Source organism: Stegostoma tigrinum, chromosome 20 (genome assembly GCF_030684315.1).
Source record: "Stegostoma tigrinum isolate sSteTig4 chromosome 20, sSteTig4.hap1, whole genome shotgun sequence".
Classification (NCBI taxonomy): domain Eukaryota; kingdom Metazoa; phylum Chordata; class Chondrichthyes; order Orectolobiformes; family Stegostomatidae; genus Stegostoma; species Stegostoma tigrinum.
In genome coordinates, this window is record NC_081373.1 from 14,663,087 (window position 1) to 14,724,034 (window position 60,948).

The following is a 60,948-nucleotide window of genomic DNA, read 5'->3' on the forward strand; positions in this document are numbered from 1 at the left end:
AAAACGGGAAATGCTGCAAGTACTCATCTGTAGAGGCAGACAGATAATGGTCATGCTACCTTCTTCTCACCATAGTCCCTGTGTAACTTGGTGTGTTCTCAGCTCTTCTAGCTTTAATCTCCCAGAACTCACAATTTCTTTTCAACCATTTGAAAGGAAGAAGGATTTGCATTTCTGTCGCACCTTTCAGGGCCTCAGGATGTCACAAAGCACTTTACAGCCAATGAAGGACAGTCACTGCCGTGCTGTAGGAAATACAGCAGGAGATGTGCAAACAGCAAGATCCCATAAGCAGCAATGAAATAAATGAGCCTACAGATCTGTGCTTGGTTTTGGTTGAAGGATACATATTGACTCAGACACCAGTGATAAATCTCCTCACGTTCTTTGAAGTAGTGATGTGGAATTTTTCACAGAGCAGATATAGCCCCCGTTTAATGTTTCATCCAGAGTCAGTTCCCCTGGCAGTGTACTTTGTCCTCATTACTGCGCTGGCCATTAGCCTGGACAATATGTCTGGGTTTATGCATTTGAACCCACAAGTGCTAATACTAAAGGTTAAAGAAATGTTCACTGAACCCAGTGGCAGACTGGGAAAAATCAGGTGTGGTTCCTTCAGCTGCTTATCCTCATTGAAATATGAGGAATGTTATTTAGGGAACTGATATTTACTGACGTAGACCCTTCCACCTCAAAGTGTCATCATACAAGTGTAGTTGGGGCCAATTTCAATTGCTCACAACCTCACCACCTCAATTCCACCACCCAGCTAGAGAGTGGTTCCAGATCTCAAAACTGTGACTGCTGCTGATACACCAAGTGAAGACGTCTCCAGTTAGTTTGAGTGTGTGTGTGTTTAGGACAGGGCTGTACATCAGCACAAACATTGGATAAACCTCTTTTATTTCTCCCCAGTGAGTCCTCGACAACATGTGTGGCATCCGTGCCTGCAGTTGTCACTGAACTCTGGGGAAAAACACTCATAAAACCCACTTAAGCTGAACAATTTCACTGGGTTTTTTTTTGTTCACATCTGCCAGGACAGTCAAGCCATAAAGTGTTGGAACAACACTTTGCTTGTTTGTTGAAGTGCTCTCCAACAGTGGGGCCTCACCATACATCCCAGGGGCCAATTGAAGACCCCTCCACTCCCTCCCCCCCTTGACATCAGGGAGTCATTAGGCCCTAGAGGAGCTACAGAGGCTGATCCCACCATAAACAGAGAAGTTAATATCAACTATAATTTGATGGTGGAAGGTCAAACGTGCATTTATATAGCACTTTTCATGACCTCCCAAATGGCTTTACAGCCAATGAGGTACTTTTCTGATGTGCAATCGATGTGTCATGATGAAGGAAACATGCAGCTGATATGTGCACAGCAAACTCCCACAGACAGAAACATGATAATGACAAGACATTCTCCTTCAATGTTGTTGGTTGAGGGACAGATACTGTCCAAGAATCCAGGGATAACCACATCACGCCTCAGCTCCTCTTCGAACAGTAGATGGAATTTTTCATCATCACCTGTAAAAGGCAGACAGGATCATGTTTTAACACCTCATTTGAAAGATAGCACCCATGACGGTAGAGAACATTCTTGTCATTGCACTGTGAGTGTCGGCCTAGAATACATGGGACACACCTGAAATTAAGGCCATTGTTTACCAGACAGCAGTAGCTCCCTGCGCCTCTATAGGCTTGGGCCTACACCAAATCTACTAAATCCAGTGTTGAGAAAGGCCATCCAATAACAGTGTCCACTCCCAAGCCAATTTGCTCAGCATTGAGACAGGAATCATTCAAAACCAAATTTGCTGGGCAGGACAGGTTGATTGTGAGCCTGACACCAAATTCCCGAAGGAACCACTCTACTTGGAACTTGGTTGCAACAGGAGGTCAGTGATAAAGTTTTAGCGATCTCTATAAAAGATTTCTGAGGGATCAGGTGGTCACATTGACTCCTAGCTTTTTGGCTGATGAAAATGGAAGACGCTGAATTCATTGAAAGACTTCATTTGGAACACGTTGGAAGGGAGAGCACAAACCTCCAATCAAATGGTCTATCCAACATCAACTGTCTCACAGCTGGCAGAGACTGCAAATCGCACAGTGGATGTATTAGCCACCTGTGAACACTGAACCAGAATGGCAGCAAATTATCCTCAATCCTGAGGTATTGCCAGGGAACAAATGTGTCACATGCACTCATTTCTGCTAATTTATAATTCCGCAAACAACCTGTCTTTCATTCTTTCACCAAATGACCATTAATCATTTAGTGGTCTGGGCTTTAAGTTTGGGGATGGACTAATTTGACTGCTGTAGTGCATCACAGCCCAATGCAGTTCTCTGCCTCTAATCCTGTGCACGAATACAAAAGGTTTTCAGGGGCAGACAAGTGCATCTTTTTTACTGTAACTGAGAGGCCACCAGTCAGACAGAATCATGTCATAACGTAACACATTAGTAAACAGAGAGCGCATTGACTATTATAAAACTGTTGCTGGGTTAAGTGGTCTTTGGAGTATAATATTTAATTATTGAGTGTTGAGACCATCTCTCAATCCAAAATTGGTGCACCATAGAGTCACAGAGTCATACAGCACAGAAACAGACTCTTTGGTCCAATCAGTCCATGCTGAATATAATCCCAGACTAAATGACTTCCACCTGCCTGCTCCTGGCCCATATCCACCAAAACGTTTAATATTCATGTACTTATCCAAATGTCTTTTAAATGTTGTAATTGTACCCCCATCCACCACTTCCTCAGGAAGCTCATTCCACACACGAACCACTCTCTGTGTAAAAAAATTTGCCTTAGTCTTTTTAAAATCCGTCTCCTCCCACCTTAAAAATGTGCCCGTAGGCTTGAAATTCACATCTTAGGGAAAAGACAACTGCCATTAACTCCAAATATACTTCTCATTATTTTATAAACTTCTTTTAAGGTCACCTCTCAAACTCCTACACTCCAATGGAAAAGAGTCCCAGCCTATCCAGCCTTTCTTCATAACTCAAACCTTCCATACCCAGAAATATCCTGGTAAATCCCTTCTGAACCATCCCCAGCTTAATAATATTCATCCTATAACTGGGCAACCAGAACTGGACACAGCATTTCTGAGACATAACTATCAAGAATGATACTTATATATTTAAATGCACAATTTGGCAGAAATTTCAATCTATTTCTTTCTCAACCCCAAATCTTTAAACATAATTTTTACACACTAGCTTGAGGTTACTGATGTGACCTCGACTCTATCCTTCCTTAGTCTTTTACATTTGATGGGGTGCAGCACTACATGCTTCAGATCTTGTCCAAGGTACCTGAAACAAGTTAAAAAACATTACACTGGCCCAGTTCTCATTCACAAAGTGTATATCACAGGTTCCATCTACACCTGAACAGGGCCCTAATTAATGATCTGTTTACAAGAGCTTAGCATGAAATGCTATCAGCATCTCACATACTGTGTGAACTAACAGAAATGTGGCACAACAGCCCACTTTGTCAAGGCTGGGTTACTGTTTGATGTGTTTTCTGAAACAAGATAGTGTCCATATTGTCGACAGGATTGATCAACATTCAGGCCGGTCCACTATTCTTTTGTCTGCTTGCCCGCCTTATTATAGCTCTGAGATAGTCTCTATCATGAACTGCTCTGTAAAGGGAAATTGGCTGATCTCAGAGACTCATTTACCTGCAAATGTGGAAAGGACAGAGTCACTTTTGGGAATTCATGAGTTTGTTTTCTCACTTCCACCACAAAAACTTGCATTTAAATAGTGACTTTACCTGGATGTTTCATCTTAAGGAGCATTATCAGATAAAGTTTCACACTGGGCACTAAAAAGGATATTAGGACAGGTGACCAAAAGCTCAGTTGAAGTGTTAGGTTTTAAAGGAGGGGAGAGAGAGAGGAGGGAGAGAGAGAGAGAGAGAGAGAGAGAGAGCGTGTGTGAGAGAGAGAGATAGAGGGATAGAGAGATACAAGGGTTAGGGAGGACATTCCAGAGCTTGGAGCCTAAGCATGGCTACCAATGGTAGAGCAATTAAAATCAAAGATGTGCCTTAGGATTCACATGGGGAGTGTAGAATCCTCAGAAAGTTGCAAGGCTTTAGAGAGATAAGGAGGGGTGAGACCACAGAGAATATCAAGGCAATGCCAGATTGGGTGCAATTGCCAGATTGTAGATTAGAGAGCAGAGAAAGTGATGGGTGAACAGGATTTGTTGTGCATAAGGATACAGGTTAGGAATTGTCAAGTAGGATGAGGGTTGCAGCAACAGCTGACCTGAGGCAGGAGCAGATTGAGAAAAGCTCTTGAGGGAGGTGTCTGTCCTGGTGACGAAATGGATGTAAAGTTGCAAACGTGTCTCAGGATCAATTAATGTTATTCCTCTTTGAGATGTGCAACATTGTGAAAAGTCTGACTCAGCCTTAGACAGTTGGTAACAAGAAGGATGGAGTTTCTGGGTGGGAACAGAGTTTATATCAGAGACCGAAAATTATGGCTACGGTCTTTCCTGGTATTTAAATGGATGACATTTTTGATTGTCTTGCACTGAATGTTGGACAAATGATGCGATAAATCAGAGATGGTGGAGGCATTGAGGGTGGGTGCTGTGAGACAGTGATGTACAGCTGGGAGCATTTTTGGGAATTGTTGCTCGATGGATTGGAAATAGAAGTGTACTATTGAGAAAACTTTTGGAGTCTGGAAATAATGGTGCCAGTGTCAAAACGAGAACCATTGCTGGTCATATTCTGACAATGTCTGGATAGGTAAAGCTCTCTGTCATTGTAGCCATCAAACATTCCTAGGACACATACAGCTTGTGGTTAGATGCAGAGTCAAGCTACCTATACTATTTTCACCTGAAAGTAAATCTTCCTTGATACTGTCCCCATAAAATACTCCCAAGATAGGTACAGGGTGGGGTTAGATACAGGGTAAAACTTCCTCTACCCTGTCCCCATCAAACATGCCACAGCAGGTCTGCAGTTTATTTGTCGCATAAATTGGTTGAATTATACATATCTAAGATTTCAATGTAATTTTACTCTCTGACTTTTCCAAGATTTTGAGGGATTTTGAACAGATAAAACTGCAATTCTGATGCAGACTGGGAATAAAAGCATGTTAAAAGATGGAGCAAGTGAATGAAGGAAAATTTATACCCAGTGAATGTAATTTGTTTTGTTCTTTATTGCAGCAGATGCCAGGGAGTGTGTATCATTAGGGTGTCCAGAGCAGTAAATTTACAGTGAATTTAAGCACAGAGTGAAGGGCTCTATGTATATCACGAAGCACGCGCGAGAGAGGGAGAGAGAGAGCAAGAGACAGAGAGAGAAAGGGAGAGACTGTAGTTGTCAGACTACAGTGAAGATTCCTGTTGATTTTCTCAGCCTGGCTGTTTATCTCTGAGTCACAAGGCACAATTATGAGAGACAACTGGCTGTGAATCTTTCTGTTTTACAGCTCCCGTACCTCCCTTCGCCTCCCTCAGCCATCATTACATAGAAATGAGCCTGTCCCTTCTTAAGAGTTGATTTGAGATGCCAGTTATTAGCACTGCCTAAAGACATCAGCTCTTTGGAATCCGGTAATGGGACCATGCATTCTTCCCAAACTATGCCCTTCCTGAAAACATGTATATTTTATAATAGATAACAAGCTGTGGAGCTGGATGAACACAGCAGGCCAAGCAGCATCAGAGGAGCAGGAAAGCTGACGTTTCGGGTCTGGACTCTTCTTCAGAAATGGGGGAGGGGAAGGGGATTCTGAAATAAATAGAGAGAGAGGGGGACTACATTTTACTTCCCAACTGTGTCAAATATTATCCAAGCTACAAACTGATAAAACACCTCCAGAAATGGACCCGTAAGGTTCAGCGAATCCTGTTCACTGTTTGGACAATCATCTTCAGCCTATGTTCGAGTTTTGATCTTCTTTTGTGTTGAGGGAAGTTAGACATGGGCAACAAGCCTTGCCAGCAACGCTTAAATCCCAAATATAAAAATGAATAGAATGAGCAGCCGTTCATCTCATTTAAATTTAAATCTGATTGGTCACTCAAGTTACTTCATCCCACTCTCCCATTCCCAGACCCCATCCAAATGTCTGCTGCCTGTTTCGTAACTTGTACCATCTTCCAGTCACTTATTAGTCTCTGGGCATGCTGTCCTGCATTGCGCCCACTCAAACACAGGCTTTAAATTCTCAACTTTGTCTACAAATTGCTCCACGGCCTCACCACGCATTATCTCTATAATCTCCTTCAGCCTGACAGCCCTCCGAGTTCCTGTTTTCCTCCAACTGCAGTCTCTTGTACATCCTAGTTTTAATGATTTCATCCATTTGAGATTCACCCTTCAATGTCTGGGTACCAAGTTCTGGAATTCCCTCCCAATACTAATTCGAGCCTCCTTTCTTGGTTACACTGTTCTTTAGAACCTACAACTCTGGCCAAGCTTTTGTTATCTTCCAATGTGTCCACAGTTGGTTTTTGTCTTAAATTTTGTTTTATAACACACCTTTGAAGCACCTTGGCACATTTTGTATATTATTGGCACTATAAAAATGGGTACTGCTGATGTTGTTGGGTGGGTTTGAGAAAGCACTAGGGATAGTCAACTAGCATTTGGAGATGACCAGAGTTGCCTGGACAGGGGAATAAGTACCCAAACTCTTAGCCTTTGAGGAGTTCAGAATGTTAAATTATTAGCAGTAGGCAAAACACAGTTAGCATTAAGTTTAATGTGTCAGACCCTGAGGGGCTGCTCACTGTGTTGTTGATTACAGGATGAATACTGAAGACAGTGAGTAGGAGAGGGATGGTTCCACTTCGTGACAAGATAGCAGAAAATGAAAGCTTTGATGAATTATAAGGTACATTGTCATTCGAAAATCAAGTATCTCATCGATCTTTAAGCTGTCTCTCACCTTCTAGCAATTTATCAGTGTGGAGCTAGAGTTTACAGATAGGGGAATATGTGATCACATCCAGTGGTCTGAAGGCTGCAAAGCAAGGCCTGTAATTTACACATAGGATTCCTTATAGAGACTTCAACCACTAGTTTGAAAGTGTCAGCCATAACACAGTGGGTAGGACTCACACCTCTGATTTGTGGGTTCAAGCCTCACTCCCAAGAATTGAGTCTGCAAACAGAGTTGATGTGCCCAGTTCACAGGAAGGTTTTAAGAAAGGAACTTGAAGGACAGAAATGGAGAGAGTTAGCAAGGGAATTCCAATGCTTAACAAGATTGTGAGCTGAAGGTACAAAGATGAAGCAATTAAAATGCTATGTGTAGGATGACCTCATCGGAGGTATCTAGTATGCACTCTACCCTGTACAAGTAGCCACCTCCATGTGAAAGTATGATTAGGAAAATTATATAAGCATCCTCACAACCCCAGTCAGTCTTTGCAGTTTCCCACAGTCTCAGGCTGCTGCAGTACTGACTCTGAACTAAAATGAGAAGTCAGAATTTGCAAAGCACAGGAGCTTGAAGGTTTGTGAGTTACAGAGATAGTGATGAGGTCAGGAACTGGAATATCACAATGCTGTTGGATTAGGAACCAATATACATCAGCCAACACAATGAATGGGTGGATGTTGATGTGAACTGAGACACAGGTGGCAAATTTGGACGAGTTTTAGTTAACAGAAGGTATAAGATGGGAGACTGACTGAGGGACCACTGGAATAGTCATGCCTGGAGGTAACTAGAACATGGATGAGCTGAGGTATGGGTGGTGACGGGGCAATGTTATGGAGATGGCTGTGGCCAGTCTTGGTGACGAAGAGATACATGGGTGGAAGCTCATTCACGAGTCAGAGAACATGTTTGCTTTTTCCTTCTCAATCTATTCACCTCGAAAGACCTTGCTCCAATTTCCACACCAATGAACCAAATACCAGCTACAGAAATTATCTTGACAGCAGAAGGCATACAAGAACTAAAAAGGTTTTAGTGTGCAAAAGTCAAATTCTATCAAGTCAATTAGCGCAAAACTTCGTAGGGATTCTGAGCAATCCATTTACTGCTGCTTCCTTGTTTAACTACTTATACAAGCTGAGCAGAGAGGGCTGAAGTATATTTTTGTTAGATTTCAGAGTGAAGATGTCCTGTGGGCAGACTTGCCTATCCTATCACACATTCCTCCCTTCAGGCATTTTAGTTCAGAGTCAGTACTGCAGCAGCCTGGGACTGTGGGAAACTGCAAAGATTGACTGGGGTTGTGAGGATGCTTATATAATTTTCCTAATCATACTTTCACATGGAGGTGGCTACTTGTATAGGGTAGAGTGCATACTAGATACCTCCTATGTCATCCTACATGTAGCAGTAATCCACCCTATCTTCTTCCACTTTTTAAAATTAATTGGGAGGATTAGGGTCCCATTGGCAAGACCAATATTTGTTGTCCGTCCTTATGTGAGGGGTGCTATGTTAGAGGGTGAGTTTAACATTACTCACATTGCTGAGGCTCTCAAGTCACATATAGGCTAATACTGGGTAAGGAGAGATTTCCTTCCCTTAAGGACATTAAGGAATCTGGGTGGGCTTTTTTTGCATTTAATATTTTCATTATTGGCATTACTGAGACTAACTTTTCAGTTCAATACTTTATTTTTAATTAATTTCTTATTCTTTATCACATTCTTTCTTTCCTTTCAACTATCTCCACCACAGATTGGAGAATTTTCAGCCCTGTTCCCTGATTTATGTAGCAGCACTGCCACCATGTGGTACATGACAGACCAGGCACTTGGCAGGTTGGGAAATTGCAGGGAGAGAGCTCGATCAATGAGATTTGGGCAATTTCTTGAAATGGGAAGGGTGTGGATGGCAAATGTGCAAAATATCTCAGTTAAAATAATTTAAGCATAGTACCTATGTTTAAGTCTGTGTTCATTTTTAAAAGAAAAATTCTCAGGATGGTGGCAGTGCTTGAAACACTGATATTTATTGCTCATCCTGCATTGTGTCAGGATGAATGCTGGCTGCAGGTTTGATAGAAACAAAGGGTCCACTTTAACTCAAGCACAATGCTATTGGACTGGAGTCATATGTAGACTTGGATAACGTAATAAAAGATCATATATCCAAATTTGCTAATGACACAAAGGCTGCTCTGTAGACAGCTTGGATAGCATAGCTAGGTCAATGAAGACATGTAAGCAAGTGTGAGATTATCCATTTTGGACCAAAAATGGAGAGACCAGGGTACTTTCCAGATGGCATGAAGTTAAAAACAGTGAATGTCCAAAGAAACTTTTCATTGAGGTGCATAGATCTTTAAAAGATCACAAACAGGTGCAGAACATAATCAAGAAGGCTAATACAGTGCTGGCTTTATACCTAGACGACTGGAGTATAATGATTCAGAAGTTTTGCTGTCACTATACAACATCCTGGTGAGACTCCACTTGGAGAACTGTGGAAGGACGTATTAATGGCCCTTAGAGGGACTACAGCATACATTTACAAAAATGTTACCTGGACTTCAAGTGTTAAGCTATGAGGGCAGATTATACAAATCAGATGTGTTTTCTATTGAATCTAGAAAATCAAGGAGTGATTTGATCGAGTCTTCAAGATATTAACAGGAAAAGACAGAACAAATAAAGAGAAACTATTTCCACTGGGTGGAGATTCTAGAACTAAGGGTCACGGTCTGAGAGTTACTGTTAGATTAGATTCCCTACAGTGTGGAAACAGGCCCTTCGGCCCAACAAGTCCACACCGCCCCTTGAAGCATCCCACCCAGACCCATCCCCCTATATCCCACACACCCCTGAACATTAAGGGCAATTTAGCATGGCCGATCCACCGAGCCTGCACATCTTTGGACTGTGGGAGGAAACCGGAGCACCCGGAGGAAACCCACGCAGACACGGGGAGAATGTGCAAACTCCACACAGAGAGTTACCCGAGACTGGAATTGAACCCGGGTCCCTGGCACTGTGAGGCTGCAGTGCTAATCATTGAGCCTAGTTACGCCAGAACATTGAGGAGAAATGTTAGGTAAAAGGTAAAGTCTCCAGTCTTACTAGACCACAGGGCTACTCTTTCATAAGAAAGAGCCAACTGGTGTTGGCTTGACTTGATGGTCAACATGCCTCAAGTGAAGAGAGAGATTGAGAAGGATAATCCTTCATGGTAACCTCAGTCAGTGCCACACTGTTGGCAGTGCTCCACATTGCCAACCAGCCATTAGTCATCTGAGCTAACCCAATACCCTAAACACTTAGAAAACACTTCTATACGCAAGAGAGTGGCACAGGTTTGGAACATTCTTCCACCAATGGTAGTTGATGCTAGATAAGTTGTTAACTTTAAATCTGAGATAGATAATTTTTTGTTAAGCAAAGGGTGTGGGCCAAAGACAAGTATAGGGAATTAGGGGTTGGGACATTGGACCTTAAGAGGTTTCCTGGGCTGTATTTTTCGGGTGTTGTTGAGGTTTGAGATGTGTTGGCACGGGGTGGAGGGATTACATTGGATAGATGTAGGGCTTTAGGGTGTCATAGGTCATGGATCATAAAATCCTTACAGTGTCGAAGCAGGCCATTCGGCATACTAAGTTCATTCTGACCCTCTGAAGAGCATCCAACGCACCTATCCTACTCCTATAACCATTTGTCATGGCCAATCCACCTAACCTGCACATTTTTGGACTATGGGAGGAAATTCACATAGACACGGGGAGAATGGAGAAACTTCACACAGACAGTCGCCCGAGTGTGGAATCAAACCCGGGTCCCTGGCATTTTGAAGCAACAGTGTTAACCACTGAGCCATGGCACTGTGTATGTTGGGGTTTAATGTGGGGGTTGGGATTTTAAGTGTTTGGGCATTGGGGAGTGTTTCGGAGATTCCTCTGGAGCGGGAAGCTGGGATGGGGGCGTAATTGGAGCGGTCTGGTGTTTTCTGGGTTCGTACTTGGATGTGTTGGGGTTTTGTGTTTAGAGGGGTTTTGGCTGGAGTGCTTTAGCCATTCCTCTGGGGCAGTATTATAGGTTGTTGGGCGTAGGTGTTGCGTGTCGCGATGCAGCTAGGATGTCGGGGTCGTGTCTGGGATTCATGGATTGCGTTTTGTTGGGGTGGGAGGGAGGAATCCTGATGGGAATCAGATTTTGAGGGCATTGGGTAATGTTTAAGGTTGTGGTTGAGTTTTTGAGTTGTCTGTTCTATTTGGGGGTGCGCTTAAGGCTTCAAGGGTTGGGGTTTGGGGGGGTGTGTTGGGGTAAGTGTCATGTATCGATTTTGGAGGTGGAGTATGGGGGGGGGGGCAAGTGCCAGGGAGGGGGTCGGTGCTGGCCATGGGGACAAATTGCAGGCTTTTTTGTGGGAGTTATTGAAATGTGGGAAGAAAAGTTGGTTTTTGGGAAGTGTGGTTGGGGAGGATGGGTGGTGAGATTTGAAGGTTATTGTGGGCGTGTTTTGGGAGGGGCTGGGGGTTGGGGCTTTCCCTGGTGTGTGTGGGGGAGGGGAGTTGGGGGTATTTTTGGGGTTATTGAGGGGGTGTTTACATTTGAGAGTCAGAGCTGCCCCTTGGGGAGGGTTGGGGGATGGAGTATTTTGGGGTCATTGAGGGTTGTTGTTAGCAGGGGGTTGGGGGGGGGGGAGGTTGGAGCTGATCCCGGGGAGTGAGTTTTGAGGGGTATTTCTGGAGTTATTACGGTGTTTTGAAGGGTGGTGCGATTCATGGGGGATTCCCCCCGGAGCAGGAAGCTGGGACTCGGTCGCTCCGCCCCGCGCTCTGCCGCCGAGAGAAACCCGGAACAGACAGAGCGGGAGGCCGAGGTCTGAGGCCTAGAGGAGGGAGGGAGAGAGAGAGAGAGAGATAAAGAGTGTGCGTGTGAAAACAAAAACCCGAGAGTGTGAAAAAAAAACTGAGAGAGAAAAAACCTGAGAAAGAGAAAAACCTGAGGGGGGGGGGGGGAGAGAGAAACCTGAGAGAGAGAAAAAACCTGAGAAAGAGAAAAACCTGAGGGGGGGGGGAAGAGAGAGAAAAAACCTGAGAAAGAGAAAAACCTGAGGGGGGTGGGGGGAGAGAGAGAGAAACCTGAGAGAGTGAGTAAGTTTGGAAAAGCCCTGAGAAAGAGAGATTGTGAAAAAAAAACTTGAGAGAGAGAGAGAGAGTGGGTGTGGAAAAAAACCTGGGAGAGGGTGAGTGTGAAAAGACCCTGAGAGAGAGTGAGTGGGTGTGGAAAAAAAACCTGGGAGAGGGTGAGTGTGAAAAGACCCTGAGAGAGAGAGAGTGGGTGTGGAAAAAAACCTGGGAGAGGGTGAGTGTGAAAAGACCCTGAGAGAGAGAGAGAGTGGGTGTGGAAAAAAAACCTGGGAGAGGGTTAGTGTGAAAAGACCCTGAGAGAGAGTGAGTGGGTGTGGAAAAAAAACCTGGGAGAGGGTGAGTGTGAAAAGACCCTGAGAGAGAGTGAGTGGGTGTGGAAAAAAAACCTGGGAGAGGGTGAGTGTGAAAAGACCCTGAGAGAGAGAGAGTGGGAAAAACCTTGAGGGAGTGAAAAAAACCTAGAGAGAGAGAACGTATGGAAAAACCCCAGAGAGAGAGAGTGAGTGTGAAAAAAATGAGAAACCCAGAGAGAGAGAGTGAGTGAAAACTTGAGCGAGAGAAGCAAACCCAGAGATAATGAGAGAGTGAGTGTGGAAAAAAAAACTCAGAGAGAGTGAGTGAGCGTGAAAAATCTCAGCGAAAGAGAGAGAGTGTGGGATATTCTGGGGAAAAATAAAGAGACAGTCGAGAGGAAGAGAAAAAGAAAACACGGAGAGAGGAGAAAAACCCAGGAGGTAAAGAGTGGAAAGAGAGATTGAGAAAAACATTGGGGAGAAAGAGAAAAAAAACCAGGATGGAGTGAAGTGAGAAAAAAAACCTGGAGAGAAAAATACTGAGAGGAGTGAGAGAAAATTACAGTGAAAGAGGGAGAAAACGAAAGTGTGAGAAACCCTGAGAGAGAAAGAAAACACCTCAGAGAAAGTGAATGAGGAAGCCCGTAATGGAGGGAAGGTGGGGTGGGTGGGGCTGGTGGAGAGAGAATGAGAAACTATGAAAAGACCCAGGAGGGAGAGAATGAGAAAACCTGAAACAGAGAAAGTAAGTAAATAAAAGAGATTGAGTGAGTGAGAGAGAAAGAAAGAAATCCTGGGTAAAGCAAGCAGGACAGTAAGGGAAAACCTGGAAAAGAGAGAGAGGAGAAGAAAGATCGAGAAAATCCGTGAGGAAAAAATGCTAGGTTGGAGAGATGGAGTGTGAAAATGAGAAGAGAGAGAGATGAGAGAGAAAGATGGGGTGGGATTGGTGGGTGCCAGAGAGAACAGAGGGAGAGTAGAGAAATAGAGAATGGAGAGAGAGGGAAAAGGAGAAAATAAATGAAAAGGAGATAAAGGGAGATGAAGGGTTGGGACACAAAGAACCAAAAGAAGGAGAATATAAAGAGGCTCTTCATCATTTTGAGAGTACCATCAGTGCTCATCTTAGAAATGCCAGGCACTGGAAATCTTCCAAACACTGCTTAATTCAAACTGTTGTTTTTGTCTGAAACTTTGTGTCTGATATTGTGACACATTCAAAAAGGAGAGTGCAGATTCACTGTTGTTCTTTTTGTCCATAGACCAGAAGAACCTCGCAGAATGAATTTCCTTATTTCAGACACAGTGGATTCACTGCAAATTGAAGTGGATGAAGAGCACTTCTTTGAGAAAGGTTATGTTTGATTACTGGGGCTTGTAGGATAGAGGGCGGCAGCTACTCTGTAAAGGTGCCAGCAATCTTGCTTCTGAATCAGCACTTCTAAGTTCCTTCTAATGTAAAATTAAGGTTAATGCTGCAGGGTATGACATGCGTGTTTAACCCTAGTATACTGATCAACATTTATTCCACATTAAACATCGCAGAGACTGATTATCTCATGTTTATTCCATTACTGTTTATGGAAACTTGCTATGTGCAAATTGGCTGCCTCATTTCTTACATTACAGCACCGACCGCACTTCAGGAGCATTCATTGGCCAAAAAGTGCTTGGAAGTTTCCTAAAGATGTAAAAGGCACGTTAGCCATGAAAGTTCTATTTTTTTAATTTGCTATTGTGAAGGCAGCTGTAAACCTCTGCCTATTTTCCTTTCAGACTGTGAGCAATCCTTGCTGAGTCCAGAAGACACAGATGAATCCGGATTTTTTGAGTGAGTTTTGTTCTGAATATTTCTTCAGATGTTCTTATCTGTGAGTTTGTTTAGCTTCCAAGCTCAAAATATATTTGTGAAGTTTTAAAGTAGTTATAAAAACTAATTTTGTTATGATAAATGATAATTCTGTTAGGATAAATGATAGATCCAACATTACAGAAGATTCTGATGGTGTCTGGGAGTGATCTGAATTTGCAATTTGCATCTTCAGGATTAAGAAATTGTCAGGGTGACACTGAGACTGAAGTTAAAACAGATTAACCTTCGCTGTATATCTAACCCCCTGGCATACCTATCCCAGGAGTATTTGTTGGGGACAGTTTAAAGGGAGCTTTGCTGTGTATCAAATCTATTGCTGTACCTTTCGTGGGAGTGATGGGACAGTGCAGACAGAGTTTTACTGTGTATGTGACCTCCTGCTGTACCTTTCCAATGAGTGTTTAATGGGACAGTGTAGTGGGAAGTGAAATACTTTAGGTCCAGACACCAGTCCTCATACTCTTGATATTCATAAATGAATAAATAGTCATCAAAATGTGAATAAATTGAAACATTTTGATTCCTCCCATCAAACTCCAACTTCAAGCCTCAACATAACTGATGCAGTGAATCTAATACCTGCCTACTTTTCCAACAGGGATGTGATTTCTGTCAGCAGTGGAAAAACTAAGCTTCCAGCAGGAACTGAGTCTCTGATTGCCACCGAGAGTGACATAGATCTCACAGCTCAGCTTGTGCCCTCTGGTGGGTTCCAGAATCACTCCTGTGTGACCACTCATCCCATCAGTGAAACTGAGCCACAAGCAGACTGCAAGTTCAAGTACACTTTCTCGTGTAGCCCCTGCATTTACACAGAAGCTGTTCCGATGCACTCAATCCAATCCAGTGACTACAGAATCCATCACACACCCACTGGCCATGACTGTTCAAAGACTCAATATGAGGAGACACCCAGTCGAGGCACCAGCTTTGTCAAGACCTTAGCATCCAGCACTGTCCCCTTCAGTTTAGGGACAAGTCCCAACCCAGGCCTGGTAAAAGGCAATCTCAGTGCTGGGAATGTGCAAGGCTCAGGAGGACAGTTAAATGGGGTCAGACCTGACAACACCATGGACGGTGGTGACAGGGCACTTGTGCAAGTGCCCACCTCTGAGACTGAGTCCAACCAGAATGAAAACTTCACCAAAGAGCCTGAGAGGACTGGGATTTTCCCCCAAGCTCCCAAGTATGAAGATTGGTTGGTGGGAGAAAATGAGGAGGAATTATATTGTGAAGCAGGTGAGTGCGATGGAGTCGACCTGTACACAGATCCAAGTAAAATGAGGGACAAACCAGTTGGAGGATCAGAGGAAGTTTGTAAATCCCAGCATTCACTGTCTGTGTTTTTTGGTGAATTTGCCTGTCAAGAACATGGCTATGATTTGATGTCTCAATCAATAGCAGACGTGGTCCAACCAGACTTGCCTGACACAGCCAGCCCACTGAGAGAGTGCAGTGCTTCACAGCAAGAAGAGACCATAAAGAGGAAGAAGAGTCGACGTCTCTGTTTGTCTGACCCGTTCATCAAGAACTCCATCGCAATTGCCTCCAACAGGCTTAGGAGGGAACTCACCGCTCAAGTTTTGGATGAGTTGAGACAAACATTTATTGAGGGCTTTTTGGAAAATGGTCAGTTTTTTGACCTGTTGGATTCAGGACTTGTCCTGTCAAACCAAGAGAAGGAAAACCTTGTGGACAGAGTGATTGTTACCATGGTAAGTGTGTGATTCCTTGTTAAGGACTATGTTTGCTGCAATTATACAGGACCTTGGTGAGACCACACCTCGAATATTGGATACTCTTTTGATTTTCCTATCTGAGGAAGGATGTGCTTGTTATGGAGGGAGTGCAGCAAAAGTTTACCAGACTTGACTCCTGAATAGTGGGTTTGACATATGAGGAGAGATTGAATTGGTTAGGATTATATTGGCTAGAATTCAAAGGAATGAGGGGGGACCACATAGAAATGTGCAAAATTCTTACATGGCTAAACAGAGTAGATGCATGTTCCAGATAGGAGAGAACTATAACTAGGGTGACATCCTAGGAATACGGGGTAAACCATTTAGACTGAGATGTGGAAAATTTCTTTCACCCAGTGAGTGGTGAGCCTGTGGAATTCACTACCACAGAGAGCAGCTGAGGCTAAAACAATGTATGATTTTGAGAAGGAGTTGGATATGGCTCTTGGACTTAAGTGGATCAAAGGAAATGGGGGGAAAAGCAGGAACAGTCTGTTGTGTCGGATGATCAGCCATGATGTTAATGAATGGTGAGCAGGCTCAAAGGGCTGAATGGTCTACCCCTGTTTCTGTTTTCAGTGTTTATTATCACTTGTTTCACAAATCGGTCATTTATCATTGTTTCTTGTGCCATTGCCTCTGGTAAGTTTGCGTTTAGAGAGTATGGTGACTTTGGTGTGTAGTGGGGACAGTGTTTCCACAAGTGGTGGGTGAGCTGAAGCATGGTGCCACCCGCAGGGGCATGAAGTAAGGTGTGATCATTTGCTGCATGGTCACTCCCCTGTAACAGCTGTTTCCTTAGTGGATATTACACTTGTTCCTGAACCAGTAAGTTTGAGCTACCAAGGTGTACTATCCAGACTAACACTCCCAGAGTCAGTAAATCCCAGTGCAGGAACTACTGGAGTGCTGCAGCATTGGAGGTGTCATTTTTCAGACGAGGCGTTAAAGGAGGACTCATCCATCCTTTCAAGTGAAGTACAGTCACAAAAAGGATAAGGAGAGCTCATCCCAGTGTCTGACCAACATTTATCCCTCAAACAGCATCACGAAAAGTAGATGATCTGATAATTATCATGTAGTTGTTTGTGGGAGCTTGCAGTGCACAATTGACTGCATTTTTACACGAATGACTCTACTTCAAAATGTAGTTCATTGAATGTGAAATGCTTCGGTACATATTGAGGTTGTGACATTCACTGTAGAAGTTCTCTCCTTTCTTCAAGCTACTACATGGCTGAGTTGGGCCTGTTAGATGTGGGGGTTCCAACGATTGTTGTATAAATCTGACCTGCATATTTTCTCCTGTCAGCAAGATGGAGCCCGGCTGGCACTGAGGCCAGCCAAACACGGAAGCATCAGTTACTACTGGCCCTGTGTGGACTTTTATGTTGTCCAACAATTGGGGAGCAACTGGTTCAGAGTGAAGGACAAGACGACACGGCAACTTGTGATGATGAAAAAGGTCTGTTGGCTTTCTTTAGAATACATTTCTTTAAGCCTTTCCTTTGCTTGATCGATGTGTTAGATAATAAATAGTTTATGGTAATAAATTAAACAGAACCCAAGTTCCCAGTTTCAATCCCATGCACGGGAGAGGTTTGATTCCTGTGGGTGTCAAGATGATAGACTTATCCAGGATCGTTCGACAACAGCTAAACAACATGGGAATGACTGGAATTTGTTTAGCCCTCTGAGAAATGTGTGAACATGTCTGTATTTACAGGCATTGTGCATTGTACATATGTCTGTGTGTGTGTATTCATGTGCATTTGTGTACATGTGTGAGTGTACGTGGATGTGAATGTATGTGCATGCATATGTGTATACTGGTGTATATGTATGTTAGTGTACATATGACTCTGCGTACACAAATGTATGAGGGTGTTTACGTATTTGTGCATGCTTGCACATATACATGTGTGTGTATTTACACACGTCAAGGTGAATGAGATTTGCTTCAGCTGTGAATCCCAGAATCACTGGATTATTCCCAGTGCCATGTGTTCACCAGAGTCGAAATTGGATGATGTGTGACTTGAACCATGAGACAGGATGGAGGGCTTTAGATTTTTGGGAAAATGGGACCAGTATTGGGACAGAAGGTATTTACTCAAAAAGGACAAGTTATGCCTCAAAAGGACTGGGACCAATGTTTTCAGTAGTGTGGTTCGAGGTTTTGGGGTGAATATTAAACTGAATGGGCACGTAAGAAAGATGAATAGGGTGCATAAAATGAGAGTGTTGGACAGTGCTCAAGTAGGTAGTAGCATATTAGATAAGAATGGACTAAGAAAGACAGGAATACTAAGAGAGGATCGCAATGACTGCACATAAGTACGCAAAGTTTGGTGAATAAGGTTGATGAGCTACAAACACAAGTAGTATAGTGTTAATATAATGTAGAGGCAGCAATAGAAACATAACTTACAATAGTGAGGACTTGACGTTTAATAGACAAAGATACAAAATTTTCAAAAAGGAGAGGAGAAATGAGAGAGTTTGTGACAGTATTGATTCTGGAATGCATTGTCGTGTTGGAAGAGAAGAAGTCTTCCATCAAGGACGGAGTCCATTTGGTTTCAGTTGAAAAGGAAGTGAGATAAGATCATGCTACTTGGAGTATTCTATGAATCACAGAGATGTGCAAGAACTGTCAAGTGTGATACTGGGTGTTTTAATTACCCAAATATTGATTGGGATAATGTTAGATTAAAGGATAAAGAGGGAGGAGAATTTCCGAAATAGTTTCAGGAGAGAGGTCTTGATCTGCTTATTCCTGGGCCAACTAGGCAAGCTGGAATAAAAACAGAAAATACTGGAGAAATTCAGAAGATCCCGCAGCATCTATAGAGAGAGAAAAAGAATTAATGTTTTAAGTCTGGTATGACTCTTCTTCAGAACTCCGACATCACTAGATGTGACGTAAGAAAATGAAGTGTACCAACTGGAACATTTGGGGAAACAGTTGTGTCAGAGCAATCATTGCACCATAGGTTTAGATTAATAATGGAGAAGAGCAAGGAACAATGTGATGAATTCCTTTTTTTTGTATGCATTATGCCCTTTCGATGTCAGCTATTATTGAACATGGCAGCATTCAAGAAACAGACACTTTCAAGGATTTGCTATATTAGAGTTTCACTTTTGGTTTCTGCCTTTGGTTTTGCCTAGCAAGAGGGGTGAAGTTTGTTGCAAAATTTTCAGTCGGCTACTCAAAACAGATCAGTCGCTGAAGAACAGTTGGACTTATAAGACAGGCAGAGATAGGCACAAGGTCCATGCTGAAAAGAAGTGCTGCTGAAGTGGTGACTTAGGGATGCTGGCTGTATGTAGTTTGAGCTCGGGAAGCGGTTCCAGGAGTTAGAAGATGCATAATCAATAGTATAGTTGGGGCCCAGTGTTTGATGTGCCCTGTGGAGTGTTCTATTATAGTTTGTTTGTTACCCGCATTTGCCTCATCTTAAGTTTGAGATTGACTGATTTATTCTCATGTATACTGAAGTACAGTGAACTAATTTGTTTACGAGCACTACAAGCAGATCATAGTAAGCAAGGATGTACAGATCAGAGCTTGTGAAAAGACATAGACAGAGGCATACAGAGGTTACATTGCACAAGGTGTGAGCTAGGTGAAACCAACATTAGCAAGATCAGCATTTTTTTTGAGGCTAGACAGTCCATTCATCAATCTGATAACAGCTGGAAGGAAGTTGGCCCTGAACCTGCTTGTGCGTGTGTTCAGGCTTCTGTATCTTCTGCCTGATGGAAGAGGTTGTAGGAGATCATTAGCGGGGTGGGATGGGTCTTTGATGACATTGGCAGCCTTTCTGCGGCAGCAAGCTGTGTAAATGGGCACCATGGATCGAAGGTTGGCATCCATGATGGTCTGGACTGTGCATACCAGCTTCCGTAATTAATTACAGTCCTGGGCAGAGCAGTTGCCATACCAGGCTATTATGCACCCGGATGGTATGCTTTCAGTGGTGCATTTGTAGAAGTTGGTGAGGGACCTTATGGACTTGCCAAATTTCCTGAGCCGCCTAACGAAGAAGAGGCATTGTTGTGCCCTCTTGACTGTTTCATCTATGTGGGAAGTTCCGGACGGATTATCCGTTGTTGTCACTTGGAGGAACTTGACACTTTCTACCCTCTCATCCTCAGTTCTGTTGATGTAGACAGAGGTGATCAGTTCTTTAGTTTTGCTGATGTTGAGAGACAGCTTGTTTTCATTGTACCACGTCACCAATCCTTCTATCTCCCTTCTGTATTTTGACTTGGCATTGTTAGATATCGCTCCTCCTACGGTGGTGTCATCAGTGAACTTGTAGATGGCATTAGTTCAGAATTTGGCAACACAGTCGTGGGTGTACAGGGACTACAGTAGGGGGCTGTGAATGCATTGTTAGGGGGCTGCAGTGTTAAGTGTTATTGTGCTTGGATGCTTGAATGTAAATCTTGTGTCTTTCTTTGCATGTTTGAGTAAATTTTATTTTTAATCAGCTAGTTACTCTTTGTTGAGGGAAGAAACCCAGCTGAGTTCCTCCCAATACTAAACCAGTCTAAGACCTACATAATCAGCCATTTCACCTCCCTGGCTAAATTTTAAAAGTTTATGACGAGCAGTATTTAGCAGGGCTAAAAAGGAATCAGCGTATCCACCAACCTCAATTATAACAACTTCTTAATGTAGAATTTCCATGTTACCAGTCAAGAAGACCTGCTGTCAAACTGAAAATCTCAAAAAGAGTGACAGTTTATACTGCATGAGAAAAGGGTGCTGATTGGTTGGCCAGTTGACTAAGGACCAAGAAACAATTGTTGCCTCTACATTTTTATTTGATTCAAAAAAATCTTGCAATGCAAGGATGAGGGCAGTTTCCAGGCCTGGAAAGGTCCCTTTTCCTTGCATAATATGAGTTTATAGATAAATTGTAGCAAGCAATTGAGCCTCATTGCAAATGCTTCTGATATTCTTATCCACTAGTGTAATTTGTAGCATACTAGTGATTGTTCAGCAAGTGCTGTGAAGTTGTAGATCCTATGGTAATGGGGTGGATATTATTTCCGAGTCTTTCAAGCACAGGCTGGTTAAATATTGTCAGTAGCCTGCTGATTGCACACAGCCCAAGAGACATTCTGTTTGGTAAATCATTAGGCTGACAGCCTATGTAACTGGCATCACATCAGAAATAAAATTCATATGCCTTGTAACTCAATTATGTGGTATGTTCCACTAATTAGATGCTGCTATCAAGCCAAAAAGACCTTCTGTCTACCAGGGTAATCGAGTTGTAATGACCAGGAACATTTTGCCCATGAGGGTGGTGCAAGTAGAAACAGTCAATGCTTTCACAAAATAATTGTGTTTGTTAGAAATGATGCTGCAAAGCGGTGTGGTCCACAGGAGGGCCTATCTACCTGAATTGCTCCATGGGGAGCTAGCATGGAGTCAATGGGCCAAATAGCCCCCTTCTCTGCAGCAAATTACTCTATTGTCTTATGACTTATTGTCTAATAGTTACTGACAGTCACTGTCTAATCTGATGTACTGATCAGGAGTGAGGCTTTCGGTGATACTGGAGTGGGTGGAATTTAGTGGATAGCTCCCATTCAGGAAGGGAAGAGAGAAACTGACAGAAAATAAAAAAAAACTTCCCCCGTGTTTAAAAATCATTCATTGCTAATAAAGCTTACCTTACTCTCAACATTGAAATCATTTATCTTGATTTAGCTGCAGCCTCCAGTAATCCCTTAACCAGTATAAATTAGAACCCTGCCTTTCATCCATACAACACCCGGTAAAGTGGGATCTCTGACACGCACCCAGCACAGTTCAGCAAGTCTCTCGCTGTAGTTAGAGACCTATATTTTCTCACTAGTATTAATGGTGATCATTAGCATGTAAACTGGCTGTCACACTCTGCTCAGGATATTGGGCTCATCCTTCTTGTGTTCATTTGGGGACTAAAGCTGTAGCAAGGCAGAGACTGGAAAAGTAGCAGATATTGATCATTCTATTCCAACAGCAGTCTGGCTGTTTGGGAGCTCATTGTAATTACAGAGCATTTAGAGGATTACAGAAATAATAAACTCTAATGCAACCAGAATTTCAGAGACATGCAATGCTAGCTCATTGATGTAATGAAAATGAGAATCATAGCAATCTTTGTTGATTTTTAATTATCAGTTCAGATATAAGAGTGGGTCACAGTACTGGTGGAACAAAACTGTTATCTTGTAAAACTGGGATACTGCAAAGGTGTGGACAGATATGTCACAAACACTGGGGAACAACACTTGGGAACAGGTCTGTCACTATAAGACTCAGGCATATCCAAATGGGAACAGTTTTATCACTGTAACACTGGATTACAGGACAAGTGGGAGCAAGTCTGTCATGGTATATAAAGGGTAAAGTACTAGTGGGGACAGGTCTGTCTCTGTCTAACCCTTGGACACTGTACTGGTAGAGCCAGGTTCTCACTGTCCAACTCTGAGGTACTGTACTGGTAGAGTCAGATCTGTCACTGTGTAACACTGGGTTCAGAACTGATTTGTACAGGTTTGTCAATGTGTAACAGTGCCGTACAGTACTGGTGGAGCCAGGTTCTCACTGTCCAACTCTGAGGTACTGTACTGGTAGGGACAGGTCTGTCACTGTGTAATACTGGAGTATGGTACCGGTGGAGACAGATCTGTCAACTCTGGGGCATTGCAGTGGGAGAGGTCTTTCATTGTGTAACGTTGAAGTACAGTATTGGTCTGACACTGAATCACTCTGGAGTTTAGTACTGGTGGGGCAAGTTTGTCACTGTATAACCCTGGGGATTAGTACTTGTGGGTGGTGATTTGGACTGTCTTTCTTGAATATGGTCACAGTCTTCTGGAGCAGGTGCGTTTTTTTACTGCTTGGAATTCATTATGATCGCAACTCTTGGTAATTTGGGACAAGTCAGATCCTTGAATGAAACCCAGAATAAATAAACAGATTTGATATTTAATTTTTTTCAATTGCTTAATGTGGTTGTTAGTCACTGGTACAGAAGTATTTAACAACAGAACATGAGTTTACTTGATCAAGAAGAAATAACTAAGACAATCCAAAAAATTATATAATATGCACCTCTACATATTTGATTGATAAGAGTTAACTTGCACATTTCTTCAATATCTGCCTCTGATTAATGTTGGTCTGAACCTATCCTAATCTGCATCTTTCTGTTTCCAGGTATCGGTTGTCTCAGACTGGCAGAAGAAACTCCAGAACTTCTTGAGATTGCAGCCGGATGTGACCGTGCTCATACCTTACGCTGTGATGTGTGACCGCACAGGATCAATACTTTATTTAATGCAGGATAGAGCAGTGATTGGTAAGATACTAAATTATTCTTTTTAAGCAAATGCTGTCCCCACTTTAAAGACTTTCACCTCAGTTTGATTTTTCGCAATTTCTGTCTATTCCTCTTTCCAACCTTGTGGCAGTTTCAAAACTTGCTTCCTCACTTAGAATTGAAACTTGGAAATGTGGGTACAGAAAAAGTCCAAGCGGATCAAACAGGAATAGTTTGGGTAACAAAGCAATCCAGAAGAAAAAGTAAAATATTTTATATACAGCATACTTTGTTTTAACTGGAACCTTATGAATTGCCTTTCTTGATAAACTGCCAAAAATTATATACGTCAAATACGGGAAATTTGCTGCATTATCGCAATCTCTGTGATATCCAAATAGTCAGTTGTGGGTGTGAGTGAGAAGGCTGTCTGCCAATAAGTTTTATTAAGACAAATTTACATCATAAAGTGATTTATTCTGTAAATAAAGTATAACAGTGATGTATATGCCTCCTGCATTATGTTCCTGTTGGTTAGTATGTGTTTTTACATTGATTAGGTGGACAAATGATCAGCTAGGATATATGATCAACCAGTACACTCCTGGTCCCATAGCTGTTTGTTAATAAAAGATTTGCTATACTAGAAACCTGAAATGAAAAAAGAAAGTGTTGTAGAACCAAATAAAGAACTGCGGATGCTGAGATCTGAAACAAACAAAACAGAAATTGTACGAGATACTCAGCAGGTCTGGAAAAAGAAAAGTTAATGTTTTGGGTCCAGGGAACCTTCTTCAGAACCTGTGATTTTGAAGAACAGTCATGTCAGACTTGAACCATTAACTCTGTTTCTGTCTCCAGAGATACTGCCAGACCAGCTGAGTTTCTTCATCATTTTCGGTTTTTATTGGAGATAGTTTGGGGAGACAGCATAGTTTGACAAAGCTGAAATTGTGCGCTGTGTATTGTCAGGGACTCTTAGCCTACTACAATGCAGGATGTTAAGATTTTATCTTTTACTTTTCTTCATTTTGGTTGTGTTAATAAATGAGAAAAGAACTATATAATACCAAGGACTGTGTCAGGAATTGCTGCACTTCTAAAAGAAATTGCTGCAATTCATTGTGAGTTGTGAGTTTACACTGTTGCTTTGACAGCAGTGCAAGGGGAGAGATAAAACACCATGGTTCCAGGATGTTTGAAGAGAATGAGATTCATCCTGCAACAGATTGTTGATTGGTTTGTGTAAGTATGACCAGTTGCAGATCCTGCAAAACATCAACCTGACAACAACTCTCTGATTGGCTCTTGGGCAGGTGAATCATTTGAGTGTTTACAATAAAGGAAGAGAAGGCAAGGACTGCTGAAAGAGCAAGCTCTGTCACTGTCTGTCTGCAGTAAAAATAACTGAAGCCTGAAGGAAGCCAGTTATTTTTGCCACCAGGCTGCTATAAGTAATTGCCTTTAGCCAGTAACGAAGAAGCTTTATAATTAGTTTACCAATTGCTCCGTGACTCCTGCGAAAATGTTAAAGATTCTGAAGAAAGAGTTCAGAGGACAGAAGGGCTTGGGAAGCAAAAGGAACATCTCATCGAATCCTGCAGACTGGCACTGTTGAACTAAGTTTCCCTGTGTTTTTTACATCAGCCATTGTTGGTCAGTGTCTGTTTTAGAGGGGTGTTATGATTTCAAAAAGTAGAGCTAACAGTTCATAGTTCTGTTTACCTGTGATTAGAATGTATTTATTTGTCATATGCAGTGGTTCTTGATGAGTACACTAACTTGTCTTTGTTTTCTGTTAATTTGATTTCATCTGACAGGTAAATTGGGGATTTACTTGGATTAAATCATTATTTCTGGGATCGTCACAAAGAAAATGGGCTAAAGAGGGTTGTAACAAGCAACAAAGATAAATTATTCATTGCATTCCAGGATTTGGAAGACCAAGAGAAATTGCTTTTGACTACAGAAAGATCTTCAAACAATGCGTAAGGTTCCTGAATTTTTGTTGGCGTTGTGGTCTTCATCCTGGAGATTTTAATTCCAACATTGCCTACAGCAGAGAGGTAGGTATTAGGATGCACATTGGGAATGAGCAGACGGCTTTGAATAATACTCAGTCAATCTGTTTATGTTTTCATTTGCCTGACAGAATATTTACTTTGACCCTTCAAGTTTAACTGGACTGGAGGACCTATATACCTTTAACAAGAGTCTAAAGGCTGCCTACAGTCTGCTGTTGGAGATTGGATGCCAGGCACTTAAAACACATACTGATGCTCTTTATGTGGTAAGTAGTGAATGATCAGTGGGGAAATGGGATAAATCTTCTGGAACCATGCAATAGGCTGAAGTTGATTAAGATTTAGTAACATCTATAATGAAACCAATTGGTGCAAAGGACTGAGGAAAAATCAAGTAAGAATAGAACTTGCATTTCTGTAGCACCATTCAGGAGTACAAATTGTCCCAATGGAGTATTTTTGAACCATAATCACCGTTGTATCAAATGTGAGGCACAAGATCTCAGAATCAGAAAAAAATATGATCACCAAGCAGATCATTTATTTTCACTCACATTGATTGAGGAATATATAGTAGTTCCAGGACATTGAATCCTACTTGAAAGAGATGAGGCAATCTGAGTTTCAGGAGATAGCACCTCTCTTAGAAGTATAGGGCTCCCTCAGCACTGCACACATTATGCACACATCTCTGGAGTGTGACTTCAACCTATGAGCCTCTAACTGTGTATGCATGCTACCCACTGGACATGGCTGTTACATTTCCGAATGATTGTTCCTAAGATTATGTGATAAAAGGGAAGTCCTTTCCCTGTCTTCCTGCTCCTTGGTGGACAGGTGCAATCACCTGGGGAGGCCTAACAGATGCCATGTCAGTGCCAGCAGACCTGACTTTGGCTTTTGAGGGGGTGGGGGTGCAGAGTGCACCTGAAGCAAACAGTTTAAAATATTAATACCACAAAACGTCAGTTTGGAGCAATATGTTTTTTCTCTCCCTCTCCTTGTAAGGATCTCTCATTTGATTCATTCCTGGATATAGTGTGGCAGAATGGAGAGGAGCAACATGCACTTCCTGAGAGACATTGTCTGTTGCCAGTCTGCCCAGGGGTCCCCCAAGGTCCTCTCGATGTCCAAGGATTTGGCGACTGAGCAAGGAGGTTTGCCAACATTCTGAACATAAGTGGAAACATTCTTCTGTGGCTATGAGCAAGCAGACCACCAACCCTCTTCTATTTTGTACATTGACTTTACGATCGGATTTCCAGGTCAAATCACCCCATGTGAACATTTGCAATTGTACCAAGAGAACCTGCTGTTCTCGCACACACCGCACCTGTTTACTCCTGGGATCACCTAAGAATCCAATCTTGGTCCCTTCCTTTTCTCCCATTTGTATGTTGCAGCTCCAGTGAAGACACATGATATATGTCCTCTGTGTACACTGAAGATTCGTGGCTCTATCTTCCTACCCTGTCACTCTTAACCATCTCCACTGCCTTTGTGACAAAGTATCTAGCCTTAGGCTCACCATTTGTGAGATATTTCTGCAGATTCTGATTTACTCACCTGAACTCTCACCCACATTTTTGATGTCCATTACTCACTTTCATCTGGTCCCACCATCCTCCTCAACTTCCATAAGTCCAAGGGATACAGATTTGAAACAGTATGGCAGTTAAGTGATTTAACCATCCATTGTCAGAAATAGCTTGACCACTTTAAAACATACCCAGCTGTCCACACATCTGCACAAACTGCTCATTGTTCCAGGTTCACCCTAGCAATATGCAAAAATAACTCCTGGATTATTTACAGTAATCTGCCTGTTTAAATCTCTTATTTCTGATCCCCACTTCAACCTCACCCTGACCCCACCAGCCTCTCCTCCAATAACAAGTGTGAAGAGCTCATGGAGTTTTTTTGTCACTAAGATTGAGACAGTCCCCTCGCCTGTCTCTGCTGTGTCACTCCCTCCCACTCACCCTCCTGACCAAACACCCTTCAATTCATCCCCACCCCCAACTCCGCCCTGACCTCACATCTTTCTCTAGTTTACCTGTTCTCACCTTCTCTGAGTTCAACCTGTCCATTAGACCCATCTTATGTTCCCTTCACCTTCTTCCCACTGAACACTGCCTGACTTCCCCTTGTAACCTCCATGTTTCCCGATATTGTAAACAATTCTCTCTGTTCAGGTGTTGTCACTCTCTCTTTTTAACCCGCCGACATCACCCTCTCCTCACAAAACCAACCCTTGACTGTTTCTGTTTGCAAACTAGTGCCCCACCTTCAACTTCGTATTCATCACCAAGGTCCTTAAACATGTTGCTACCCCCCAAATCGTTCTCATCTTTCCAGGAATCCAATCTTTGAATCCCTCCAATCAGGTTTATTCCATTGCGACAGTACTGAAATGCCGTTTATCAAACTCACCAATGACATTCTGCGTGTTGTGACTGTCGTAGACTTGTCCTCCTGACACAGTGACCACACAGTCCTCCTCCAACACCTCCCCACTATCATCTGGCTGGGAGGGAGTGCTGTCACCCGTTTCCATTCTTAACTGATCCTAGCAGAGAATCACTTGCAATGGCCTGTCTTTTGCTCCTTCTACCTCTGATCTTTGCCAAGGATTTATTCTCTCATAGTTTTGATTTACGCTGTCTCTCTTTGACAATATCTATATGAACAACACTACTTTTCACATGTAAGCTGAAAACAGCTGACTCTACTTCAAAATCACCTCTTTTTACTTCTCCGTTGTTGCTAAATTATCAGATTGCTTTTTAAAATTGTTTTTCAAGGGCAATGGACATCACTGGCTAAGCCAGAATTTGTTGCTCTTCCCAAAGACCAAAAGCTTCAGGATGAATAGAAATTTCCTTCAAATGAATATTGGAAAGACTTGGGTTGTAACTCCAAACTCCAAACTCCAATCCCGAACTACTGATTTCATCCCTTTCTCAAGTTAGAGTCTGAGATTATGTCATTTCATTCATAACATTGCTACCACATGTTGCAACTCATCAGATGCTGAAAAAATCTCATGTTCATATGCAAGAACTGGACAGTATCCAGGCGTGGACCAATAAGTGGCAAGCAACAGTTACATCATACAAGCACCAGGCAGTGACAATCTTCAACAAGAGAGAGTAAACACCCTGTCGGGTTCCATTGACTGGAACCTGAAGTGGACTAGCCATATAAATACTTTGTGTATGCACACAATTCAGAGGCTAGGGATTCTGTAGTGATTACCTGAATTCCTGATTTCCCCAAAGCCTGTCCACTGTTTACAAAGCACAAATCAGGACTGTCCACTTGCCTGATGAGTGCAGTTCCAACAACGCTCATGAATCCTCACAATAAATCAGCTCACTTGATTGGCATCACATGCACCAACATTCACACCCTCCACCACTAATGCATTGGGGTAGCAATGTGTACCATCTATAAGATGCACTGCAGTAACTCATGAAGACTCCTTTGACAATTCCTTCCAATCAGTGACCTGCATCACCTAGAAGGACAAGACCGGCAGATATATGGGAACACTACCCATGCCAAGTTCTCTCCCAAACTACACACCATCCTGACTTGGAAATGTGTCACTGTTACTTTAGTATCACTGGGTCAAAAATTCAGAACTCCTTCCTGAACAGCATTGTGGTTATCCCTTCTCCACATGGTTGGCTGTGATTGAAGAAGGCAGTTCCCACCGTTTTCTCAAGGGTAATTAAGAATGGCCGATAAATACCAATCTTGCCAGCAACATCCATGTCCTGTGAAAGAATAAGCAGAAACATTTGACCCTGACATGAACTCTGAAACTTGTATTTGGGCCATCACACACTGCCTTTTTCCACCTCCACAATATTGTCCAGTTTTGCCCCTGTCTCACTTCATCTGTGTCTGAAACTCTCATTCACACCCACCTCCACACGCAAGCATTCTAATTCAAGCGCCTTCGCTGCACTCGATCTGTTACAACCCTGCACCCACTGGACTACGGTGGTTCCCAGTCAAAGCAACAACTTGATTTTAAAATTCTCATCCTTATTTTTATATCATTTCATGGCCACATCTTTCCCTATTTCTGGAATTTCCTCCAGTCTCAGAACCCTGTGTGCACCTCCAATTTCGGTCTCCATTGAGCATACCCACTTTTATTCACTCCAAGATATGTGGCTATGTCTTCAGTTTCCTGGGACTGAAGTTCTTGAATTCTCTCTACACCTCTTTGCCTCTCTCTTTCCTTCAAGACACCTCTTAAAACCCACTTTTTTCGCTGAGCTTTTGATTGCTGACAATATTTCTTTATGTGGCTCAGTGTCATAATTTGTTTCATAATGCTCCTTTGAAACACAATGAGGTAATTTTATTACGTTTATGGTGCTATATAAATATATGATATAAACCATTGGACACCATTGAATCTTATTGCACTGAAGGAGATCATTCAATCTATCATGGTTGTGCTATCCCATTTTTCCCTTTCCCCTATGTTTTTTACATTGTGTTTACAAATATTTTCCCTTCAACTATTTCTCCGGTTCCTTTCTGAAAGTTATTACAGAATCTGCTTCCACTGCGCTTTAAGGCAGTTCGTTCTGGATCAAAGAGTATTTCCTTGTCTTCACTCTCCTCTTTTAGCTGAACACCGTCAATCTGATCACCAAACCACCTGCCGCCAGGAACAGTTTCTCCTTAGTTAATGTGTCAAACACCTGCCATAATTTTGATTATCTGAATTAAATCTCTTGGATCAGCTCCAGTTTCTTCCATGTAGAATGGCTCAGTGTCTTTCTTCCTGTGACCTGAAATCTTTATGCACCTTCTCTTCATTTGCTTCACAGTTAGCAGATGTACTTTTAGCTGCCTCTGCCATATTCTCTGGAAGTCCATCCCTAAACTTTGTCTCCTGCTTTGACTTCTTTTAAGATGCTGTTAAAAGCTGATCTTTTGGACTGAGCTTTGAGTACCACTCTCTGAGTGTAACCTAGTTTCCATTTTTGAGAATGAACCTTTTTGAAGCATCTTCGGATGGTTTTCTCTGTTGAAGGTTGTATATAAGTGCACCTTGCTCATCTAGCCTGATCCTACAGGCCTGTAATTTACTCCTTCATTGCCAAATGGTGCTGCGTCAGCTGCTTTGTTGGGTGACAGTCTTAACTCTGACTTCAAGTGCTTTGAGCTGGGTTCTAAACTTTGCGTATTCAAAGTCAACACTCTCATTATATAGGTGAGAGAGTATTGTATGCTTAGACAGTTACTGCTGTGGGAGTGCTGCACTGTTGGACTTGTCATCTCAGACATTAAACTGCTATTCAATGAAGGTTTAAGGCATTAACGGGAAGAAAATATGATTTTTAATAACGAAATAGACATTCGCCTGAAGCTGTCTTAAAAATGTTTAAGTTGAATTGTGATAAGAGCTTTGAAATCATGTCAAGTTCTTCAATAAAAATTATATGGAAATTAACTATTTGTATTATGTATGTGAATTAGCAAACAAAGAAATGTTAAGTATTTAATTTCAGAAAAGTTAACTTCTGCTGAAAATCAAGAGGAGTAACAAAGGAACAGCTTTTAACCTCGTGAAAAGCTATCCAGAGCCTGATTCAAAGTTCTTCATATAACAGAGATCAACATCATGTCTTTACTTAAAGAAGCCTTAAGTCACATTGGTTGTATTGAACCTAGCACATTGAACTTAGGTTACAGCTGGTTATTGATCTTAAGTTTTTTCTGGGATGTTGTGTGCAAAATGGCTACCCTTTTTCTGCATTGCAACAATGTTGCAATGAGGTTGTGAAAAGCACAAGCAAGCATCTAATCATATCTGCTTGACCGTCCATGGTACTACTATTGCTGAATCCCCCATACCAATGTGCAAAAGGGGAGGTTCACCATTAAATATATAAACTGAACTGGACTAGCTATATAAACACTGTAGCTGTAAGAGGAGATCAGAGGTTAAGAATCCTGCAGCGAATAACGCATCCTCTGACTCCTCAAATCCTGTCCACCATCTAAACACACATGTAAGTAGTGAAATGGTATACTCTACACTTGCCTGGATATGGGCCACCCTAACAATAAGAACATAGAAATAGGCCATTCAGCCCACTGAGCTTGCTTTGCCATTTAATATGATCTTGGACATTTCAGTGTTTTCATTCACTGTTCCCAGAGCCCTTTATGCTGTTGGTAATCAGAAATCTATCAACTTCTGCTTCAAACATACTGGGGAAAACATCTTACCTGCTGAAGAAGCTCACTACCATCCAATGAGAAAACAAGTTGCTTGATCAGCACACATCTTCCACTTTAACCACCACTAGTTGCATTGTGTAAATCCACAAAATGTCCTGCAGTAAATCGCCGAGCTTCCCTTTGACAGCACCTACAAAAACCATGACCCCTATTACTTAGAAGGGAAGGGTGGCAGATACATGGGAGCACCACCTGCTGCAAGTTCCCCTCCAAGTCACACACCGTCCTGACTTGGCTATATATTACACTTCACTGGTGCTGTGTCAAAATCCTGGAACTTGCTTCCTAGCATCATTGCGGGGGTACCGATACCACAAGGACACAGGGTCATTAACATGGCTTACTAGCAACTTCTCATGAATAATTAAGTAGTGGGGGAAAATATGACTTATATCCTTTGAACAAAGAACAAATGAGAACGAAATGTAATGCTTTTGAATTTTGTCCCAATGGATCATGCTTATAAGTGACCGTGTTGGGCAGATGGAGATTATACAAGGGGTCAGTGTACAATGGCTGTAGAAATGAATCAAGTATGATTTCCATGCTCTAGGATGCCGAGTTCAAGTCCAGCCCTGGTGGAGATATTTAATACTTTGCTGGCCTCGTGAAATGTCAGATGCCTAGAGGAAGCTAATATGGTTCCTTTGTTCAGGAAGGGCAGCAGGGATAGGCCAGATAATTACAGACAGTTAGTCTGACATCAGTGGTAGGGAAATTATTAGAACAAATTCTGAGGGACAGGATTAATCAACAGTTTGAAATGCAGGGAAAGAACAGGGATAGCACAGATTTTTTAGAGGAAGACCTTGTCTAACTGGTTTAACTGAGGTTTTTTGAAAAAGTTAAATATATTGAGCAGGGTAGTGCAGTTAATGTGGTTTACATGGACTTCAATAAGGCCTTTCACAAGATCCACTGTGGAAGGCTGGCCCAGAATTGAAGAGTCCTAATGATTGTAAAAATTGCTTTCAATACATAAGAAACAAACGAGAGGCAAAAGTAGACATTGGGCCGCTCCAAATTGGTGTGGAAGGCTAGTGATGGGAGATAAGGAAATAGCTGAAGAACTTAATAAGTACTTTGCATCAGTCTTCACAGTGGAAGACATGAATAGTATCCCAACAATTAAGGAGAGTCAGGGGGCAGAGTTGAGTATGGTAGGCATTACAAAAGAGAAAGTGCTAGAAAAACTAAAAGGTCTCAAAATTGATAAATCTGGCCCCAATGAGCTACATCCTAGAGATCTGAGGGAGGTGGCTGAGGAAATAACGGAGGCTTTGGTTGTGATCTTTCAAAAATCACTGGAGTCTGGGAAAGTCCCAGATGATTGGAAAATTGCTGTTGCAACCCCCTTGTTTAAGAAAGGATCAAGACAAAAGATGGAAAATTATAGGCCGTTTAGCCTAACGTTGGTTGTCCGTAAAATTCTAGAATCCATTGTTGAGGATGAGATTTCTAAATTCTTGGAAGTGCAGGGTCGGGTAAGAACAAGTCAGCATGGATTTAGTAAGGGGAGGTCGTGCCTGACAAACCTGTTAGAATTCTTTGAAGAGGTAACGCGTACATTAGACCAGGGAAATCCAGTGGATGTTATCTATCTAGACTTCCAAAAGGCCTTTGATAAGGTGCCTCACAGGACGCTGCTGAGTAAGGTCAGGGCCCATGGTGATCGAGGTGAGCTACTGGCTTGGATTGAGGATTGGCTGTCTGACAGAAGGCAGAGAGTTGGGATAAAAGGCTCTCTTTTGGAATGTAAACCAGTGACAAGTGGTGTCCCGCAAGGTTCAGTGTTGGGGCCGCAGCTGTTCACTTTATATATTAATGATCTGGATGAAGGGACTAGGGGCATTCTGGCAAAGTTTGCTGATGATACAAAGATAGGTGGACAGGCAGGTAGTAGTGAGGAGGTGGGGAGGCTGTAGAAAGATTTAGACAGTTTAGGAGAGTGGTCCAGGAAATGGCTGATGAAATTCAACGTGAGCAAATGCGAGATTTTGCCCTTTGGAAAAAAAAATACAAGCATGGACTAGTTTCTAAACGGTGAGAAAATTCATAAAGCAGAAGTACAAAGGGATCTGGGAGTGTTGGTCCAGGATTCTCTAAAGGTTAACTTGCAGGTAGAGTTTATCTCAAGATGGTTGGAATATAAAAGCAGTGATGTGCTTCTGAGACTTTATAAAGCTTGAGTTAGGCCCCATTTAGAATACAGTGTCTAATTTTGGGCCCCACACCTCGGGAAGGACATACTGGCACTGGAGTGTGTCCAGCGGCAATTCACACAGATGATCCCTGGAATGGTAGGTTTAATGTATGATGAATGGCTGAGGATCCTGGGATTGTATTCATTAGAGTTTAGAAGGTTGAGGGGAGATCTAATAGAAACTTACAAGATAATGTATGGCTTAGAAAGGGTGGACGCTGGGAAGTTGTTTCTGTTAGGTGGGGAGACTAGGACCCATGGGCACAGCCTTAGAATTAGATGGGATAAATTTAAAACGGAAATGAAGAGACATTTCTTCAGCCAGAGAGTGATGGGCTTGTGGAATTCATTGCGACGGAGTGCTGTGGAGGCCGGGACATTAAATGTCTTCAAGGCAGAGATTGATAAATTCTTGATCTGACAAGGAATCAAGGGCTATGGGGAGAGTGCAGGGAAGTAGAGTTAAAATGCCCATCAGCCATGATTAAATGGCGGAGTGGACTTGATGGGCCGAATGGCCTTACTTCCACCCCTATGTCTTATGGTCTTGTAGTCCCTGAGGTCCGTGGTAAGTTGGCAGACTAGACCCAAAATTGGCTAGCAATTTGATGTTTATTGGTTCGTCTACACATGGACTGAAGGGCCATTCTACGCTGTATGACTCAGTGACGTTTTTTTCCTTTTTGGACCATAAACTGGAAGGATTCTGCGATATAGCGATAATACCCGGAGAGCTCTGCACCTTGGAAAAATCAAGTGGAACACACTTTTAACTATGCAAGGCAATGTTGCTTTTGAAACGGTGCAATTATTACATGTTTGAGTCAGAGTGGTACCAAGACCTTTTGGGTGAAACTGTCTGACAATAGCTCTCAGATTAGCCTAGGTGCTGTTTGCTGTAGACTGGTAGGAATAGTGCAGCTGGAACTATTCAGAGATGGCAAGCAGAGAACATCTGTCTCCCTTCTTTCTGTGTGAGTGCAAAGACAGAAAGTGCAGAAAGTTAAAAGAAAAAAATTGAATGCAAGAAAAGACATAGATCAACCTAATCAACTATTGAACTGAAGAATAACCATCAGTCTACGGACAACAATGTGCCAGCATTACTAACGTGAAAAGAACAATGAGAGACAACTTAACCCATTGTGAACTGAAATTTTCATCTTCTAAATTTTGGTTTACCTATTTATATTTCTCCACCTTTTATATTTGTGCAAAACCGTCTGTTTTTTCTGTCTTATTTGTGTCAGTCTATGTGTATTTGGTGTTTAAAGGGATGTAGTTTTAGTTGCACTGTACTAGATCGATAATCTTTTCTTCTCTGTCATTTGTTAAATAATAAGTTTGTTGCTGTAAATAATATTTTCCTGTTAATGACGAAACTTGTTGTGTCTGTCCTGAATAGCAGTCCATCAGGCAAATTGGTCACCTTAATGATTTAAGACCATAAGATATAGGAGTGGAAGTAAGACCATTCAGCCCATCAAGTCCACTCCGCCATTTAAATCATAGCTGATGGGCATTTTAACTCCACTTCCCTGCACTCTCCCTGTAGCCCTTGATTCCTTCTGAGATTAAGAATTTGTCGATCTCTGCCTTGAAGGCATCCAACGTCCCGGCCTCCACTGCACTCCGTGGCAATGACTTCCACAAGCCCACCACTCTCTGGTTGAAGAAATGTCGTCTCATTTCAGTTTTAAATTTACCCCCTCAAATTTTAAGGCTGTGCCCACAGGTCCTAGTCTCCCTGCCAAATGGAAACAACTTCCTAGCGTCCACCCCTTCTAAACCATACATTATCTTGCAAGTTTCTATTAGCCTCCCCTTAACCTTCTAAACTCTAATGAGTACAATCCCAGAATCCTTAGCCGTTCATCATACGTTAAACCTACCATTCCAGGGATCATCCGTGTGAATCTCCGCTGGACACGCTCCAGGGCTAGTATGTCCTTCCTGAGGTGTGGGGTCTTTATGTTTTATGTAAACTTGTGGAATAGTGATGCTTGACTATTGTCTTCTAAGTTAAGTTGTAACACACTCTTTCCTCTTACGTCAGATATTTATGGGCTCAGATCCAATTCCAGAAACTTGACCATATAATCCAGGCTGAAATTCCTAGTGCTATAATGAGAGAATGCTGCAGAATTCGACATGCTGTCTTCTGTCTGAGATGTTAAACTAAACTGGAGGTAAAAAGAGCCCACAGTAATTTTTAAAAAAAAATTATCAAGTGTATTTTCTTATAAAATAGAGTGAAAAGTGGTGTGCAGTGTCACCACTCTCCAGTTCCATCTTAAAACACAGAAAAATAAACCAAAACACAATAAATAGGGAGAAAAAGTAGAAGGTACATCTTTACAGTCCTTCTTGTTAAGTGCTCAGCCATGGTCCTGAAACAGGAGGCCCCTTGTTGCATGGTCGAAACAAGAGCTGCCACTCTCCAGTGCCATCTCATCTCCACTGATGCTGCCATCACCATGAGTCCTCACTGGACCTTGCCAATGCAACCGCCACTGATGCCGCCATGTCCCACACCAGCCCAAACTGGACTCCGCCGCCACCACTACCAAAGGCCTGCTCTGGGCCCACCTCTCCGCTGCAGCCACCGCCAGTGCTGGTGGGTCTGCCATTAGGCCCAAACTGGCCTCAGCCTCTGCTTCCATGAATGTGTGCTGGATGCAGACACCCCGTGGGAACTCAAACTTACCTCTGATGCCGCCACCGCGAGTCGGCACTGGGCTCACCTCACCATCGCCATCACTGCGACCGAACTCTTCACAAGAAGTAAATAAAAAGAAAACAACAACAAGAGAACAAAAACGAAAGGAAAGGAAAGAAAAGCAGATGGAGTGGACGAGCCCTGGGCTCAGCCTTACCCAGCCCTACTCTACCACCATCATGGAGATATTTGAAGAAGAATAGGGAAGTTCTCCTGCGTGTAGGAGGAGGACATTTATTTTTGAACGAGTGTTACAAAAACAACTGATCTCATCGTTACAGTACTGTTTGTGGGAGCTTGCTGTGTAATTGAGTAATACTACATTACCATAAATGGTGGCTGCACCTCAGAAATGCAACTCATTGATTTTGAAGCACTTTGGGACGTGAAAGGCAGTAGAGAAATGCAATTTCTTTGTATTGAGTGTGTGCTTTTCTGAAGTGAAGATGAGTTTTATGTGTAATTGGCAGGAGACACCAGCAGAGGACAGCAAGTGAACACAGATTTGCTGCTGTTGGTGTAGCCTCTATCTTTCTCTGTTGCTGTATCTCTATTATTTTTCTTTCTCTTTCTGCGAGGATACACAGACAAACTTGTGCTAGTCATACAAGGAATGTGTGGCCAAATATCACTTGAACACTTTGGAAATTTGAATTCAGCTTTCAAAAAATGTGGAAGTTGGAATTGTAGGGTTGTCTTTAATTCCTGTTAGTTCACTAATGTGTGTTTCTATAGTGCCATAATATATGAGAACAAGCTGGGATGATTCATAGAAATATTATCAAACAGAATTTGGTGAAGACTTTTGTAAGGAAATTTGAAAATTTGGTCAAAGGGGTTTGGAGGAATACTTGAAGGGTCACTGTTTAAGACTCAGGATTGAACCATTTAAAATTGAGATGATGCATTTTCTTCCTCACAAGGATTGTGAGTCTTTAGAACGCTTCCTAAAAAGATGGTGGTAGCAGAGTCCTTAAATATTTTTAAGACAGTGGTGGATGGATTCTCGCTAAGAATTGTAGACAGAAATGAGAATTTGACATTTTGATCAAAACAGCCATGATCTTATTAAATTTTGAAACAGACTCGAGGGGCTGAATGGCCTATTCCTGCTCTTGACTTGTATTTTTGTAGGAAGGGGGAGAGGTTGAGAATTAGAGAGACTTATGGAAAGAATTTCAAAACTTAGGGCCCAGGCAGCTGAAAGCTCAGCTGCCAGTGGTGAAGTGGATTAAAATTGGCTATGTTCACGAGGCCAGAGCTAGAGCAATGCAAATGTTCAGAGCCAAGCCTCTATCAGCAGCCAATGAACAGTGTGATTTAAGGACTGATTTGATATATTTTGATTATGCAGTTAATCTATTTGTAGCACATACAAACTTTTGACTGAAACCACAATTATGCTTTGAGCATTTCGAAGGCTGAGTCCAGAATAAACTCCTGACTGTGACAAACCAGCTGCAATTATATTTTGTGTCTATGATCCTCCTGTGTTCACTGACCTACTTTGACTCCTGACTCAGCAATGCCTTGATTTTAAATTTTTCATCCTTGTGTTCAAATCTCTCTACGGCCTTCCTCTCTCTCTATCTCCTCCAGCTGTACAACCCTTGGAGATCTCTGTGTTCTGCTCCCTTGCATCCCTTATTTTAGCTGCTCTGCCATTGCTGACCATGCTTTCAGCTCCTTCTTTCTGATGCTCTTTAAAAGTGTTGTTAATATCCTTCATCCTACTTCAAAGTGGGTTGGGGACCTTGAGTGGGATCGTAAGCTGAAACTTTGGAATCATAAGCTCCAGGTCACCAGTGACTGGCATGGAATTCTAATTGAATGATAAAAACTAACAGAGAAACTCCCAACTTACACGTGATCCCTTTGTCCATGGTGGTCTCCCTCCTCCCCTCACAATTCTATTTTTAAGCCTCAAAATGAGGTCACAGTGGGAAAAAGTTTGGGACATACTTTTCTATTTATATAATAAGCTTTTAGTCCTCTTGTCCAATAACTCCTTATGAGACTATGTGACAGCAACTGTTTGTTAACACTCCTTTGAAATGACTTGGGCTGTGTTACAATATTAAACACTCCTTAAAAATGCTACTTGCTTGTTGTTGAGTGTAACCGATTCGATCAGTCCCCTCTTTCCACTTTTCAGCGATCCGTGTTGGTGAATCTCTTTCCAAATTTAGCCAGCACATATGTCTCATGTGCCAATGACAAACTCTGCACATTAAAACCCACCTTGTCTCTCAGCTTAGTTGTCACCATCTGACAGATTCCTTTAACTCTGCCTATTGTAGTTTGAAATCCTTAGCCCAACAAGACTGAACAATCACCAGCTTCTCTGTTGTGAGTCCAGTGACCATCCCTGACCTGCCAATGATTCAGTCAACCTTTAAGCGTTATTGTGTTGGTGACTTTATGAAGAGGCTTATGAAAATCCGAATGAAGTTAATCGTAAGAGACTTAAGCATATAATTCTGCTGATGGAAAGACTGACTTGGGCTGAAATGTTCTCTGATATTCCCTGGATTTTCGTTTCCGGTTCTGTGACATGCGCTTCTTGCTGGTGAGTCAAATGTTTGTGGGTTTGGGCCCCCTGTGCTAGTAACTTGGGCTGAGACTCCTGAGTGTAGCCATGAAGGAGTGCCGTACTGTCAAGAGTGCCACACTGCCAAGAGATACAACTTTAACTAGGTCATAGCTGTCCTCCCAGTGGGATGTAAAAGATCCAATGATCAGTGCTGTTAAGAATAGCAAGAGTGTTCAAAATACCTAAAAGAAAGTTCTGTGTCGTTTAAGATAACAAAGTGTGGAGCTGGATGAACACAGCAGGCCAAGCAGCGTCTTAGAAGCACAAAAGCTGACATTTCGGGCCTAGATCCTTTATCGGTGGGGTCTAGGCCCGATACGTCAGTGTTTGTGCTCCTAAGATGCTGCTTGGCCTGCTGTGTTCATCCAGCTCCACACTTTGTTATCTTAGATTCTCCAGCATCTGCAGTTCCCATTATTTCTTCAGTGTCATTTTGCTGATTGTTGGATCTTGCTGTGTGCAAACTGGCCCCTATGTTTTTTATGTTCCAAAACAGGGAAGAGAATTTAATTGGCTGTAAAAACACTTTACAAATTTGTAAGGCAATACAAGGTACTATATGTACTGTTCCTTTCCTTTGGTGAAGTTTGGATGAAATGCTTGTGAGCTGTTAAATCAACAAACTAACACTTACAACAAAGGAGGGGAAACATTGGAAATAGTGCAATAATTCTCCACTTACATGATCCTTTCGCTTCTCATTGCTGGATCCCTCTGGCTTTTCCTACCTTTCCTCACAGTACACAATCTCCTTTCTAATTCCTTCAGCAGAAATTGAAAATGTACTAAATTTCTTCAGTATAACATAACCGTTACTCCCAGTCTTACAGTCATACAGCATGGAAACAGACCCCTCGAACCAACCCATCAATGCTGACCAGATTTCCCAAACAAAAGCATTCCCATTTGCTTGCTTTTTGGCCCATATCACTCTACACCTTTCCTTTTCATGCATCTATCTGAATCTCTTCTACATGTTTTAACTTTACCTGCATCTACCAATTCCTCTGGCAGTTCATTCCGCATATGCACCATGCTCTGTGTGGAAAAGTTGCCTCTCAAGTCCCTTTTAGTTCCTTCCCCTCTCACTTTAAACCTAGGGAAAAGACCTTTGCTATTCACCCTGTCCAAGCTCCTCATGATTATATAAACTTCTGTAAGGCCACCCCTCAACCTCTACACTCAATAGAAAGCACTCCAGCCTCTCCTTATAACTTAAACCCTCTAGTCCTAATAACATTCTTGTAAATCTTGTCTACACCTTTTCTTAATAATATCCTTCCTATAGCATAGATTCTAGGAACTAGGATGTGAACTTCTCAAATCTTACATGTAAGATCAAATGGAATCACATGACACACAGGCCATTCTGTTCATTGAGACTGTGTTGTGCTTTTGAAAGAACTTTTGAATTATCTCCACTCTGCCATTGCCACATTCAGATCTTTTCTTTGCATATGTTTGTCCAACTTTCTTCTGAAAGTTGTACCTGAATTTGCTTCTACCGACCTTTCAGGTAACACATTCCAGATCACAGCGATTTCAATGCATGCAGTAAAATAGGGTTATGTTACTAGGCTAGTAATCCAGAGACATGAGCTTATTATCCCACTATGAATGCTAGCAAAGTTAAAATATAATTGCTTCAATAATTCTGGGAGAAAAAAAAGTAGCAGATAGCTATTGAATTGTTGCAAAATCCATCAAATTTGTTAATGTTTTTAGGGTTGGAAGTCTCATGTCCTTACCTGGCCTGGCCTGGGTGTATCTGCAGACCCACAGCAATGTGGTTGACGTAGCTGCCCTCAGAAATAGCCTAGCGAGCAATTCAGTTGTCAGGGCATTAGGAATTACTGTGCTGGTGTAGGACTGAAATGATATATTGGCCCAGAACAGGCTACATTGGAACAGTCCCTTCCCTGAAAGACATAGGTGAACCAGTTGGGCTCTGAGAACGATCCAGAGACCTCTGCAGTGATTTGTTCTGATGGTGGGTCAGTAGTTACCAAATGTGTTAAATTCAATGTCAAATTCAACAGCATCCTAATGGAGTTTGAACTCACAACTCTAAGTTGTTGGTTCCAGTACATAAACTCAGTACAGGCAGAGCCTGGGTTGCGAACAGGTTCCGTTCCAGAGTCCGTTTCCAAGTCAATTTTCTGCAAGTCAAATCACAATGCATGATAATATAAAACAACCATCATGAGCACAAGAAATCTTCACATGTTGGATGTTTAAAATTATACCCCAAATGGGATTGCATTCGTAAGTACTAGATGTTGTAAATCAGGGCTGCTAGATTGCACTGTTTATGGCTCATGTCAAGTGAACAGAATTTGTCTGTAAATGTTGGATGGTATGTCAACAAACAGAGAGAAGGAGCAGGAACAAAGAATGGAGATTAGTGGCTGACTGACACATTCCAGTTCTCTACTGCCCACGCTAGTGCTAGTCGTCATCGTTACGTGGTTTGCCCTGGGTGTAAACCAACAGTTTCCTATATTCCTGAATTGTTCCTACCTTCTCTGTGGAAAGACCAGTCCAACCCACCAGGATCTCCAATATGTGTGGGGCCTATGGGACAAGTTCCAAAGAAACGCCTCCCCTCGAAGCTGGAATGGAGGATTGAATCCCATAGTGCTGGCACCAAACTGTGGGATTGGTCCAGCCCAACTGGGTCTCCAAAGAGTCCAGGTTGGGTTGCTTGAATAACATTTACTTTTTACAATCATATTGTAGTCTGGAGCTGTGGATAGAGATGTTGGAGGGTCCTTTCCCTCACATGGCTGACCAGGAATCTCTCTTACCCGTACTACCGGCCACAGGTGTCTGTAGGAAGGATTTACAGATAGATTCTCAACCATGTTATGAACACAACAATTGCATCCTGGAGTGAGACTTGAACTCTAAGCTTCTGGCCCAGAGGCAGGGATTACTCACCGCTCTTTTAGCGCTTTTAGAATTGAAGAGATTGAAAGTGGCTTGCAAATCCAGTGCATCGTGGGTAATGGCACTGCAAGCATCTAGAAATTGTAGATTAAGTATGTCTTTGGTGATTAGTTTAGTTTTGGCACAGAGGCAACTGAAGTTAGAGACTTTTCCCTCATGTGAGGGAAAGGATGTTGGACCCTCCAACATCACTATCCGCACCTCCAGATTACAGTATGATAGTGAAAAGTGTATGTTTTTATGGCAAGCCAACCTGGACTCTTTGGAGAGTCAGTTGGCTGGTCAGCTGGCGCTTTCCATCTAGACAATATTTAATACTGACAGCAGAAGGCAATGATCTTTGATGAGGTGAATAGCCATTGTCAGATGATTGTAAATGGAATAGGGCTATCACATATCCTTGCTTAAAACTTTGTCTGTATGTTGAAGGCCATGATTTCAGATCTCTCACTTAAGACAGTTTGCTGTCATATCATCATGAAGCCAAGACTGATGATTTACTGACTCACATGCTTTGGCCAGGTCAGTGAATGCAGTGAAGAATTCCCTGGTTTTCTTCTTGACATTTTTCTTGGACTTTACTGGTAACAGTGACCATGTTGGAGGTTCCCCTGGAAGATCTAAAGCTGTACTGTGTCTCTAGGAATATTTCCTTAGCCACAGAAAGTAGGCAATTTGGGAGAATGTATATCAGGATCTGACTTGCTGTGGACATATGGAAATATCTCGATGGACTCTCTTCTTGAAGATAGTTACAATTGTCTCATTCAAGAGGTTATGGTGGGGATGTGGAAATGAGGGACTTCCCTTTCCTCTCAATTCTGTGAGGTTGCAAAAGTTTTGTAAACATCAGCCACAGTATCATGAGGGGCTGCAGTCTTTGTTGCTTGACACCAATTTGATTTCTTGTGCAGCTGGTGGTTCACCCAATAATTGTGGCACAGGGGACTGAGGGAGAGTATGAGTGTACCAGCTGTTGTGTGCATTCTTAGTCACAAGGTTGTTAAAATATATATATATATATATATATAAGTGAAGGAGTTTTTGACTTTGTCCATTTGACTTTGTTCTATAGATGGCTTTGGTGGCTTCAGAAAACCTTTGCATGTCATGATGGTCAGCATATTTGTTAATTTTTTGGGCTATTTCTCCCACATGTCCCTTGTCTTCTGAATTTCTCTTTGGCACCAGAATTGATCTGTTGGAAAGCTGCCTTCTTGACTTGTAACCTCGGGGTTGCTATGCCAGACAATGAAGGGTGCTCACTTTTGTTCTAAGAGTCATATATTTCAGCATCATTTTCATGGAGCCAATCCTAATGACAAAGTTGCTTAAACCCGGTAGTCTGGGCCAGATGTCTAGTATAGCTGACTTTGCCGGATCCCACTGTTCCACAGCTGAGTCAGTTTGCTTTTTATCCCTTTTATTCATTCACGGGATCAGGGCGCCACTGGCTAGACAACATTTATTGCCCATCCCTAATTGCCCAGAGGGCAGTTAAGACTCAACCGCATTGGTTGTGGATCTGGTGTCACATGTAGGCAAGACCAGGTAATGATGGCGGTTTCCTTCCTTAAATGACATTAGTGAACCAGGTGGGTTTTTCCTGACAATCAGCAATGGATTTATGGCCATCATTAGATTCTTAATTCCAGATTTTTATTGAACTCAAATTCCACCATCTGCCGTGGCAGGATTCAAACACAGGTCCCCAGAACGTTATCTGGGTCTCTGGATTAACATCACAAGGCCATTGCCTACCCTGGTGGAGGTAATCAAGATTGGTTGTGTGATCACTCTGTTTGTTTGTGTTGTTTTAAGGTTAAGACATTAATCTTCTTCTTCCACCTTTTGGTTCTCGTGATGTTTTTGCGTTGAGTGGATGTTCATCGTCAAATGAACAAGTTGATGATCCATCCAGCAGGCATTGATCCTATTCCTGAATTGAGTGATATAAACATAATCTAGATTCTTGACCCAAGCAGTGACGTCTTTCTCGATCTACAAAACTGACGTGGTTTTGTATTTTTTATCTTCTCCTGGAAAGGGGTGTTTGTTACAATGAGGCTCATTTGCATTTCTTTCTCTGCAGGAAAATGCCATTGGTATTGGCTTTAACCGTCCCAGTGGTGCCTCTCCAGTCATCAGAGTCATGGCTAATTCTGGGGTCAAACCGCCCTGCCCCAACCCCTTTTGTGAGAATTTCATCGAGTTCATAATGTATTTTTACCTGCGCATCTTCATTGGTGTCAAGGGCCTGGCCATGGATAATGATGGCCTTTTAGTATTAGGGTGGTGTACATATTAGGGCAGCAGTGGCAGTGCCTCTGGGTCTGCACTATGATCAGAAGGTGGAGCAGTGACCATTGGCAGGGCAAGCTCTATATGCAATGGCCTGTGCCCAGTTGAACCCTGACTCTTCGGTCTTCTTGACAGTAAAGGAGGCTGTCTGGTAGACCAGCTAATGCTCCCATAATTCAATATGTAAACTCATTCAGCGCTTACGTAAGTCAGCATCAGGGTCCTCATCTGAGTCCGATGCTAGGCTGATCTATCAACCATCCTTTCACTGGGTGGCTTCAGCTTGCTCACGGCTGGTGTCTTAACCATCTGCGGATCTCAACTCCATACTAACTTTCAGAGTGAGCTCATTGCCCATGTCTGAGTGAGTTTTTGCGTGTTTCAGATAAAGGATGAGACCACCAGTGCTCAAGCCATTGTTGCTGAACAGTTGGCAGTTCTTTGGCTGTCTGAAAGCAAGAAGGGGAAGTTTAATGTGAGGGAGGTGGCTGGGGCTGGAGAACAGCAGGTCCACGGTGAGTCCATCAACAGTTTGCTTGTCGTGCTAGATAACAGGATGTGTGTGTGTGTTGGGAGTCAAGAAACCATTCATTTGTATCCTCCTCACAGCTCTATCTTTGTGACATCAGCTAATCTGGATACATTACACTCATTTTTTTTATCTAAGTGATTGACGTAGTCTATAAATAGGGAAGATCCCTGCACTTATCCTTGTAGGATCCCATGGACAACAGCCTGACAGCCTGAAAATAATCTTTTTAGCCATATTCTATGGTAAATGCGGGTTTTCGGGGATAGATGGGGAATGCAGAATAGGTCTGGGTGGGATGCTGTTCAAAGGGTCTTTGCAGACTCGATGGGTCAAATGGCCTCTTTCCACACTGTAGGGATTGTATGATTCTAACTTTGTGAGTGGTATTTTCATGCTTTGTACTGCACCACTGCTTCCCCTTAATCGAGCTCGTTAGTTATATCCTCAAAAAACTTGGAATAGATTTGGCAAAGTAAATTCCTTTGGCTAATATCATCTGCCTGGTGCTGCTGACAGATACCAAACTCAATACTGAATGGTAACACTGAGACTCCACTAACTGGATAAAGATGGAAATGTAATGTAATTTAAATTACTGTCATCTGTCGAGTGATTAATGCTCCAAACCCCACACTGATGGCATCTCATATACTTTCCTTTCATTGTGCCTGACACCTATCAGGTCCAATCACATTCCTGACAACTCTTTTGTGGAAATCCCTGGGAGGGGGGGAGGGGTTCTAACCAGGAACGAGGATGCAGTTTGGGAAACAAGACATTGTGTCTCAAAACTGCAGGATTTTTATTTGTTATTGAATCTTTCTTCTATTCCTTTTTTTTGTTATTTTCCTGTTCAGTCTCACTTTCTTTAATTTTTGCATTTTTTTATCTGTAGCCTTTTTGAAAGACAGTTTTATTGAGAGAAGATCCACTTGATTAAAATTAAAGCAGGTTTTCTAGCTTGACTCATTGTCTGGGTGCTGAGGAGAGAGCACCAGTCACACTTCCTGCTTCTGGACAAAAATACTTCCTGATAAAGTGTAAAAGTAAGTGTGAGAGTGAGTATAGAGTGAGAGTGAGTGTACAGCACGGGAGAGACTGTGTAGAGTGAAGGTGTGAGCATATAAGGTTGAGTATTGAGCGAAAGTGGATATGAGAGTGCGTCATACAAAGTGAAAGTGAGTGTGATAATGTGTGTAGACTGAGAGTGAATGTGATCGTTTGGTGTAAGCGTGAGAGAATGAGAGTGTTTGAGGATGTGTGTTGAGTATGAGTGTGATAGTGTGCTAGAGTGAGAATGAGTTTGACAGTGAGTGTAAAATGGGATTAGGGTATAAGATTAAGTGTGAGTTTGAGAACAGTGAGTAGGAAAGCAAGAGGCTGGAATTTTACATGCCCACTCCCTAACCTGAGAGTGTGTTTAGAGGCGGGGTGAGACAAGGTGTAAAATTAAATGGAAGGTGGGGGAGATGCTATGCTCATAGCTATGTGGAGAGTGCACCACATAAACCCTGACAACCTGGCTGAGGGTGTGGGGGTGGGGAGAGAAAACAGGTTCTGGTGGGGGCAGTGGAGGAAGAGAATCCCTCATGTTTAAACATCCCGACACCCAGTGGATAGCACTCCACCCATCCTGTGTCTTCTCCATCCTGTCGTCAACTCTCCACTTTACCAAGGTCTACCTAACTAGCTGCGATGAAGCAGCCTCATTTGTCATCCTGCTCCATGGCTTCTTTGGGCTCAGAATGGAGGACTGCTGACCGTCTGTTTGTCAGCAGCTTGGGGCTGGGCTCATGAAAACCTCCTCTCACGAGGGACAGAGCCAAAGGTACAAAGGTAAAGTCTTGCTAGACCATAGAGCTGCTTCCTCACTAGAGGGAATAACTGCTGGTGGTTTAACTTGACGGTCACCATGCCTCAGGTGGGGGGAGAAGTTGAAAAGGAGAGTCCTTCATGGTGATGTCAGCCAGTGCGCTGTAAAGGCATCAGCAAGAGTCCTTAAAAGATTTGTGAGAATGGTCCCAGAGATGCATGACCTCAGTTCTGTCGGTAGATTGGAAAGCTTAGCAGTATTTTCCTTGGAAAAGAGAAAATTGAGAGGAGAATTAATAAAAGCATTTAGATATTAGGAGTCTGGACAAAGTGGATAGGGAAAAAATATTCCTTATGGTGGAAGCCCAGGATTCCCTGTGCTTTTTTAACCACTTTGTAAACTGCCTTGCTGTTTTCAGTATTTGTGCATATATCTCCCTAAGTCTCTGCCTCTGCTACTCCTTACAGATTCTAGCCTTTATTTCGTTTTACCTATCTTCAATCTTCCTAATTTCTTTGCATTAATTTTTACCTACCACATCTGCCTATTGTACTTGTAAAATATTTTACAGTGTACCATGAAATGAGTTGTTGTCTTGTAGCAGCTCTTGCCTTGCTGGTATCAGAATGGAACCTGGCATTGTAACCTATGGTTTTGTTGCTTTGTGAATCTGTGAACTGTTACTTGTAGAGAATAGAGCTGGTACCGTCTTGGTCATTCTTATCCAGTCTACCGCTCATCTCTTCCAGAAGCAACATGGGGACTTCTCCTATGGTCTTCCAGTTGCTGGAATTGGCTGTCACATTGTATTCCCACTGGCAGTTTCCTCAGATTCCCCATTACAGAAAGTTGCTCTGTATTGCATCTGAGATAATAGGAACTGCAGATACTGGAGAATCTGAGATAACAAGGTGTGGAGCTGGATGAACACAGGCCAAGCAGCGTCATAGGAGCAGGAATGCTGATGTTTTGGGCCGATACCCTTCTTCAGAGGAAGGAGAAAGTTCTGAAGAAGGGTCTAGGCCTGAAACGATAGCTTGGCCTGCTGTGTTCATCCAGCTCTACACCCTGTTCTTTCTGTATTGCATTTGCTAATATCTGCAAGCAATGTTACTCTGTCTTACTCAGTGAGTACAGAATGAGAGAACGAGAAACATATATCAGATTTCACAATCTAAAGATATTCCAAAGGTATTAGAGCAATTAAGCACTTATGAGGTGCCATCAGTATTATTAATTGTGGCAGAATTGTGACAGTGCGGGAGGAAGCTATTTGACCTATTGCCATAGCGCAGGAGGCAGACTTTGAGCCTACCTTGTTTTTGTTTGTTCTCTGAGTAAGCAATTCATGTGCTGATCTCCACCCTCCTTCCAGTAACCCTGCATACTGTTCCTTTTCAAATAACAAGGGAAAAACAACAAAGTTGCTAGAAAAGCTCAGCAGATGCGGCAGAGTCTGTGAAGAAAAAAATCAGAGTTAACGGTTCGGGCCCGGTAACTCTTCCTCAGAACTTTCTCCTTCCTCCTTTTCAAATAACAGTCTTATTCCCTTTTGACTCTGTGTTCTCCACTCACTCAGATGGCGATACCCTTCCAGATCCCAACCAGTTGCTGTGTGAAAAGTTTTTCCTAGTATCATTGTTGTTTCTTTCACTAATTACTTTAAATCTGTGCCCACTGATTGTGGATCTGTTTGTGGGTCAGAACATTTTCACTCTGTTTACTTTATCCAGACTCCTTATGATTTAATAAATGTCATAATCTAGGAAATGTGGTAATCAAATTTCTTACAGTGAGATCCCACAACCAGCAAAGAGATAACAGTATTGTACTTCTAGTTTGGAATAAACATTGATTTGGATAGGAGGAGAACTTCCCTGGTGTTAGGAACATTGGAATAGGAAGAAGCTATTTAGCAGTTTGGTAGTATCGAACTTGAATGCTGTTGCAGAAGAGACATATTTTGTTAAAGCTTTAAGATTTCCCTCCTTGAATTGGTATTCTTGCAAATTGCCCTGATAAATGCAAGTTGAAAAGGTTTGACAGAATGAGTCTTTATTCAGCAATACCTATTTAGCCATTCAATAAGAGCTGTGACCAACACCATGTACCAAAATTTGCTGCAAATCCCTTAAGATTTTTAGCTAAGAAAAGTCTGTCAATATCAGTCTTAAAATTAAAAATGGATGGAATATCAATTACGAGAGAAAGCTCTTTTCTGTGAGAGTGCATTGGGTTCTTCCAGCTGAGAGGGAAGTCAGGTCTAATCAGAAAGGGTGCACTGTTGAGAGTCCAGAGCTTGGAGACAGTAAGGACTGCAGATGCTAAAAGCTAGAGTCAATAAATGTGGAGCTTGAAAATCACTGCCAGTCAGACAGCATCCAAGGAGCAGGGAAGTCAGTGCGCCGAGCACCACATTTATTGACACTGAGGGCCCAGTGCTGCTGTGACAGCCCAGACCTTGATGCGCATCCCTGTGGAGTGGGGATTAGAACCCAGAATCTTCCCACTGAGACCAATCACAGAGCACCAGCAGAGCTCAAGCAGGTCAGCACTGGCTGGAGATGGGAGCTGTGACCAGCAGAGGGTTACTGGTGGCGTTAGCAGTAGACCTATTTCTACTGAGAAAGAACTGACAACAAAACAGAGTCAAGCAGGGGTTAAGTAGAGTGAAAAGCTAGTATGTGCCAGTTGCCTGAAAGGATATCGCTGGCCTGTGATCTGAACTTTTAATTGATATTATTGAAGCAAGAAGGAGTTTAACTTAAGGGCACAAAGCGAATGACGGGTTCTCAGTGCCAAGCCCAGTTGACCAGGTGTAACTGATAGCTCGTGGCTACCGAGTGAGCCCAACATGTTCTGGGGCACAGCACAGGGGGGCCAACTCTTATGATATCCGTGTGTGTCCTGAATCTTCTGCTGTAACTGTTCATGTTGTCACAGGATCTGATTCCATGTGTTGGATGAGAGTGGTTCTGGCAACAAAAATGTAAATCTTTCAAGGTTAGTTCAAAGACAATGTACAATGGTTAGGGCTATGGACGTGTACTGACAAATGCGAAAATATACAGCAGCACATACATACAAACATGCGTACATATAAGATCAAGTGCATGTACAGCACTTTCATAAACAGCAACCATGAATCCATTCAGGCCTCAGTGAAAGCTTCTGATTCAGTCTGTCTGCTGTTGCTCTGCGCTAGAACTGGACTGCCCCGTTGGTTCCAAGTTTAATAAAGCAGTTTTCAGTTATTTATGGGGGATGCAGACCATGGTGACCTTGTACTCACTCTCAACTGTGATAAATAATGGCTGGTCAGTACGATGTAGACAGAAGAGAGTGGGGGAGGGAGCAATAGCATGTAGTAACTGGCAGTCATATTACTGCTGTCATTCCCAAACTCAGAAGTATCACACTAATTTTACTTAAAGGATTTATTGCTGCAGAAAAATGCAGAATCAAGCCCTCATTTTAATTTAATTTACCTCTTTGAATATAGGAACAAGAGGCCACTCAGCCCTTCCACTCTGTTCTGCCATTGATAATGTAGCGAACCTGAATTGCATTTAACTCCATCCACTTTTTCTGGCTACATATCCTTGTCCAGTAAGAAAACAATGAATCTCAGATTTAATTGACCTTCAGCATCTACATCTCTTTTAGGGAGAAGTTCAACTCTGTGCAAGAAGAAGTACTCTCCAGAATGGACTGGGTTGATTCTTAAGTTTATTCTACACTCTTGCACCAAAAAAAGATAGGTTCCTCCCTAGTGACCCTATTAATTCCTTTCAACATCCTGAAAATCTCAATCAAATATCCCTAAAAAATCCAAATAGTTCAATCAAGCCTTAACTGTGTATATCCCATCTATTCCAATGATAATATCTTTAGTACAAAAGTTAGTGGCTTGGAAATAGCCTAATAGCAGAGTATACATTTATGTGTGATTGTGGGTGAATGTGTGTCTGTGTGTGTTTGTTGATGAGTGTGTGTTTTTGTGTATGTGTTTCTAGGTGAATGTGTGTGTGTATGTGTGTGTGTGTGCGCGTGCGCACGTTGTGGGTGTGTCTATACGTGAGAGTATGTGTTTATGAGTGAGCATTTGTGAGTATGTTTATGAATGAGAGTCTGTGCGTGTGTCTGTGTGCATTTCTGTATGAGTTTCTGAGTGAACATGTGCGTGCACGGATCTGAATATCGAGGAAGGTAGAACACACAATTTAGTTGCATCCTGTCCTACTCTTCTTCGCAGCAGTGTTGGAGGGCGATCAGATACGGGATCAGCCATTTTATATCCAACCCCTGACTGAGCTGTCCAATCCCAATATGAGACAGAGGAATGTGGAGAAGCATTCCCCTCCATCAAATCCCAGGGGAGGCACAGCAGAGGGTTTGATGGAAACAATGAAGAGAAAACTTTACTTCCAGTTTATAAACGTAGAAGGAGCTTTACTCTGTATCTAGCTCCGTGCTATACTTGTCTGGGAGGTGCTTGATGGGGGGCAGTGAAGAAGGAGCTTTTTTCTCTATCTAATGACTTGCTTTTCTTCCCCTATGTTTTTTCATCCTTTTGCTTGTTAAGCACAAAATTCCATTTAACAAAAACAGAAAATGCTATAACTCCTCTGCTGGTCTGGTGGCATCTGTGGAGATAGAAACAGAGTTAATATGTCAGGTTGACAACCTTTCATGATAAATGCAGGTAAATGTCAATGTTGTGAGCTACAAGGTTTTCGACAAGTCAGCCATGAGGGACTTGGAAGGTAATTAAGAATTTCAACTGCCCAGGGAAATTAATCACAGTAGTTTGACAGTTCCTCAATGGCATCTCATGCATGACCTGAATAATAGTGAGTCTTCTGAACATTTTCCAGTCACTGGTGGAGTTTTAATCAGGCCTGTGTCCTATTGCTTAGCCTATTTAGCCAAATTTTCTCCTGGATTTTCTCTCTCTCTACGATTGTAATATTGACATCAGATTCTGATACCCCGTGGATGGGAAGCTGCTGAATCCAAGATGATTCCAGGTGAAGATCAAGGTCTTGAAGGACAAATTTTGTAATTTTCAACGTGCCAATGACAATACACTAGCTGCAAGATCAAAATTGGATTTCAGTTGTGACGTGCATTTTTATTCAATGTATGCAACAAGTTTGGCCTTAAAATTAGCATTACGCAAACTGATGTCATGTAGCTGCCAGCTTCAGGACAACTTGTTGGAGGCCCAAGGTTTCAGTCTATGAACAGAACCTTTCAACAGTGATTTACTGATCTCAGGAACACACTCCCTCGATCTGTCTAGGAGATATGTAGAACTGTGAAAGTAACTGTTGCCATTAACAGATTTAGCAAGAGACAGGAGCAACAAAGGGGCCATTTGGCGCATCAGATTTGCTCTGCCATTTAGTGCAATCATGACTAGTGTAGTGCTTCAGTTCCATTTTCCTGCCTGCTGTCCATATCCTTTCATTCCCTGAGAGAACAAATATATCTCTATCACAGCCTTAAATAAAGATAACAATGGCATATCCACAGCCCTCTGAATTAGAGAATTCCTCATTTATATCCCTCTGAGTGAAGAAATCCCTGCTTATCTCAGTCCTAAATGAACAGCCTCAGACTGTACCCTGTGTTTAAGATTCTCTAAACAATCTCCCAGCAGCTATCTTGTTAAGACTATTAAGAATCTTAAACTTTTCAATCAGATCACCCCCCAGCCTTCTTAAAATTAGAGAATACAGCCCCACATTTTGGTCAGTCTGTTATCATAGGTGTCCCAGGGATTTTTACTGTACCATCTCCAATGTGTTTACATATGATCTTTCATAAATGTATACACCAAACACCAAAACTACATAGTATCAGAGATAATGGGAACTGCAGATGCTGGAGATTCCAAGATAATAAAATGTGAGGCTGGATGAACACAGCAGGCCAAGCAGCATCTCAGGAGCACAAAAGCTGACGTTTCGGGCCTAGACCCTTCATCAGAGAGGGGGATGGGGGGAGGGAACTGGAATAAATAGGGAGAGAGGGGGAGGCGGACCGAAGATGGAGAGTAAAGAAGATAGGTGGAGAAGGTGTGGGTGGGGAGGTAGGGAGGGGATAGGTCAGTCCAGGGAAGACGGACAGGTCAAGGAGGTGGGATGAGGTTAGTAGGTAGCTGGGGGTGCGGCTTGGGGTGGGAGGAAGGGATGGGTGAGAGGAAGAACCGGTTAGGGAGGCAGAGACAGGTTGGACTGGTTTTGGGATGCAGTGGGTGGGGGGGAAGAGCTGGGCTGGTTGTGTGGTGCAGTGGGGGGAGGGGATGAACTGGGCTGGTTTAGGGATGCAGTGGGGGAAGGGGAGATTTCGAAACTGGTGAAGTCCACATTGATACCATATGGCTGCAGGGTTCCCAGGCGGAATATGAGTTGCTGTTCCTGCAACCTTCAGGTGGCATCATTGTGGCAGTGCAGGAGGCCCATGATGGACATGTCATCAAGAGAATGGGAGGGGGAGTGGAAATGGTTTGCGACTGGGAGGTGCAGTTGTTTGTTGCGAACTGAGCGGAGGTGTTCTGCAAAGCGGTCCCCAAGCCTCCGCTTGGTTTCCCCAATGTAGAGAAAGCCGCACCGGGTACAGTGGATGCAGTATACCACATTGGCAGATGTGCAGGTGAACCTCTGCTTAATGTGGAATGTCATCTTGGGGCCTGGGATGGGGGTGAGGGAGGAGGTGTGGGGACAAGTGTAGCATTTCCTGCGGTTGCAGGGGAAGGTGCCGGGTGTGGTGGGGTTGGAGGGCAGTGTGGAGCGAACAAGGGAGTCACGGAGAGAGTGGTCTCTCCGGAAAGCAGACAGGGGTGGGGATGGAAAAATGTCTTGGGTGGTGGGGTCGGATTGTAAATGGCGGAAGTGTCGGAGGATAATGCGTTGTATCCGGAGGTTGGTAGGGTGGTGTGTGAGAACGAGGGGAATCCTCTTGGGGCGGTTGTGGCGGGGGCGGGGTGTGAGGGATGTGTCGCGGGAAATGCGGGAGACGCGGTCAAGGGCGTTCTCAATCACCGTGGGGGGAAAGTTGCGGTCCTTAAAGAACTTGGACATCTGGGATGTGCGGGAGTGGAATGTCTCTCACCTTCCTGGACCTCTCAGTCTCCATCTCAGGCAACCAGCTTGTAACTGATGTCCATTTCAAGCCCACCGACTCCCACAGCTACCTAGAATACACCTCCTCCCACCCACCCTCCTGCAAAAATTCCATCCCCTATTCCCAATTCCTCCGCCTCCGCCGCATCTGCTCCCACGATAAGACATTCCACTATCAATGTGGTATCAATGGTATCAATGTGGACTTCACCAGTTTCAAAATCTCCCCTTCCCCCACTGCATCCCTAAACCAGCCCAGTTCATCCCCTCCCCCCACTGCACCACACAACCAGCCCAGCTCTTCCCCCCCACCCACTGCATCCCAAAACCAGTCCAACCTGTCTCTGCCTCCCTAACCGGTTCTTCCTCTCACCCATCCCTTCCTCCCACCCCAAGCCGCACCCCCAGCTACCTACTAACCTCATCCCACCTCCTTGACCTGTCCGTCTTCCCTGGACTGACCTATCCCCTCCCCACCCACACCTTCTCCACCTATCTTCTTTACTCTCCATCTTCGGTCCGCCTCCCCCTCTCTCCCTATTTATTCCAGTTCCCTCCCCCCACCCCCCTCTCTGATGAAGGGTCTAGGCCCGAAACGTCAGCTTTTGTGCTCCTGAGATGCTGCTTGGCCTGCTGTGTTCATCCAGCCTCACATTTTATTACCAAAACTACATGCAGTGTTCCAGATCTGTTCTCACCAAACCCTGTAAAAAGACTTTGTTGTTCTTGTACTCCAATTCATGTGTAGTAAAGGCAAATATAATGCCTGCTTTCCATAACTGCTTGCTGTATCTGCATATTAACTTGCTGCAATCCTTGTACAAGCACATCCAAGAGACTTTGAAAATGAACATTTATACTATTTTCATACCTTTTAAACATATTCTGCTTGTCTAATATTACAATGAAAGTGAATAATTTTAATCTTCAGTGCATCTGCTATCTGTTGCTTGCTCACTTTACCTGGCTATATCTTTCTCCAGCCTTTTTATGTCATTTTCACAGTTTACCTTTCCACCTTAACAAGCAAATATAGGTACATTACTGTTCACCAAAATCATTAATGTAGATCGTAAATGGCTGTGCCCTTGGGTACAGCAAATCAGGGCAGGACCTATACACTTAATGGTAAGTTCCTGGGGAGTGTTGCTGTACAAAGAGACCTTGGAGTGCAGGTTCATACTTCCTTGAAAGTGCAGTCACAGGTAGACAGGATGGTGAAGAAGGCAATTGGTATGTTTGCCTTTATTGGTCAAGACATTGAGTATAGGAGTTGGGAGGTCATATTGCAGCTGTACAGAACATTGGTTAGGCCAGTCTTGGAATACTGTGTTTAATTCTGGTCTCCTTGCAATAGGAAAGATATTGTTAAACCTGAAAGGGTTCAGAAAAGCTTTGCAAGGATGTTGCCATGGTTGGAGGGTTTCAGCAATAAGAAGAAGCTGAATAAGCTGGGGCTATTTTCCCTGGAGAGTCAGAAGATGAGTGGTGACCTTATGAGGGGCATGGATAGGGTGAATAGTCAAGATCTTTTCCCCAGGTAGGGTAGCCCAAAATTAGAGGGCATGGTTTAAGGTGAGAGAGGAAAGGTTTACTTGGGACCTAAGGGGCAATTTTTTCATGCAGAGGATGGTGCGTGTATGGAATGAACTTCCAGAAGAAGTGGTGGAGGCTGGTACAATTACAACATTTTAAAGGCATGTGGATGGATAGGTGGATAGGAAGAGTTTAGAAGGATATCGGCCAAATGCTAGCAAATGGGTCTAGACTAATTTAGGGTATCTTGTTGGCATGCATGAGTTGGACCAAAGGGTCTGCCTGCCAACTTAAAGAAGTGCCGTGTATGCCCACTCTCTGCTTCCTATCAAAACTCATTTCCCCCAACTCCATGTGTCTTTTTTTTTAACTTGTCTATTAACCTTCTGTATGGTCCTTTATCAAATGCAGTTTTGAAATTCAGGGATACTACATCTACTGGTTTCCCTTTATCTACCTCACTAGTTACATCCTCAAAAAAACTCCAAACATGTTTGTCAGAGGATTGTTTCCCCTTTAGTAAAAATAATGTAATCACACTATGCTTTTCAAACTATATTATTAAGACTTCCTTAATAATAGATTCAGTCATCCTCCTAACAATTGACGTTAGGTTAACTAACCCGTTAGTTCCTGTTGTGTCTCTTCTCCCCTTCTTTAAAATTGCTGCATTTTCCAATTTCCAATTTAATGTGACTATTCGTGAATGTAAAGAACTTTGGAAAATAATAGCTAGCATATCATAACCCTGCAGCTATCTCTTTAGGACCTCCAGGGTGTATCCAAGGTCAAGTTTTAGTGATGCTGATATTAATTTCCTCACTACTTTTAGTCCCTAGGTTACTTTCTATTTCTGAAATATAACTTGAATTTTGTAAATGAAGACAAAATATTTGTTCAATGATCATTCTGTGTCCTTAATCCTATGATGATTTTTCCCGTCTCTGCTTCTAAAAGACAGATTTTTTTTTACCTTAGCTACTCTCTTTCTTTTTATATACTTACAAAAGCTCTTACAATTTGTCTTTACGTTTCTGACTAATTTACTCTCATACTCTACATTTTCAGTTTGTCACAACACTTTGGTTTCTGAAACCATCTTAATCCGTGTGTTTTATAATTTTATATTTTGCAATTTTGAGTCTGTTAACATAATACTAATAATAATTTTCTGAATGAGCCATAAATGGTTCTTTAATGCTGATTTTATTTTTCAGTGGAATGTACTTCTGTTGAACACTTTGACTTTCTTTAATCGTTTCCCATTGTTCATTTACATCTTTACCTTTTAGTCTAAGCTTAGTTGATATTCCCGTCATATCTCTGTAATTGGCTTTAAATTTAAGATTTTTGTTTGTGATTGGAGAATGACACTTTCATTTTTAACATAGATTTCAAGGGTATTATGATCACTATTCCCTAATGGATCATTTACTATAATATTGCTATTAACCCTGTATCATTACACAGTACAAGATCTCAAATAGCTTGTATCCCTAGTTGCTTCCACAAAGTAATGCTCCAAGAAACTATCACAAAAACATTTTACAGACTCATTTTTAGACAACTCTGGCCAACTTGATTGTCCCAGTCTTTATGAAGTTTTCAGCCCATGACAATTCTATTGCCTTTGTTTGCAGCTCCATTAACCCATTGTGTAATATTCTGTTGAATGATATAATGACTATTATGGGCCCTACAGATGATTATTCAGACTAGTCCCTGAGCCAGGCTCCTCAGTTATGGTGGTTCCAGATGGGTTACCCCAAATTATCAAGCTGGGTTGGAAGGAAGGAACTGAAACCCTTTTTTTTATTCATTTGCACCCTTGTTTGGTCACAAGAGGGTTAGTTAAAAAGGATCCATTCACTTGTGAAAAAAATCCACTAAGAACCCCAGATGCTGTAAATCAGAAATAAAACAGAAATTGCTGGAAAACCCCAGCAGGTCTGGCAGCATCTGTGGCGAGAAAGCAGAGTTAATGTTTTGGATCCAGTGACCCTTCTTAATTCACTTGTGGTTACCTTTCTCCTAGATCCATGTGAACTTATGTTTTAAAGGTGTCAATTTAACCAGACTGTTTTTGTATTAATGAAGAGGTGAGTGAAATAACTCTATGGAGGCTGGTATCCCATCACCAAGTAACCCTTTATTTACGTGTGCACTCCTTGCTGTGGGCTGACCTAGAATCCCTCTGTTCAGGATATATCCTGAGTAAAGGTATGTAATTGCCTTTACTCAAGTGGTGTTCCCCAAGCTCAGTCAGCCTTAGGAGGATGTCCACTTCTGTCAGAATACTCTGCAAATCATATGCTCCACTTGCCACATTTTCCAATGAGAAAGCCAATTGTAGTGCCTGTTTGAAGTCCAGTTGGGCTTTCAGCTAGTAGGCGCTTTTGCATGGCTACATCATTAATTCCACTTCTGTCGCCACTGAAATAATTGCGCAGAGGCTGTTATCCCATCACCAAGCCACCCTTTATGTATACATAGTGAGTGCTTGACACTGATCCAGCTCCCTCAGAGCCAGCTCTCAATGTGAACAGGATGTCTGACACACCTGTTTTATCTATCAGCCAGAGATCCCTGATTGGATCAGATTAACAACCCCAATCAGGGAACTCATATTATACGATGTCCATCTTGCCGACCACATTACAATCAGTATGGTGAGTTTATTACAGACTAGATGTGAGGAGAAATAATAATGCAAAATATTCACAAAGGCTAGAAATGAGGGATGAGCCCAAAATAAGGATGAAAGATATGTTGGATTAGTCTGTGAGTGCTATGAAGAGTTGATAATGGGATGTTGCAGCTGTTCCATTAGATGATACCAGTAACACTAGCGTTGGTCACTGAGCCGTTGATTTTGAGATGCTTGGCTTTGGATGTCAGCTGAAAGGGCTTGTTTCTGTTTAACTCCAATTTTGCTTACTCTCTAGTTTATAACAATGGGAGAGAGATTTGAAGGGGGAAGATACAAACCATGTCTCTTGCAAGAGAACTGTTCTTTTCTTCCATCATGTTCACTCTGAGATAGCTCATGAGAGATTATAGTTCAGTTTGCAGTGTGCCTCTCCCTTTGACGTACTTCTCTTTGAAGCTTCTTTGACAGCCAAAAGGTGTGACCTTCCTCATTTTAAGAAGGCATATATTATAATTAAATGTTCAGTATGTCACCAGTTTGGTGTTATGGTTGGTCACCATGATGCTCTTCCCATCAGTGTTTTTTTTGACTCTTGCTATTCCTAATTTCCATCTGTGCTGCTTTTTCGTTACAGCCTTCTGAAGCCAGAACATTTCTCACCAATGCTTTTCTGTCATCCTTTACTAATGAGCTACCCTTCCTCCTCTGCCAGCATGTCAGCCCTTCCAAAATGTTATGCACACTGGAATTTCTCACTCCTTGTAGCCATGTCTCTGTAATGATGATTAGATCTAAATAATTTACCTCTACCTGTGACACTAGTTCATCTATCATATTACAGATGTTTCATCCATTTAGATAAATAACTTCTGGTTTCACTTCTTTATTTATATTCCATTCAATGACCTTATTCACTGACATACAAATTGTCTTAAATGCTTTGCCTGTCACCACTCTGCTGGGCTTTGCCTACATCCCCATTGTGTTCCTCGACCTTTTTGACTGGATGTCTAAATCATCCTTCACCCAAGAATTTTCCTCACTCCAATCTGTTTTCCTGCTGGTGAAAAGCCCTGATCACAGCCCTAGTTGTACAATTGTAACCAGGACATTGATTGTAAAATGGTTTAAATAGAACCCATTCCATCCATCAAAACTCTTTCTTCCCACCACTTTTGCAGCCATGCATTAAATACTCTAATTAGCTTGACCTTATGTCAGTTGCATGTGGCTCAGATATCAGTCCAAAGAGAATTAATTTTGAAGTTCTGTGTTTTCATTTGGACACTAATTCTTCAAATTCTCTGAGCAGAACACATTATTCCTGGTTCTGCCCATGTCATTGGTTGTCATATGGACCGTATCAACTGGATCCTGCCACTCTCACACCAAGCACAAAGTGACATCTTTAACACTGGTAGTGGACAAGAAACATTGCTTTTAGAGTTCCTAGTCACAGCTATTGAAAACAGTATTTAAAGCCTTTACCTTATCATAGTATTCCATCACTGCCACATTCCTCTTTGCTCCTCCAACTTGAATAGAAGGAATGTCCTTCACCATGTTTAGTGTGCTCATCTTTACAGTCTTTCTTCTCATCCACACAGGTAGAAAGCAGCTTGTAGCTCTTGACAAAGTCAGGGGCTGAACCTCCCCAATCTTCACCTAGTAATTCTCCATACCTGCCTGACTCATAATCACACCCTCCTGTCGCTGACTGCTGACCGACTCAAAAGCACTGCCTTGCCTGAGGGATGGGATTATATCCTGCAACTAAGTGTCAAAGTAATTTTTCCCTTCTGTGTTGCATCACAGTGTCTGCTGCTCTGTGAAATTCATCTAACCACAGACACTTATTAAAGACGTATTTGCCATGGATCACATTGGTGTCCAGGAGCTCCGACTTTCTGCGATCCCAATGCAACACCTGCCCTGCTATCTTCTTTTTATTAATTAATATTGACCCTGAATTCCAGGAGAAGCTCAGTTACAATTGTTGCATGTTATTGCTCCACACAATAAGCTTTACAACTGCTTGTTAACCTTACAATTAATAAAACCTCATAACATCTAATAAATAATCTGGGTAGGAAATATAAACAAAGCACTTGCAATCAATTTGTTTCCGTTTGATTTTTGATCTTGATGTGACTTTCTACCTCTTTCCTTACTGTTCTTGACTCTGAACTTTTACAGTCTGGACAGAAGACAGGCGACCCTGCTGACTAACCTGAAAAATCTAAAGAGCAGTAGCCTGCTCAATCTACTTAACACATATGAGACAAGGACGTGGACCTGTGCAATGCCTAGAAATACAACCATTTTCACTTGACCTGCCTCAGGAATCTCCTGAGGAACAGCAGGTAGGAGAAAATTCCAGTGACTGAGAGACTCACCAAAGCTAACAAGCCAGATATCTGCAGCATATTGAGGCAGGCTGGTCACACAAACAGAATTCCTGACACTTGCTTCACAAAGTGAATCACCCGTGGAGTCTGGGCTTCCACTGCATGGTAGCTAAAGGAAATGTTCCCAGGACAGTCCAAAGGCTTCATTTCAGACTTCTGATATCGACTCTAAGTTCGGAGGGGAACTCACTCAAGACTGTGGTAGCTGGTGCAATAAAATAATACCGTGCAGTCTCCTCCGAAAATAAATGCATTTCAGAAACAAAGAGAAAACTTGAGAAGGAAAAACCCTGCAATCCTGCAACTCTTCAAAAACACAAGGGTCTCTGAAATCCTGACCTATTTACAGCAGAATCTTCTGGGCTCAGATCATCATCAGCAGTCACCCAGATACCCAGCTGAACCTGACCAAAACACCCCCAGATGATGAGCATGGACATCTATACCTCAAAGGATCAACAACAAATCAC

At 42.5% G+C, this 60,948-nt stretch overlaps 1 protein-coding gene across 8 annotated transcripts; it reads left to right on the top strand.

Annotated features, from left to right (window-relative positions):
- The first annotated feature begins 11,674 nt into the window (after positions 1 to 11,674).
- Positions 11,675 to 60,674, top strand: LOC125461954 (uncharacterized). 8 transcript variants are annotated; one of them, XM_048551361.2, is made up of 9 exons: positions 11,675 to 11,831; positions 13,658 to 13,749; positions 14,172 to 14,226; positions 14,867 to 15,983; positions 17,323 to 17,475; positions 23,242 to 23,383; positions 25,277 to 25,410; positions 25,497 to 25,634; positions 26,377 to 30,837. In XM_048551361.2, the coding sequence occupies exons 2-9, from the start codon at positions 13,677 to 13,679 to the stop codon at positions 26,515 to 26,517; spliced, it is 1,953 nt and encodes a 650-aa protein (XP_048407318.1). In that variant the 5' UTR covers positions 11,675 to 11,831; positions 13,658 to 13,676; the 3' UTR covers positions 26,518 to 30,837. The 8 variants fall into 8 exon arrangements, 6 of the variants coding, with proteins under 6 accessions (XP_048407318.1, XP_048407320.1, XP_048407316.1 ...); XR_007249573.2 differs by lacking the exon at positions 11,675 to 11,831 and adding an exon at positions 12,052 to 13,140 and having other exon boundaries at positions 25,520 to 25,634; positions 26,408 to 26,522; XR_007249572.2 differs by lacking the exon at positions 11,675 to 11,831 and adding an exon at positions 12,052 to 13,140 and having other exon boundaries at positions 25,520 to 25,634; positions 26,377 to 26,489.
- Positions 60,675 to 60,948: the final 274 nt, after the last annotated feature.

What these genes read in the sequence shown, in the direction of transcription:
- LOC125461954 (XM_048551361.2), top strand. Translation starts at nt 13,677, where the DNA reads ATGAATTTCCTTATTTCAGACACAGTGGATTCACTGCAAATTGAAGTG. An exon ending in GATGAATCCGGATTTTTTGA is followed by an intron (nt 14,227 to 14,866) that starts GTGAGTTTTGTT and finishes CTTTTCCAACAG; the next exon opens with GGATGTGATTTCTGTCAGCA. An exon ending in ACATTGCCTACAGCAGAGAG is followed by an intron (nt 25,411 to 25,496) that starts GTAGGTATTAGG and finishes TTTGCCTGACAG; the next exon opens with AATATTTACTTTGACCCTTC.